This window comes from Panthera onca, chromosome B1, assembly GCF_046562875.1.
Source record: "Panthera onca isolate mPanOnc1 chromosome B1, mPanOnc1 haplotype 2, whole genome shotgun sequence".
Classification (NCBI taxonomy): Eukaryota; Metazoa; Chordata; class Mammalia; order Carnivora; family Felidae; genus Panthera; species Panthera onca.
In genome coordinates, this window is record NC_138342.1 from 183,061,399 (window position 1) to 183,133,487 (window position 72,089).

Genomic DNA, 72,089 nt, shown 5'->3' on the forward strand with positions numbered 1-72,089 from the left:
CAAGCTCCTGAGAGGATTGAATATTTTACTGACAGGGAAAATTACTAACTGGAAATGAGCACACAATAAATGTTAGCTATCATTTGTGTTATTCCCTAGGTTCACTTCCTGATCCTGTCCCTGTAGCTGTTCATATTCTAGTGGTGACATCAGGCATACAAAAATAAGCCAATGAATGTTTGCTCACCACGACTTTTCATTCTCTCACTTCTTCTGTGCCCTATGGTGGCCATGTTTGACTTCTAAAGTTCAAGGAGCCTTGCCCCAAAGGAGAAACATCTCCAGTCCCGTTTTGCTGTATCGGCGGCATCTGAAAGAAACAAGTAATTCAGGAAGAAGGATGATGCAAAAGGGGAGCTATCCCTAAAAAAGATGGGGAACAAACATCAAAAATCCCCCCAGGATAATGGTCTCGATGTGTGTTATGTATTATGACAAATACTTCTTATAGTGGTGCAAGGGAGCAAATCCATCAAGGGCAGGGGTGACATATCCATTTATAATAAAGAGAGAGGTTAAGGCTATATGATCTCCTATAAAAACATAGCACTACAAGCTGGGTTTACATGTGCCACACACAAAATACTTTCTGTATTTTGAAGACAAAAGTACATTCTTAGAATCTACAAGGCAGAATATTGTCCTTCTCCCAGTATCTCCACTAACCCCAAATTATCCCAACTAAGAAAGAGGATTTAGATGTCAGTTAAACAAAGAGTTTATACTGCGTATCCCATTCCCAATCACTGATGTGAATGTGGTCAACAGTCTAGTATCATGGTTTTGTCTCAAATATTTTTTGGTTCCACAATTCTAATTCTGGACATTTCTAACATATTTTGACACAAAGAATTCAGTAACTAAGCCCATAGAAAATAGTCAAATAACTCCAGGAAAAAAAAAAAATGGGTATAGCTAGTGCTCGATACAAACAACAGACAATATGTGAACACAAACAAACCATTAGGGAAAATCTTCTTCATCTTCTGTGATCTTTTCATTTTGATAAAAAAGGCACAGAAAAACCTATGCTGCAATATGCAGAAGGTGACCCATCAAATCAAAGAGCTCTGTATATCACATGATGCCACAAGCCTTTGGAGATGCACGAAACAATAGCACAAGCCCCTGAAAAGTTTAAAAATAGGGGCATTCTGAGTCTCTGCAAATCCTTGGGGAATTAAGAGTATCTATAAAGGCAATATATTGCTTTTTACAGCTTACAACACTAAGGGATTTAGGAAATGTACATTTTATATGCTTCTTCTATAACGTTGGTTAACATAGGAGGTCAGGGTATTTTCTTTACAGCATTTTGTTTTGTGTGGAACTATTGAAATTGCACATAGTTGAATGCCAGAGGGAGAGTAGAAATTTCTGTGTTGCATTTTGGATAACAAGCATTGCAGATAAAAGGTCAGTGATCAATGTTCTGATGAGTACCCTATAAACCCAGGCTTTTAGAAATAATGGCATATGCCTTTCTTCTGCAAAGATAATAATGTGAGAAAGAGAAGGGGGTCCCAGTTGGGAGGCCAAGGCAGACTACACTTAATAGTCTGACCCCGTCACAAAGAATAACTCTTTTCAGAGATCTAGTGGCCTGATATGCATCCTACCAATGACTCCGGACAACCAACCCATTGTCTTAATATACACTATTTGTACATTGGAGTATGTGGGATTGTACTAAGAAACCATGAAATCTCATTCCTCAGAAAGTGTACCACCTAAGGAAATAACAGGAAACAAGCAACTGTTGGGTCCCCACAGCAAAAACAAAGCTCAACAAAGAAAAATAAATTTAATTTTATACCAATATTCTATATCAAAATTTCATGCATTAGAAAAACAGTTATTTGTACACATAGTATAATCTAAATGCACAAGTATTTGGGGGCACCTGGGTGACTCAGTTGGTTGAGCTTCCAACTCTTGATTTCAGCTCAGGTCATGATCCCAAGGTCATGGAATCGAGCCCCATGTCAGACTCTGTGCTGAGCGTGGAGCCTGCTTAAGATTCTCTCCCTCTCCCTCTCCCTCTCCCTCTCCCTCTCCCTCTCCCTCTCCCTCTCCCTCTCCCTCTCCCTCTCCCTCCCTCCCTCTGCTTCTCTCCCCAGCTTGCTCCTGCTCTCTCTCTTTAAAAAAAAAATTAAATTTGGGGTGCCTGGGTGGCTCAGTCGGTTAGGCGTCCGACTTCGGCTCAGGTCATGCTCTCACGGTCTGTGAGTTCGAGCCCTGCATCGGGCTCTGTGCTGACAGCTCAGAGCCCGGAGCCTGCTTCAGATTCTGTGTCTCCCTCTCTCTCTGACCCTCCCCTGTTCATGCTCTGTCTCTCTCTGTCTCAAAAATAAATAAACATTAAAAAAATTAAATTAAAAAAATAAATGTACAAAAAATTTTAAAATCCCGAGGACTTCACCTGATGGCATGATGTAAGTACTAACATGGCAGTTAGAGTGCACCTAGGCTGACTGTGACAGTCCCACCGGGATTGAATTACTGTTACCCTCCGATCCCTGTTGAAGCAATCAAAGAAGAATAAAGTCAAGAGGAAATGGCAGTAACACTAACACAAAGACAAGATGACATTCTCAGGCCACAGTCTTTGAGACAGTGTCACCTGAAGTCCAAAAGATCCAGTACGTTTTCTGAACACCTTGAATTTAAAGTATGAATGCTGGGCACCCGGGATGAATAGAGAACAGAGAGAAAACATTTCACAGGGCTTTCTGACAGCGACCGTACTCAGAGGCACAGAACCCTATGGAATACGAGAGGACCTGACAGGTGGCCCGTAGCACCAGGAAGGAAGCAGACGTTATGCCAGCTCCCAATGCACAAACATCTACGATGAAGTCTGACGAAAGAATGAGACATGGAAAGCCTACCGCTCCCAAAAAAGCATCACCAAATACAGAGGACACACTGCACTGAAATAAAGTCCATTTATTTGGAATGTCCTTATCCCAGCTGCTGGATCCCAGAGCTGATAATGTCACCTTTCATCAATTCTTCTGCAAAAGCCACCAGAATAGAATTCTAATAACGTTCTTGTGGACACTGAGAGGATGCAAATGAACTGCGTCTGACTGTGCTTGTGATAAATATCGGGCTGGATTGATTATGTGTTAACGAAATCCTGGATATATTAACATTGGGCCTGGATATTTATCGTGCAAAGTTAAAGAAGTAAAATATAGGCCGTTAATGATATTTACTGAGAAAACAGAAATAAATGATGGACTGTTATGAAGTTCTCAATATAACTTTATCAAACATAAAGTATTTAAAATAAGAGAAAAAAAACATTAGGTGACAAGTAGGTAAGTAAAATGGACTTGAATAAGGCAAAGAAGTAAAAAATTGGAAATTCCATAGATAAAAGCAGGATTTAAACGTAAAAATAGATCAGATTTAATCCAAGATAAAAAAATTAATTTCCTAGATCTGTTTAATCCAATATATCAAATTAATCAATTTACCAGAACAATCAGAATCCACTGAAATAGGACAAAGAAGAAAACTACCAGAGAAAATACAATATAGAGGACAAAATGGTTATATCACATCACAGGAGAGACTATATAAAATGGAATAGAAGCAATAACCAAATATATTATATATATATATATATATATATATATATATGCATATATATACATACATATCTCTTATTTGAAGGCTACAATCTGCATATCTAAAGGGACTTAAACTTTCCAGAAACAAAATTAATGAATATAGTTAAATACCTAATGTACTCTTGTGAAAAAAATTTGAGCATCAAATCTGAAAAAAGAATCATACAAACATCAAGGTAGAACAAAAGAAAACTATATTCGGCCTAATTATTTGAAAAAAACGTTATGAACTAAGTACATACATTTGTGAGGAGTGAAAATGTTAGAAAGCAGACATTCTTTAACAAAACAAAAGTGAATGTTCCACATAGGAAGGCAACAGAACATTCTCAGATACTCCCTTAAAGTAAGCATATATTTAAAAAAGATCTCCTTACAGACATACTCTGAGTAACCATTAGAAGGACTCAAATGAAGAATGCAGAATAGAGAAACTGAGGCGGAGCAAAGTTGCCTGGTAGTGAAATCACACCATTAACTTGTATACAATTAACAACAACTTATTGTTGTACAAGTCATTACAAAAACAAATAAACAAAGAATGGAAATTTTATAAATAATTATGGAGAAGTAAAATCGTACCGTAAAAATAACATTTAATAAGCTGCAAATATTTGCAGTGTGCAGGATGAAGATACTTTATGGGTAAATTCCTCTAATAAATTGTTAAGTATAAACACCACAGTTAAGGTCCACGGATACATGAAAGATGCTCAACATCACTCATCATCAGGGCAACGCAAATCAAAACCACAATGAGATAGCACCTCAGACCTGGTGAATCGCTCTTACCACAACAAGTGTCAGTGAGGATGTGACGGATAAGGAACGTCGCGTACTCGTGGTGAGAATGTAAATTGGTGCAGCTGCTATAGAAAACAGTGCGGAAGTTCCTCAAACAATTAAAAATAAAACTATCCTTATAATCCAGCAATCCACTTCGGGCTCTGTTATCAAAGGAAACGAAACCACTGTCTCAAAGAGATATATGTATGTGCATATACACACACACGATGGAATATGATTCAGCCATGAATAGGAGATCCTGCCATTTGTGACAACACGGGTGAACTTGGGAGGCATCGTGCTAAGCGAAAGAAGCCAGAGGCTAAAAAAGCCAAACTCACAGAAACAGATTAGAACGGCAGCTGACAGGAGCTTGGAGTTGAGGGTAATGAGGTTTGTCAAAGGGTACAAATTCTGGCAATCTAATTAATGCACAGCAGATCAATGTAATGGTGACTATGGTGACCAACAATACCATATTATATACTTGAAAGTCATTAAAAGAGTAGACCTTAAATATTCTTACCACACATACACACACACACACACACACACACACACACACACACACAAAAACGGTAATTGTGTAAGGTAAGGCAGGTATGAACTAACCCTATGGTAACCATTTCACAATACATCTATGTATCAAAGCATCAAGTTGTGTACCATAAACATACACAATATTATATGTCTATTATATCTCCATAATGAACACTGCAGTTAAAAACGAAAATAAACAGGCAAATCTCCCTAACAAAAAGCCGCATGACCATTTTTTAAGAGATTTTTAAAATTCTAATTTCATCATCTCAGCCTGGAGTATAGGAAAAGGAGAACCAACTATCTATCTGCATGTCAGGAATTTCCAACAGATGACTTATAATTTTTTCTCCTCTTAGAGAAAGAGAGGTAGTCAAAATGGGCACAGTTGGGTTCTGTATTGAATATACTTTATTTTAAAATACATAATGAATTAATTACCATTGTGCACTTATCAGAAAGACTTGGCCAGAGAATATTCACGTAACCACCTGGAAATTCTAGGGAAATGAACCGATGAGGAGTTCCAATGTCAGATGTAACACATACGGTAGAAACAGACCAGTCAAAAAAGAATCAGCCTTTTCTGACAGGGGCTAAGGCAAAGTCAACAACCTAAGGAGGCCGGAGGTAGAGCTGCTTAAGTATAAAGCCTGGGAAACTGTTAGGAAAATCAACCTGATGATTTCCCCATAAATACCTGAGACCTGACCCCAGCTTCACCAGGGCCCAAGAGAGGTCAAAAGGACAATTTCCTCTGCCAGCCACACTCAAGAAGGTCCAGACTGTCAACCGGGGGCTCAGGAGCGGGATGGGGGGCGGAATGGGTTATCAGTGGGATTTGGATTAACTTTTTATTCTTTCTCATTTTCTCCAATGACCTCATGTGACTTTTTCATTCAGGAAGAAGAAAAAGTTTAATTTTTTTAAAATGGTGGGTGTAGGTAATCAATAACATGGGCCATGTTCATGATGTACGTGCTAAAGGAGGTTATAAAACTGAATGCATTCTATTTACAACTCTGAGGAACAAAAGCGTTTGCAGAGGGGGGAAAAAAACCCAAAATGATATGGACAGTAAAATGACAAATGATTGTTTTTCCTAGTGTCTAAACATTCCGTAATATGGTTATATTTTAAATCATTTAAAAATATTTTAAGCATAAGATGTGTCCAATTGTTGTGCAATATAAACTAGTGACATTTGTGATTTACGTGTCATAGCAGTAATACACTTTTGAGTCTTTAAACAGAGTATAGGATGACTTATCCTATTATCCTATATCCTATAATGCATATTATAAGTGTATTTAAAAGTATATTGCATTGAAATAGTAATGAAATAAACTTGGAGACTTTAAATGGAGGTAATTTCTAAACGAACATTTTTTTCTGGACCCATCCTTTTTACAGAGGGTAGTAGTAATCACTGATGGACTATTGGCATCATCAGAATTTTACCTGTAATAAAGATTAATTCAAATGAAGCAAATTTCACAGCTAATCATGGGTGACAGTCGCTTAGAAACCGGTTGTATTGCAACTAAGGCAACCAAGCAAATACAGGTTATTTTGGACCTGGTAAAACTCATAAAGACTTCTATGAAAATTCAGTTCCTTGTGAGGAGGAAATCCACAAGGGCCAGAGCACCTTAACTCCTACAACTAACTACTGTTCTTCAGAGCCTTTCAAGAACCCACTGTCAGAGAAATTGAACTCGATCCTGCCTTTGATTTAGAGTAAGTTCTTATCACAGAACTGTCACTTTCAGGCATTCCAACCTCAGGCACACGATGAGCTGTGGCCTGACAGAAGCTGTAATCCGAGGTAAAGCAACTAGTGATAAAGTATGAGATGCCATGAGTATTTCTATAAATCAACAGAGAAATTCTATCTCTATCCAGTTAAATCATTTATAACTTTATTGTCTTCTAGGAAATACAACCTGTGTCAAAAGAAAAGCAAAGTCAGGATCTGCTGCTGTAATTCCTATAATTTTTCTTTTCCTTTTTTTTTTTTTTTTTAAACAATCCTTCAGCTAAGGCTTTGGTTCCAGATATTTGTAAAGACCATTACTGATTCAAGTACTTCACCTTAATCCTACCCGGCCCGAGGGTAGAATTCCACGGGCTGTTAAAAGCTCACAGCTGCTTTTCCAGAAATTGCTCTCAGCTGGTAGACGCTGTCTTATCCTCCCTACCTCCATCCCAACTACAGCCCCCAGTTAATGACAGAGTCAGTCAGGGGTTCAAAAGGTCAACCACCTTACCTTTTGTGAAGTTAATCCTCCAGAGTTCCCAGTGCCCACGCCCCCACACATATATAGACAGCCTCCATCCATCAGATCAAGGTCAGACTTCATCTAACAGGAGCTGGGCTCCTTCCTCCTTTCTCCTTCTTTCCCTTTCCCTGTGTCCCATTCTTTCTTAAGGATTTTCCCTGAAGAGTATTTATTTCCTCAACAAATCACAGGCACCCAAATTCCTGTTTCAGGCTCCGCTTGCTTTTAAGAGACAGTATCGGGACACCTGGGGGGCCCAGTCGGTTGAACGTCTGAGTCCTGATTTCGGCTCAAGCCACGATCTCATGGTTCTTGGGTTTGAGCCCCACGTCTGGCTCTGCAATGATAGCGCTGACACTGCTTGGGATTTTCTCTCTCCTCCCCCCCCCGCCCCTCCCCCTGCATGCATTTGTTCGCCTTTCCTCCGTCCCTCTCTCTCTCTCTCTCACTCTAAAAAAATAAACTTTAAAGAGACAGTATCAGTTCAATAAATGGATGTTGACTTCTCGGGTCTATGTGGCAATGCTTGTGTATTGAGAAGCATGACCTTAAGATTGGGGATAATGTAACGACAGCAAGATTCAGCTTACATACTTGCACCTCATTTTTGCACCCAACAACTCTGAAATTAGTAGTGGGGGGAAAAAGGAGAGCCTCTCTGCCCTTCACGTAACGCTCTCCTGCACAAAATAAAAATGCAGAATGCCTTTCGATGCCCAAGTGTAAGCTGTGGTACCTTGCCCTTCCTCACCTTTCTGTGACTCCTAAATCATTTAGCATATGTGGGAGAAGTTGTTTTGATTTGCTTTAATTCCTGCTAAAGAGAATTTTATTTTCCATTTCAATCACTGGGAAAAGAAATTTTTAGAGCACCTGCTATGCACCAGGCCCTGAGGATAGAGCAATAAACAGAACACACAAAATCCTTATTTTTATGATCCTTACATTCTAATTCTGGAACACCAAAGATGAGAAACAGAAAATAAATATAAATTATACGTTCTAGTAAAGGAGCAATTTCCAAAAATAACATATTCAACTTTGCCTCTCAACTATAAGATAACATGTTAAACACACTGTTATTCCCTCTCTCCGCCTTAGTTTCTAGGCCAGGGAACTTGGTAGTCATTGAAATATTTTAATAAAATAGAGATCAACCTAAATGTTGTAATTGCTAAGATATAATTCCTCAATAGTGGTAGGTTGAAGGAACTTTTCTTTCTAAGTAGATATTGGGTTTACACAGTAATTGCATTGCACAATTATCTGCAGACTGATAGTGCCTTGTCAACATTGTGGCATGAGCACAGCCTTTTTTCACAATATATGCTAAGACTGTGTCTCCAGTCAGACCATCCAAGGAGTGGACACCCTCACAGGGGGGATGACGGCCAAGTGACAACAAGGAGGCACATGCAGCCTTAGCCCCAGAAGAGATTGTGAACATGACCAGATGGTGAAATGCTTGAGGAAGGCATTCCCAGCATAGAAGATACTACATAGCTGTTTCTGGAATGAAAGAGTAAATAAATATATAGATCCAAATAGTGAAAGGCAGCATTTTATGCTCCTTATTCCTCCCCCCTGGCTCTGAGGAAGTATTTTATGTAATCTTAGACCATAATTTTCCCAATGATAAAGAAAATGACTTTAAACCAGAGGCATTTTAGAAATTATTTTCTGTTTTTACGATGCACATTCATGATTGAGTGATTTTTCCAGATTCATAGGTCATGTTCACTGTAGCTGTACAAATAGCATCTTAATAATAATATTCTGTTCCTCACATCTTCATTACAGACCTAGATAAAAAGCATATTAGTCTATTTTTCTTTTTTTAATGTTTATTTTTATTTTTGAGAGACAGAGAACATGCACAGGGAAGGGACAGAGAGTGGGGGGTGGGGCAGAGAATCCCAAGCAGGCTCCACACTGACAGCAGAGAGCCCAGCCCCATATGCGCTCGAACCCATGAACCGTGAGATCATGACCTGAGCCAAAGTCAGACGTTTAACTGAGTGAACCTCCCAGGTGCCCCTACTTTTAATTGCTGAACCCAAAATTGACTCTCAACAAGTAGTCCTATTGATTCTCTAGCTAGCTTCCTTTCTTGACTAGTTAAGGGTCTCCTACAGTTTGCGTTTGAACACTTTGCAACGTATTGCTCAAATTCTCCTTCAGTCCAACTTGTTTTACTCTGAGCTTTCAACCTTTGGAGATATTTCAATAGTCTTTACATGAGCCAACATTTAAGTTTCAAAAGCGTCTTTTTTCTTGCAGTAGCTGTTTTGACTTTGCCCATTACCCACACTATGAAAATTAAGTGAAATACTTTACAAATACACAGCACACTTAGGCTTAACAATTAGCGTAATTATTTTAGCTGTAATTAAAATGTAAAATTTTTTCTCACCACATCTGCAGATTTCACAGAACTGGGAAGCAGAGTAATATAATAAAACTAAGATCACATATCACTATGGAGGTTGGATCTCAAATTCAAAAGGTAAATTAAAAACTCTGTATTGGGGTGCCTGGGTGGCTCAGTCGGTTAAGCCTCGACTTCGGCTCAGGTCATGGCCTCACGATTCGTGAGTTCCGGCCCCGTGTCGGGCTCTGTGCTGTCAGCTCAGAGCTTGGAGCCTGCTTAGGATTCTGTGTCTCCCTCACTCTCTGCCCTTCCCCAACTCTCTCTCTCTCTTTCTCTCTCTCTCTCTCAAAAATAAATAACACATTTAAAAAAAATCCTCTGTATTTATGTTAAAAAAGTAATTGCACAAGTGCAGAAGGGAAAGATGTGAAACACAGCCAACATTTACTTGAAAAACCTATCTAGGAGACTTAACTCCCAACTCGGATCAATATTGAAATGGGGCGGCGTAAATACTGGATCCTGTCTTTGTGGTGTTGGTAGAAGTCACATCAAACTACGGGTCCAGTGTAATCTGGTGTTTCTCAATGTCCATTCAGGAATATTTCTCATCTAAATACCACTGTTTTTGATCAGCCACAATGTTTTACAGGCTTAATGCTTGATCAGCTTGATTCACTGAACTATTTACTGGGACAACTGGGGCTACTTCGGAGTGAGATGAACTGGAGTGGAGTGAACTTGACTGAAGAGCTCCAGAGAGAGCAAGTAAAAACTGTGGATTCAATGAGGTGGAAAAGAAGACCTTAACAAAAGGTCGTAAAATGCTTTTCCATCAAATACTAATGAAACGTTCTCCGTTATCCAGGGGTACATCCTATGGCAGAACCTGAATAACAATATCTAGTCAATGAACTAATGCACGCATCCCTAATTCACAAATAACTAAATAGGTATTTGCATTTATCTTCTCTCTCACGGCCTGGATGAGACTTATCACTGCAAGTACATTTGACCCATGAACAGTGCAGGGGTTGGGGACCAGCCCCCTGCACAGTCGAAAATCTGGCTATAACTCTTGATTCCCCCACACTCAACTACTATCTCCTACTATCGCCTTCTGATAAGTCAATTAACATGTATTTCATATGTCCTATGATTCATATACTGGATTCTTACAGTAAAATAAGATAGAGGAAATAAATATTAATAAAATCATAGGGAAGAGAAAACAGGGAAGAGAAATATTGCACCGTATTTATCTAAAAGAATCCACTTGTAAACGGATCCTTGCGGTTCAAACCCATGTTGTTCAAGGGCCAACTGTAACGATAAATCATTACTGTTTGCATAACTGCCTCCATTACAGGAAATAACTGATAGCATCCTAGTGGATCCTGATGACATATTTCCACATTATATCATGATTGTTAGCAAAAATGGCATCTAATCCATTATTTCTTTTCAGAAAGTTTGACTTAATTAGGTGTATCAGTAAATGTGCTATTAATGACATTTTTAAAATTCTATATAATACTGTCTCCATTTCAAGAGTCATATGCTATTTCCCTCCCCGCTCCCCCACCCTTTCAGGATTCCTGCTGCCTCTACTCTATATATTCTGCCTCTGCAGAATATATCAGGTATATTCAGTATTTGGTGTGTATTTGAGAGATAAGAGAAAAACACATTATTTGTACATCTTAGCTGTTTGTGTACTGATTTGAAATACTATTATTATTATTAAAATTACCTAACTGTATATTTGCAATAACTATTTCATGACTACACTAAGAACTACACAACTAACAAATGAATCCTGGGTTTCCTGTGATCACCTATTTAGCATTTTATGTTTTCTCTAAATGTAATAAACTACACGACATTGAGGCAATTAAACATAATGCCCTTCCTTATATTCCTGCCACTTCTTCAAGTCATCTCCTCTCAAGCCCCTCTCTAATTAAGAAGACACGAAGAAAATGGGCAATTTGGCAAACTGCTTTCTCACCCTCAGTGACACTGTTTCCCTTTTAAAAGCCAGCTAAAGAAAATTCCTTTCAGGATTCCTGCTGCCTCTACTCTAGTAGCAGGACCAGTTCAGAGATGTGGTACAACATCAAATTCGACTGCATTAATATTAGAGTAAGGCTCACTTTGAAAACACCACTGAACATTAGAATATCATTTAATGGCTGAGTGGCTGGAAGAATTTAATCTCCTTCCTTCAACACGGCACAATAACTGCCGCTACTCTCAGCATAAAGGTCTAGTACCAATGGTGGGAAAATCTAGCTTGAGGAGTATAACAGGTGCCATCAAGTCTGAAAGGGAGCATGTGACTTGAATGTACATGAAATGTACAGGAAGCCACCATTTTCCTTCCCAGAAACGTCTCTTGTCTTAACATTGCCGTCTTTCCTTTCCCCCAAAGGAAAGATAAACAAAAGTCCAAAGAGCTGTCCTTATTAACCATTCACATCATCTCCATTACCATAAACACGCAGCTAGACATATACAATTTTTATACCCACATACAAATTGAATCAAAAGGGAATAGACAAGAGGTATTGAAACTGTAATTTAGACACATAATGCGATGTTTGGCTCAATCCAGACAATAATAAAACTGATTTGGTTCCTCACAGAGTGATTTGAAGAAATTTCTCCGTGATATAATTGATCTCAAAAGAAATGGAATAATGAGAAAGGGGCAGTGAATATAATATGCTGGGTATCATTAGGGTGTTATTGATTGCACCATCCATTAAGACATACAGAACCCTTTAGGAGTACCCATGAGAAAACCTTCTCTACGATTTCAGTACCAGAACTTATTCATTCTTACTTTTATCTTACAGACACAATCATTCTTTCAACCGCTTATGTTTCTCTGTTTATTCTAGCTACGGGAAGGTCCAAGCTAAAGTTTTGACCTTCTCTTACAAAGGAAAGTGACTCCTATTCTTTCGTCCCCTCGTCTTTATTTGGCTTCATGTTATCACCTTCTTCTTCTCTCCTAGCTCAGGTACATTTGGAAGTGAACTGTCGCGACCGGCGCGACAAACACTGAGGTCAGGGTCCTGAGGGTAGGGGAATGCAAGAAAAAAGAGACAGAAGAAAGTTTGGGAACAGGAGGGTCCCCTGGGCTGATGGCCCAAGTGACGGCTTTATTGTTGCTGTACACAATCTTTTATAATATAAGACTCTTATGGATCAGGTCATTCTAAGAATAAACAGGTTTCACATGATCACTGCCAGCCAAAACATTTAGTTCTGTATACCTTGTGAACTTTCTGAACAGGTCACAAGACCTTGTTGATAGATTGCTAGCAAAACACAGTTCCCATGTTCGTATCTATCTGACTCAGGGTAGAAAAAGGGAGGTAGCATTACTGCCAGCACCTGCAGACCACAGGCTTCAGGAATTAACTTTCTCAGCCTTGACAAGGCTTTCGTATGCCCTTGAAAGTGGGGGACTGTGAGGGGGAACCACCGGGTTGGCTTGAGTCAACAGGGAACGTTGCTCGACCGGGTCTCAGCCTGGTGCCGGGGCCCGGCCTCCCACATGAATGGGAGGGGGAACCACCGGGTTGGCTTGAGTCAACGGGGAACATTGCTCGACCCGGTCTCAGCCTGGCACCGGGGCCCGGCCCCCCACAGTGAACTCAAATTTTCACTTTTTAAAAAAATTTATGGAATAAAGTACAATATAAATAAACACACAATTAAAGGGAGTCTTGTCATTTTTAAAAGGGAACCACTGTAATCCTTCAAAAGAGGCAAGTTTTTCCTTGGCCCTACTCTCAGTAGAATGTCTGGTGGTTTTACAAGCAAAGTTCATTAAACAATACAAAGGAAAATATCTACCAAGACAATTTTATAGACGGTGGTGAGCTAGTTCCATGTAACAAGTTCTTGTCTCAATCTTCGATGAACCATTGAATGCATCCTTGCATTTAGGATACCACGCTTGCTTGAATTTCCTTTGGCCATACTAATTATGCATGTCTGGTCCTGTCTTGTTCCTGAGCCCACAATTTTGGAGTGCTCAGCCTTTGATCTCTTTTCTTCTCTATTTATGCTTACTTCCTTAGACTCCCGTCTAGTCTTATGGCTATCACTACCATTGTTATGTTGGCAAGTCCCCAATTTGCCTTTCTGGCCTAGACCACTGTTCCAAATTCAAGACTCACGTATCCAACTGACTGCTCAAAATCTCCACTTGGATATGTGACAGGCATTGCAAATGCAGTATTCCTTGTTTTTTTTTTTATGCTGATTCATTTTTGAGAGACAGAGACAGAGCACAAGGAGGGGAGAGGCAGAGACAGAGGGAGACACAGATTCCAAAGCAGGCTCCAGGCTCTGAGCTGTCAGCATAGAGCCCCATGTGGGGCTCAAACTCAGAAACCACAAAATCATGACCTGAGCCCAAGTCAGATGCTTAACCAGCTGAGCCACCCAGGTGCCCCTTCCATTGGTTTTTAATACCAATTTAATGCTTTAATAAACCTCCACCCCAACAATGTTCAGCTCTCCTAATCTCTGTTGTTTTGCTCTTTTCTTTTTCATAGCACTTATCACATTCTAGCATACTATATTATCCACTCAATTATTTTTTTAATTTTTTAATGTTTATTATTTATTTTTGAGAGAGAGAGGCAGAGTGCGAGAGGGGGAGGGGTGGAGAGAGAGGGAGACAGAGAATCTGAAGCAGGCTCCAGGCATCGGACTGTCAGCACAGAGCCCGATGCGGGGCTGGAACTCACAAACCATGAGATCGTGACCTGAGCTGAAGTTAGACACTTGACCAACTGAGCCGCCCAGATGCCCCTATCCACTCAATTATTATCTCTATTATTTTTCTCTCTCCCCCCTCACTAGAATTGAATATTTAGAAGGACAAAAATCTGTTTGGGGCTCTGACATGTGCCAGGCATCTACCACAGAACTAGGAACATAGTAGGTGCTTGTTAAATATTTCCTGAATGAATGAATGACCTGAATACCAGGGAATAGTGGCAGTAAAATAGAATGGAAGGAATAGATGTGAAAGATACTGAAGAGAAAGTGTTAACACTGATCAGTATGCATCTGAATGCATCTATGTGCGTGTATTAGTGACTGTTTTACATGCTACTGTTCCCCTTGATTAACACAGAAAATTAAAGCCTCTTCATTTGGGTCCACGATTCATATTTCAATCTGAGGATGTCTGACTCTTTTAATTATATTTATTCATGGCTTTAAAACAGGTAGCAACTCAAAAATAAAATTATGGCTTTTATTTCATGCAGAAAGTGAACTACCTGTGAATTCAAGTGATAACAAGACATTTCCCCCTCACTGATTTTAGAGACTGAACATATATTTCAGTGTTTTTTTTCTTTCATTACATATAATCACGCTCTAAGATCAAGAAGCGTATTCAGAAAGTTCCATAAACTGACCTTTATGGCTTTGTTTGTGTCCCTTAGAGGAGTAAATTGAAAAAAGATAAAGTAAAAAATCTTCTTGGGTTTGAATGGCCATGAAGGTCTCCTCAAAGCTGTGGATTCCAGTCTGTCCTAAAGCATCAAATAAAGTGTATTTGGGGTGAGATCCCCTGTCTTTGCTGCCATTCACAGTGAGGTGACATTAATGGCTAAGCTAGTATGCTGTGATGAGTTATAATGCTAAAAACGTGTGTCTTAAAGATACAGTAAGAATCCTTAAGGAAATGCTTTCTCATTTTTATTTCCATCAGAGAGGGAAATAATTACAATAAAAGTCGAAGCAGATAAATCCAGCTTATGAATGATAAGTAAAAATTTTAAACCAGATGTATAGGCCTAAGAAGTGCTCATATAACTCCATAAGGGGACAGTTAGGATGTTCATGGCTTCTTGTTCGGCTACAGACTGTTGGATGTATGCTCAGTGTCCATTACAGGAAGAATGGATAAGAAAATGTGTGCCCAGCTTGGAATATCACACAGCAGTTAGCAAGCAGGTGTGGAGACATGAAATATGCATGAATATTTGAAGATGAAGTGCTAAGTGAGAAAAGAATCTGATGGAAGCATATAACGCAACCCCGTCGATGATAAATGTGTAAACCAACAAACAATATACATTTTTACAAGAGCACAACAAAAAGTTAAAATATTTGAAAATGGTTGCCTGTGGGGATGGGGTAAAAGTAGGAATGGAGAACGAGGAAAGTGTAAATCAAGACATGAGAGCACAGATGACAGTATTTTGTGTGAACTGAAGAGAATGCTTTCCAGAACTCTCTCCCCTCCCCCACTCCTGGCCTCCCTCCTCTCTGCCAACTACACAGAAGTAGACAAAATACACCAAGAAGCAAAGCTTGAGTACACAGAGCGTGCTTATTTTTAAATTTGCGTGGCAACGATTTTGGCCTATTCATAGATGGTTTATATATGCTTATTTCTATGTAAACCTTTGTGTTAATATTTCGTCAGTAACGAAGTTCACCTCTGCCTTCAAATTTAAACCTTTAAAAAATACGACTCTGAAGCATCCATTTCTCTGAAGCAAAGAGTCTTGGGACAAGACACACCTTCTCCGTTTTTGTTTTTTTGGTTTTTTGTTGTTTTGTTTGTTTGGTTGGTTGGGTTTTTTTCCGAGGCTGTTTTCCTGCCTCGAAACCTTGCTCAAGGCTCTCAGCAGAATATTCCCTTGTAACAACACTCTTATCTGGCTGTTCTCCATCTCGTGAAGCACTATAGCTGACTGCAATGTTGGTTTGCTTCAGTGATCCCAATCACTTCAAACTGAAAAAGGCAAAGGATGTTGCCAGACATTAAAGGTTCACGCTCACTTTTTAGAATGAATTATGTTTATTACTAAGTTAACAGGTTTCTTCAAAATTATTTTAGCGTTACACTTCTGATTTCTTTTTGAAAATTTCTAATATCCACTTTAGCATTGCTATCCCGTGTTTTCACCAGCTATGCTCCTAGTTAAAATACATCTTACTGCCCTCATGTAACAAGAAAAAGTCACTTCTGATATTTACTAGCCTCATGTGTAACATTTAGTTGGCATTCACGGAGCAAAAAATGGATTCCTTTTATTAGGCCTTGAATAGAAAATAATCCAGCTTTAAACAATTGAGATAAAAATGATTCTGTTTAAACTGCTTCATGTTCTCTTTTGATTGTCTCGGAATTCAATAATAGATCCAATTTAGGTAAAATCTGGTTCGATATGTACTTCTCCAGAACATTTCTGGCAATAGAAGGTGCTTTGCTTAATTTATGGCTTGTAATTTTCATATCAATTCTTAGCCATCAATAATGTAACTTTGAACATCACAGTTGCTATTTTGTATAGCACACATACCCATATTCACATTTTTAAAATGTTTATATTTCAGAGAGGGCGGGGAGGGGCAGAGGGAAAGGGAGACAGAGAATATGAAGCAGGCTCCAGGCTCTGAACTGTCAGCACAAAGTCTGACTCAGGGCTTGAACCCACGAACCATGAGATCATGACCTGAGCTGAAATGGGACACTTAACTGACTGAGCCACCCAGGTGTCCGTGTAGATACCCACATTCAGATGTAAAGACTCAGAACTAACTTTGAGAGAATATAATATGAGGCAAGACATTTTTAATATTAAACTATAGATTTATGTTGACAAGTAAAGAGAAGAATATTTAGATACAGAATTTATCTGACAGTTTTTGCCAGTTTTAAAAGGTAGTCATCAACAGCAATTAGGTTATTCCGGTCAGAACTGCACTATTAATCACCCTAACAAGGGAGGTATATATCAAAACATTAGAAGATAATAGAATAAGTTGGGAATTATACTTAAATGTCAGGTAGATCATTGAAAAACAGCCAGTGTTTCTATTTTAAATTGTACAGCCTCAGGGATTTAGAAGTAAACTCAGAAAACTTTTGCTTACTGTATTTTCATTAAACAAGTTCTGTAGAACTAAGGTTTCCTATTTTTGTTAGTGATATATAGGTAACAGACGTGATAAACAACAAGAAGCAGAATTTTCTAGTACCACAAGTATGTTTTCTTAAATTCCCACAGGAATATATTCTCTTAATCACAGTAAATAAGTTTACTTATTTATTTTGAGAGAGGGTGTGTGAGCAAGTGAGGAGGGGCAGAGAGAGAGAATCCCAAGCAGGCTCCGCACCGTCAGCACAGAGCCTGAATGGAGGCTCAAATTCATGAACTGTGAGACCACGACCTGAGCTGACATCAAGACTCCAACCTTTAACCGACTGAGCCACCCAGGTGTCCCAAAACACTTCAGTTTTTTTTAAATTTATTTTGAGAGAGACAGAGAGAGAGAGAGAGCATGAACAGGGGAGGAGCATAAAAAGAGAGAGAGAGAGAGAGAGAGAGAGAATCCCAAGCAGACTTCACACTTTTAGTGCAGAGCGTGGCGCAGGGCTCGAAATGGTGAGCCATGAAATTATGAACTGAGTCAAAACCAAGAGTTGGCTGTTTAACCAATTGAGCCACCCAGGTGACCTCAAAACATTTCATTTTAAGTAACATAATTATTCCTCACAACACAGGGTATGTGTGTGTGGGGGGGGGGTGTATAATATGTATGTATATATTATATATTACATGTATATATAACATATATATGTTATATAATATATATAATATATACATATATATAATATATATATATATATGTTATATACTTCATTTGTCTACACATAATGTTGATAAGGGATTCACCAATTTGAAATTCAACATGCACATTATTAGATATCATCCCCTCTCATCAGCATTATAGAGTGGTATATATATATATAATGCATTATCTACCTGGCTGTTAAAAAGTTATTATTGTATGGAACCAGAAAAGACCCCAAATAGCCAAAGCAATCTTAAAAAAGAAAGCCAAAGCAGGAGGCATCGCAATCCCAGACTTCAAGCTATACTACAAAGCTGTAATCATCAAGACAGTATGGTACTGGCACAAGAATAGACACTCAGATCAATGGAAAAGAATATAGAACCCAGAAATGGACCCACAAGTGTTTGGCCAACTCATCTTTCACAAAGCAGGAAAGAATATCCAATGGAATAAAGACAGTCTCTTCAGCAAGTGGTGCTGGGAAAACTGGACAGCGACATGCAGAAGAATGAACCCGGACCACTTTCCTACACCATACACAAAAATAAACTCCAAATGGATGAAAGACCTAAATGTAAGACAGGAAGCCATCAAAATCCTTGAGGAGAAAGCAGGCAAAAACCTCTTTGATCTTGGCCGCAGTGGCTTCTTACTCAACACATCTCGGAGGCAAGAGAAACAAAAGCAAAAATGAACTACTAGGACCTCATCGAAATAAAAAGCTTCTGCACAGCAAAGGAAACAATCAGCAGAACTAAAAGGCAACCCACAGAATGGGAGAAGATATTTGCAAACAATATATCAGATAAAGGGTTAGTATCCAAAATCTATCAAGAACTGATCAAACTCAACACCCAAAAAACAAATAATCCAGTGAAGAAATGGGCAAAAGACATGAATAGACACTTCTCCAAAGAAGACATCTGGATGGCCAACGGACACATAAAAAATGCTCAACATCACTCATCATCAGGGAAATACAAATCAAAACCACACAATAAGACACCACCTCACCCCGTCAGAATGGTTAACGTTAACAACTCAGGCAACAACAGATGTTGGCAAGGATGCGGAAAAACAGGATTTCTTTTGCATTGTTGGTGGAATGCAAGTTGGTGCAGCCACTCTGGAAAACAGTATAGAGCTTCCTCAAAAAATTGAAAATAGAACTACGCTATGACCCAGCAATTGCACGACTAGGTACTTATCCAAGGGATACAGGTGTGCTGTTTTGAAGGGACATGCACCCCAATGTTTATAGCAGCACTATCAACAATAGCCAAAGTATGGAAAAAGCCCAAATGTCCAACAAGGACATTATATATATACATAGGACATATATATATATATACAAGGACATATATATATATATATATATATATATATATATACACACACACATGTATATATATATACACATATACAGAATGGAGTATTACTCTGCAATCAAAAAGAATGAAATCTTACCATTTGCAACTACATGGATGGAACTGGAGGGTATTATGCTAAGCAAAATGAGTCAGATAAAGATAAATATCATATGACTTCACTCATATGAGGACTTTAAGATACAGAACAGATGAACATAAGGGAAGGGAAACAAAAATAATATAAAAACAGGGAGTGGACAAAACATAAGAGACTCTTAAATATGGAGAACAAACAGAAGGCTACTGGAGGAGGTGTGGGAGGGGGGATGGGATAAGTGGGTAAGGGGCATTAAGGAATCTACTCCTGAAATCATTGTTGCACTATATGCTAATTTGGATGTAAATTTAAAAAAATAAAATTAAAAAAAAGTTACTGTTATCTACAATAGGCTTACATGGAGAAAAAATAACATAATACAGAGACTCATTGAAGTCTTATTGAGTAATTGCTTACATAAATGCATGCAGGAGTGAAAAAAAGGCACATGCCACAGGAATGCTATATTTAGAGAATGACATTTTCCTAAAGTCTTTAAATTCTTCTAATGTATTTATTAAAGAAAGCCTACACCTATAATGCAAGGCATGTCTGAAGAATACTAAAATAATAATTTAACCCCCGTAATAACCCTGAGGTAGGTAATGTCCCTATTTCATGCATACAAACGGTGAGGCACAACCTCCTCAAAATCTACTGAGTGAGAATTCACGGCCAAACACTCTGGCTTCCAAGCCTGTGCTCTTGGTGACCATAATGTTGCCATCCTGTATGAGATTTTATTTGGAAAATAAAATATGTCACGTCACCCAACGCTTAATACAGTCTCTCCAAAACCAGTACAAAATGCATGTTTATGACAAGCAACGCAATGGGTTTTTGAAAGTTTTATGACTCAAATAGAAAATGTTACTGGGTTTTCTACAAATGCAAAGTGTTTTGAGGGCAGCATGGCCCCTCTTAAAGAGTTGAAAAATTCTCTTCATTTCCCTCCATGTGAGACAATTAACGCAACAAAGATGAACCGATTTCAGTCTGCATGGTTAAGCAAACGCTGCCCCAAATTCCTGAGCCCTGTTTATATCTGTACCGTACCACTGGTATATATACTGAGCATCTGCAATGCGATTTTACCCAAGACGACAGATTTCCCCCGATGGTACCAAGTACGGATGTCCAAAGAGAACCTTAGGGGAATCAGGGGAAGTGCAACACTTTTTATCACAAATGTAACAGAAAATGATGAGTTAAAGCCACTTCCATCCAACTGACAAACTTGTTTGTTAACCTAACATGTCTTTGGGTTTGAAGAAGATGTGTAAAAGAGTCAGAGGTGGCCACTTATTGTTTTTTTTTTTTTAATTCTTTTAATGTTTGATTTATTTTTGAGAGAGAGATAGAGTGTGAATGGGGGAGGGGCAGAGAGAGGGGGAGACACAGATTCCGAAGCAGGCTCCAGGCTCTGAGCTGTCAGCACAAAGCTTGGGGTGGGGCTCAAACCCACGAACCCACGAGTTCATGACCTGAGCTGAAGTTGGACGCTCAACCGACTGAGCGACCCAGGCGCCCCTACAATTTACTGTTTCTACCCATGCTCTTGAGTGGCTTGTGTAGCAAAAACTATGTGTTGTCCCCAGCAGCCGGGTCCACCCCATCCCGATCTTCCTTGATAAGGGAACTCTAGTTTTGTGGAGATGGCAACACGCTCGGGGAATGGGCACAGCTCCAGGGACCTAGTCGTGATTGGTCCCAGCTTATCACACAGTTTTCCCTGCCCCTCCTGGACCCCCATCAGCGAAGGGCTTGGCTATAGTCACCTTATCCCGGTTTCAGCAGTGAGGTATGAAGGAAAGCCTGCCAGGCCCGTCTGGGACAGAATTTCTTCCCTGGAAAAAAAGGAATATGAAGAGCCCTGATGCTACTGAGCATTAAATCAACCCTGGAACTATCTGTGTCTGAGCTTCTTTTCATGTGAAAATATAAGTCTCTATTACCAAAAACCGCATATAGTATGATATGTTATCATCCACAGCCAAAAGTACCCTAATTTGTATACCCTAGTGGACTTGTCTTCAATTCTCAAGGCCATTGTCATAAGTATGTACATGCACCAGCACAATTTCTCCTGGTAGGTACCAGATTCTTTACTTTCTTTTGTACGTAAATTACATTGACTTAAATGAAAATATAATAATTACAACATAAAATATATGCCAGAAAATTTTTGCTGTCTAAATTGTAATGATAACCACCATCACTAATTAGGATGGATTAAACTGTCCCTGGCAGCAAGAAATCTAGCAAATGTCTTGATTATGCACAAGTAGTCCAAAATAAGGTCATATTTTTTGTCAAGCACTTTCACAAATCCCTGCGAGCACACCGTTCTCCTTCTCTGAATTCTGAAGCATACTTACCACCTGCAGATATTGAGAACACTGACAGATAGCTTCTGGCAAAGAGGCAACTATTCTATAGCATTATGACACTGGGAAACATATACTGTGCCAAATAGCATTTTATATGGAAGAAAATACACTAAATTTTCACATTGCAGGTCAAGTTTATATACTTCATGATATCACATTTTGGGAAAAGCTTTCCTCTTCCTTTTTCTTGTATAATACCCTTGTAGCAACTTCAATCACAAATCCAAGTGGAAACTAAATGATATGCAGTGACAACCTTAAATGAGAAAATTGTTCCCTGGCTAGACCTCTTACTGAGTTTGCTAGGACTGTGGGCTTCAATTTGAAGAGACACCAATGATCTGAGAAGATGTGCACGATGCTATAATTGGTCCATGTTTTAGAAACAAAATACCTGGAAGGAGAAGCAAGGTCATTCAAACATGAAAGAAATATTGTTAGGATGTATATCGGCAACAACAACAACAAAAACCTGCTGTACATTAGAGTAGTAAGATCTAAACATGGTTTAGATCCCAAGCAGATGAAAGTGTTTCCTAAAATCCATACATTTCAAAGAAAGATTGGTTCCTGAAGGAGAAAACCACTTCGGAATGAACAGACTCATTCTACTGGAAGGCAGTGACCAGGCAGGAGTGAGCAGACCACTCACTCACTCTGGTTCTGAGACTCACTCACTCTGATTCTGCAAACCAGAACTTGACTGGAGCAAACATTTTACTGCATTAAATCTACCCTCTATCACTTCAGTATACAACTTCAGAGATTCGAAACACAATTCTCCAACAGAGACTTAATAGAAGCTGAAACACTAAGATTGAGCCCTTAGGCTTACACATTTATGTTACTGTCACCATAAGCCCCTCACATAGATACAATAACATTAAACATTCATTAAAATCTTTCTATCAACTGCCCACTTCTTCAGAGGGGATTTCATTTTTATCTTGAACAGATGGCAAGCCTATCACAGAGTGTTCTTTATGACCAGAGCATAAACACTGATTAAATCATTCTGAAACCAATTAAAAACTCAACATTTACTTCAGGAAGACATATCTACAATAAGAGAATGAACATGAGCAAACATAGTCAATTTACTCACTCTAGCCCCATCCCCTGAGAAAAATCTGACTGAGGACAATGAGTTATAGGAGAAATAATCTACCTCAGGTTAGCTGTCCCATTTGCTACCTGGGTACTCAATTAAAAGGGCAATTGGCCAGAGATGTTAGAATTCCTTCATCAAATATGTTTTGGAGTTCCCCAGTGATGAGGCCATCAAGTACACAGACACACACACCAAAAATTAATTTTAAAATATTGATTCCCATTACAGAAAAAAAATAAATAAATAAACAGAACAGATGTTGCCAGAGCACAAATCCGGGCTCAACTTACCTTGTAGCTACTTCAGCAAAAATCTTCAAACTTCAAAGTATGAGACACTATCCATGACTACCTTACATTATTTCATTTAGTCTTTATAAAAAAGTGTCCAAATGGTATTCATTATTATTATTTTTTTTTTTTACAGAAAACCTTTGGAACTGGGTGGCTCAGTCCGTTAAACATCTGACTCTTGATTTCAGCTCAGGTCATGATCTCACTGCTCATGAGGTTGGGCTTCACATCAGCCTCCGTGCTGACAGTGCAGGGTCTGCTTGGGATTCTCTCTCTGCCTCTCTCTCTGTCCCTTCCCCACTCATGCTCTCTCTCAGTCTCCAAGGAAATAAAATGTTTTAAAAATCTTTTAACTTTTTAAAAATTTAACAGACCTTGCATATTTTCTTGTGATTTTTCGCAACGTAAAAATAAGGCTGTGTTTCTCAAAAAGGCTTTTAAAACTATAGCACGTGCGAATTACAAATGACTAACAAAATCCTGCATTTTGGTACTGCATAGCTGGAAAGCAGGCCGGTGGTCAAGGGGGAGGTGTACCCAAATCGAAGGCAGTTTTAACGTTGAAGGCAGAAATCTTCATAGGAATCTATTTGTAATGTTTTGAAATTGCTGCTGTGAGAGTCTCCAGTCTGCCCTTTCGTGATTGATGGCGGTCGGGATGAGATGCCGGGATGTGCACCCTCCAATTTGGGAACTGGGGTGGCTGCCACTGCTGTGCTTTCAATTGCACCCTCATCGGTTCCTCTGAGGATCCCAAAATAACCATCTTCGCTCCCGCTAGTGCCCCAGCTATTTTTAACAATCTAGCAATCCACCCCAGAGGCTGTTGGTGCCATGGCCCACGGGCAAAACAGCATGATTAGTCGGCTCAAAGGGGTTGAAAGGGTCTGTCAAAAAACAAAACAAAAAAAGGGTCTCTCAGACCAGTGTAGTAGATAGATCCCCCTGTGCCAGTGGAGGAAGAGATCATAGATTTCAAAAGCAACTGCCATGGGGCCACGACAGGCCAGCTCATTGCAGCCCCGGTAGATGCCTGCCACATAGTGGTACTCAGAGGAGTAGTAATGGAAGCAAGTCCTCCTTCGGTTTGCATGGAGAATCAGTGCCTGTGTAAGGGAAGCGTGGCTCTTCTATCAGCCCAAAATCGTGGGCATATTTTCCTGTGATGAGGTACGGCCCACCTTCACAGCCTTGAGCGTGCTGGCTGCAAGAGACAACCTCTGGGGACTCAAGATTGGGGTCTGAGTATTGTTGGTTAGTGTATGGATCCTTGTTTCCAGCATATCCACGGAAGCAAATGAGTAGCAGCTTCCACAAGATGCTTGGCTTCGAACAGGAGGAACAAAATTGGTACCACAAACATTTCTCCAGTCCCAAGACGCTGGCAAATGTAAAACCATTTCGTGTATTTCAACAGTCAGTGGTGGGATTCTCCGGCTGTGGCTACTGCCTCTCCTAATCCTCTCTCCTAGGGTAAGCGTCTCATGTTCCATGTATGTGGTTGCCGTCCAAGACTTCTGGGGGCACCTGGGTGGCTCAGTCGGTTAAGCGCCCAACTTCGACGCAGGTCATGATCTCATGGTTTGTGGGTTCAAGCCCATGAGTCAGCTGTGCTGACAGCTAAGAGCCTGAAGCCCAGATCCTATGTCTGCCTCTCTCTCTGCCCCTCCCCGCTCAGGCTCTGTCTCTCTCTGTCTCAAAAAAATAAATAAACATTAAAAAAAATTTTTTAAGACTTCTGAATGGCATGGATCACTTTCACAAAACCATGGTTATATTTGTAGAGGGTATTAGAATTAGAAGAGTTTCCCTGGAGACTCTCAGGGTGTGCTGTGTTCATGTTCACCTTCTCAGAGGTAGTTCCCACTTTAGTTCCGAGGAAATGAGCCTACTTCCAGCTTGGCACATCATGCACCCATCCAGGCATGGTCTCTGCGGTGGTAACTCATTGTGGAGGATAAGCTAAGGAATTCCCTGAGCTCGCACCCATGGGTTAACAAGGCATATAGGAACAGGAAGCCTCAGGATGAAAGCATCCAAAATTAGGTAGACAAGATTAAGTATTCAGGGCGGAAACGCCCCCCAACTTAGTACGATAGCAGAAAGCTGCTTTCAAAGGAAGAAAGGACCAAAATAGGTAAACAGGTGAACAGGGCTATAGACCACAGCAGGGCCAAGTTGCCCAGAACAGAGCTAATTAGCAAAAGAAAGGTGCCTTGTTGACCCTGAGGTAGCATGCTCTGTCTTTCTTGTCCCCTAGGCAAGATAAGGTAAACAGACCTGGCGCCTCATGCCTGCCTTAAACAACCATCTGCCAGGCACCAGGACTTTGTTTGGTATTGACCTAAACCCCTAACGCTGCATATCTTCAAAACCCCCTTTTCCTCACACCCATCACTCTTGTAAACCTTCTGATCCTAATAAAAATGGAGCAAGGACCCTTACTTGGGGCTCTTGTCTCCTCCCAGACATTACGCTCTCTCACATGTCAATTCTGCATCCACTATCTTGCTGGACAAGAAAGAACTCCAGAGCCAGAGTCTACGACTACTGGTTACCTTGCTGCCCTCTTCTTTGTACTTAAAAAAGGCAAACCACTTGTAGTCATTCAACACAATCTCAAAGCCTTGATTGAAAATCATGGTGAAATGGCAAGGATTGCCCAAATTAGCCCATCCTGTATCTAACTTCTCAAGGTGTGCCACTACTTTCTTTTTTTTCTGGTAGTCCCATAGCCATGTAATTGACATCATGTTGGGAACTAATAGGACCCGCCTAGAAGACCCAGGGACCCAGGAGCCCAGGGCAAGTGCAACGGGGACGTGTGTCACAGTGTGGGGTGCTGACAACACACAGCAGCCACAGGAGGGCTGTGAGCAGTCAGCAGGGCTAGGGACCCAGGGGAGGAGAAGGAAAGGGCAGTGGCCAAAGAACAGTGGCTGGAGAGCCTAAATGGCACTAATTATTAGACCATGTGAAGATAAAGACACTGTCTTCATAAGCTTAAGCAGCTTGCCCAAATCGCATAGTTTAGTATATGGAAGAGTCAGGCTTTTTGCTCCGAGGTTTTGATTTCAGAAGACATGCTTGAAGGTACGACACTCTATTTCCTCTCAGAATAAGTTTTCCTAAGCCCTTTTAGAGAAAGAAAATTAGAACAGGAAGCTCTTTAAATCTAAGTATTGCTAAAACAAATTATTTTCATGCAATGCATACAAACAACTGAAATACTAGTTATAGATCGTTCTCATTTCTTCATTAAAGTATAATGAGAAATTCTAGTTCAAATGACTATATACACTTAAAAGAAATAAAATGAATTTATAAATATTCTATAATTCAAATTAGTTAAAAGGATAGCTTTTAAATATTTATATTTTAGGGTTTTCATACATACTACAAAATATTAACTTGAAATAGTACAAATGTTGTATTAAAATGTAAATGAGAATCTAATATATCTGAAATCCATCACTGGAAGAGTGTGTGTTAGTGATACATGACGTGACCTAACTCTTCATGATTCTAGGTGCCTGACAAAGCATTTATGGGCATGGCCCTTACTGGGAGGCAGGACTTTCAGTGTTAAAACTGGAAAGCCCAGGCAAACTGGGATAAGCTGGTCCCCCTAATTCCGGAATATTATTAGGTAGCAGGGAAAGTCATAATCCAGAAAAGACACACATATCTGGAAAAATATCCTTCTGATGTGACTTAGATTCAGAAAAATGCATGTCAAATTGTGTACATTCTTGTGAAATTAGGCAATTACATTTTTTCTGTTTAATCAAGTCCCAAATTTTTCCCAGAGACGGCGAATAACTAAAAAAAAAAAATCCATCTGGTTCAGAACTTTTTTCTAGGGTAATATCAAAAAAATGTTTGAATAGTCAAATATGACAAAATTTCTCTACTCAGCTTTGCTTGATCTGAGAGATTAAGCATCACCCAGAGTTATCACCTTTATATGTATCTGTAACTGGCACATCTAATATTTACTACTTTAGCACATACTTAATGCATATTCGGATTAGGGGGATGATAACTACAAATTCATGAAATGTATGATATTTTGCTAAAATTATCTCACTATGGTGCATCTGAAGTAATGTCCTACCGTGCATAGCCAAAAAAGCTATGTTTATATTTTATAACTGATATTTACTGGATGATAGCAAAGCCATTTCAATTAAGTTAAGGTTGAACTTAACAGTTTTAACTCTTGTATGGCTATGACAGATGAAACTAAGTGTGGACTCAGCCTTCTCATGAATTTGTCCTAGTGGCAACAAACTAAACTTGGCAAATGAATGAATGAATTAAAATACCACTGGGTCATTATCAAGTTCATCACAACGAAAAGAAAAATAATTAAAAATGCAAAAGGAAATTGCATTTTAATGTATTTCAAGGGTCTTAGTAAAATAATTAAGTGAGAGACATCAGTCCCAAAATAATACATACATAATACCTTTCTAGAAAGTTAAAAACTACTAAAAAACAAACCAGAAAAAAACAGGCTTTTTGAGACATGCACATAAATGCAGGAGAACCATGGAAAAAGGAAATAAGGAAATGGTTGCCACAGAAACCATTTGGGAAGAAGAAGTACCAGGTGGTTGGGGAGAACAGTGTGGTTTGCTGTTCATAGTGCTTATTCCATTGTTTTACATACAAATAAATATATGGCTGAATGAAAGCAAACTATGCCTAGAAAATGAAGAGAGTGTTATATCATAAGGATTACAGTTTTCCCAACTAAATTTTATTTTATTTATTTTAAATTAAATTTCCTCATTTAAATTTTCTTAATATATAATCTTATCACCCTATGTGAACCCTCATTCCTGGAGTCATTGAGACCAGGTAGAAGATCCAGATTCATTTTCCTGTCCCCATTGTTTCCTTCTCCACTTCGACCTACATATCCCTGTTACGTTCTCTCAGTACTTCAAAAGCTGCATATTGTCCAAAGAATAAAGACCAGGTCAAGAACGCCTAGGATGTGGATTGGATCTGCCTTCTGTATGTTCGCATTGCTTCCTTCACTGATCACCATGCCTGTTCATGCTAGTCCTCAGTTCTCTCTGTTTTCTTGTCATTTAGTATCTTCCCTTCTGTACAAGTCCTACCAGTCTTGGAGGGCCCAGCTCAAGGTCACCAAATCCACCTGGTCTGAGATCTATTTCCATTCTGTGATCCAGAGCACAATATACATATCTTATAACTGAATTTATCTATAGTAGGTGATTCCATATTGCTAATTTAGCAAACTCTTATCGACTATTTACTTCTATCAGTGAGGCAATAAACAAATTCAGGAGAAAAACTTTGGCCAAGCCATATGCAATGCCCTCGGAGAGTTTTAGTCTAGAATTATTTACATTCCTAAATCACGTGTTCTACTTGATAATTTAAAAAAAGGCTTTCATTATCAATCGATTTCACCTTTGTATATATCTTAGTACTTCCCACACAGAAGTTAATCAACTAATATTACTTTCACATCTACCTAGGGATTTTTTTTTTTAACTTCAGAGACCACTAATCTAAACATTTGTGAAGAAAAAACACACTAACCAAAAACTAACATCCTACTTGCAAAATCTGGAAATAATTTCTTCTAGTAGTAAGTCTTAAGATGCTGCGACAAGAATCACCATCCAGGGTCATGTCCTTTGCTTTAGAGAAGAAGTGCTAAGATTGCTCGTCTTCATTGGGACTTGTTTTCTCATGTGGCCAGGGACAGTTCCTCATTTGTAGCTCTCTTTAATTTTTTTAATGTTTATTTTTGAGAAAGAGACACAGCACGAGCAGGGTGGGGCAGAGAGAGCGGGAGACACAGAATCTGAAACGGGCTCCAGGCTCCGCGCTGTCAGCACACAGCCCGATGCCGTGCTTGAACCCAAGAACTAAGAGATCATGACCTGACCCGAAGTCGGAGGCTTAACCGACCGAGCCACCCAGGTGCCCCTGTAGCTCTCTTTTAACATGTATTACCAATAATACAAAACAGCAAAGACCTTTTACACCTGTGAATATTGGTTTTTATCCCTGTTTTTTTTAAATGATGGTTTTGGGGTGTCTGGGTGGCCCAGTCAGTTGAGCATCCAACTTTGGCTCAGGTCATGATCTCACAGCTTGTGGGTTGGAGCCCCACGTTGGGGTTTGCTCTGAGAGCATGGAACCCACTAAAGATTTTCTGTTTTCCTTTCTCTCTCAAAAATAAATATACATTAAAAAAATGTTTTTATTTTTAATTTTTTTAATGTTTATTTATTTTTGAGACAGAGAGAGACAGAGCATGAACAGGGGAGAGTCGGAGAGAGAGAGAGGGAGACACAGGATCTGAAGCAGGCTCCAGGCTCTGAGCTGTCAGTACAGAGCCCGACGCGGGGCTCGAACTCACGGACTGCGAGATCATGACCTGAGCCAAAGTCGGACGCTTAACTGACTGAGCCACCCAGGTGCCCCTAAAAAATTTTTTTAAGAATAAAATGCGATGGAAAAAAAAAAAAAAAGAATAAAATGTGATGGTTTGTACCAGCTAAACATACTTCTGTCCTCAAACTCCATTGCAACTACTGGTGACCATGTGACCAGAGACACAGTTCTTAGCAATGAAACAGAAACAGAGGTGTCCTGAGTGGAGCTTTCACAAATATGCTATTTTTCTAACAACAACAATAAAAAAACTGGACACCCACCTTTTTCTCTTTGTCCTTTTCCTCTTCGAGATACCCATTATAAATACATATACATATACATATTGTATGTGTATATGCATATATAAAACCATGAAATATATATTATATACCCATTATGTATTTTAATATATTGGTAATGGGTGTATATGATATATATACATACATACATGCCTAGATTTGGTACAGCCACTTTGCAACCATAAGAATAAATGACATTGTTCAGGAGAGGCCTTGGTTCTCAGACACTTCCTTGACCCACTGGGTTGGCTCTGGACTTCCTAGCTCTAGACTTCTGGTCATGTGACAGTAAAAGATTCCATCTGATTAAGCCACTATGGCTCTTTCTCATACTTCAGACTAAAGCAATTCTAACTGACATAACATCCCTGCTTCCCAGGCACAACTAGGCTGGATTCCTGTTCAGGGAATGAATTTAAAATGCCGAGGAAGGGTGGAGATTAGAACATTTTTCTGTAACATGAAAGAACATGGCTTCATGAATGGATTCTTTTAAAGGACACTACAAGCCATACAATTTTAGAAACAGTGTTGTCTGTTCACAAAGAAATTCAAAGGATAAACCTTTGAGAGGAGAAGACAACATACTGGTGTGAAAGAGAATCTGGCTAGGAGGTAAGTTGAAATGAAAAGGAAATAAATTAAAAGCAAAATGGCAAAATTAATATCTTCATGAGATTAGAATCACTCAATATTATATTCACTAAAGAACAAAGCCAACACCGCTGAAAAGTGAATAGTAATGTGTAGAACAAATTTGAACAGCTGCCTCTAAAATATGAGAAATGAAGGGAGATTAAAATCACGAGAGAAGAAAAAGTGGATGTAGTTGATGGAAAAATGGTGTGCAACATAATTTGTGTCCATGAGAAAGGAACCCTTTTAACTAAAACAATAAATCTGGGTTATAATAGGACTGTGTATTCCCAAATAAAAGAAAGTCTTGAGTCTACAGATGAAAAGTCTCAGTGACTATAGACAACATTAACAAGGATGAAAACTTGAAGTGATTCTGTTGAAATTTATAATTTCAAGGGTGAAGAAAATAACATAAACTTAGTTCTTGACTAGACAGAAAAGTTTGCCTCCAAAAGAAAAAATTCAGACTAACCTCAGACTTCTCCATATCAAATACCAGGAAATAATGGGACAACATCTATAGAGTTTTAGGTGGTAAAAATTATAAACCAATATATAAATACATAAAATATTTCTTCTCTTTGAAGATTAAATAAACACCTTATTATCAGATATGCGACAATTCAAATATATGTCAATTTTACTTTTGAATATGAAAAATTTAAACATCAGATTCTCAAAGTATTCATCAAAAGTTTAAAGGATGACTCAAAAGTTCAGAAATCAATAACAAAGTCACTTTAAAAAATGCCTCCTAAGAAAATAATCAAATATATATACAAAATATCAGTATACACATGTTTATCATGGCACTATTTATAATAGGTAAAAAATGAAAACATCCAAATGACCAGCAATACAAAACTAGTTAAATGGATTATGGTAGCATAAGTGATGGACTAAGATCTAAGGTTTTTAAACCATACATTAAAAAAATAGTGAAAAATTAGGAAATCATTATAATATATTAATATATGAAATAACTACAAAATAGGTGTGCTAAATGATTTTGTTTTAATAAATAATGTGTGCAAATAGAAAAATATTGAAGAAAATACAACAAATGCTTACTCTGGTTTAAGATATGTAAGTTTTTATTTTCCTCAAAATTTTCTGAATTTTCTCTAATAAATGAAAAACAAATTGCGTTTTTAATAACCTCTCACTTTCTTCCTTTTGGGTGAGTTTATTTAGGTTAGCTCTAGTGTCTTCTTTCTGGTTTTGAAGCTTCTTTCTGTATGTTTTGGTAATGTTTGAAATTGTGATAAGAATTATAACATCACATCACTTATTAGGTAAAATGACTATGTTCTGATCTGCTTTATTGCAACTGACAATCTTCATAAATCAAATTTTCCATTTTGTCTATGTCAAGAAAATACCAGGCAATTTATGTTTTAATAACTTTCTTCCAAAACGGTGAAACTCCACAAGCTGAGTTTTCAATAAGCCGACCTACTCAGTAGTGCTTTTTGTTTTCAGTATAAAACCATAAACATGTTGGAACTGTAACTGAGCCTCTAATCTTTCATTTTATATCACTCTGTCTGGCCAGTTTTGTAGAATTTCACTCAGCTGATTAATACCTTTTGTGTACCTAATACAGTTTCGTTTTGCAAGAATATACAGCAGAATCATAGACTTTTTTTTTACTAAGCATTGCACTTTTCTATAGTAAACAGAGTTACAAGTTTAATGGGAAAGAAAACGGTCGTTTTATTTTCTTTATCTATTTTCTGGTATGATGAATATTTTCATGGTAATTCTCAGCACAGTACTGGCCCTCGGCAGTGAACTTGGGAGCTCAGGCTGCCAACTCAAAGTAATATATGAACTTGAAAAACATGGATTGTTGTGTTATTATCTGAAGGTTACTTTATGGGCTCCTGGGTTCTTAACTCCACCCAAACACATGGAAATTCGCAGTGAGAGCCACAAGCAGACCCAGGTAGCACTGATTCTCAGCTACACCTTTGCTTCCTCAGTTGCCCACAGGGTCTGCACTGAACCCAAGATGAAGCATCCAGAGTTTGACAATCTAATTCCCTATCTGCCCCTTGGCTTGCCAACAATCTTTGATAAGGCACTTATCTGGTCTGTGCCTATAGCAACCTACAAAGTGAGAATAATATTTTGATCCCAACTCCAAGATATGGTGATCATTAACTAATAATTTATTTTGAAGCTAAGAGACATAGATATGCCTGGAGTTATCAGTATATTTGAATAAACTCCAAAATCCTAGGTATCTTGACTTTCTCATATCTGATTAACCACTATACAAATGAGGAAATGATTAGAAGAGGAAGAGGGTTTTTCAATAAGCAGAAGCAGGTGTTAATATTCTGGATCAACAGATTTGTACTGGAGCTTAACATAAAATCTCATCCATGAGTAAGCTTTCTTTCATTCTTGGATCGGATGTAATAATTATTTCATTTTCATAAAATTTACCATACTGGCATTTGGATTATTTCGTGATTTTTCTGGGAACTGTGTTTTCGTGCTACTTATCTGAATGCGAATGAGGCCACAATCAATTGCAGGTATCTGTAGAACTTGAGTATCCTTTTATTCCAGACTAGCCACCTATCAGTAGTTAAATGGATACAGCTTTTCAATCAACGGCTGTCCTTACAAAGGTATCATACACTATCGAGAATATATTTTTTCCCACATAGTTTCCTTTCGTTTTTTGTAAAAGTACAGTCTGACATACATTACATTATCAAAACAAAACAGCAAATACTATACATTGGAAAAAAAATAAATGAATTATACAAGCACAAAATCAAAATGTTGTTATTTTTGTTGACAGGCTGCATAGCACTGGAGGGATTCTTCCTCTGTAACTATGGTAATAAGGATACTTATCTTGAAGATTAAAAAAATTATTCCTTTAAAATTATTACAACAGCATCTGGCATATAATAAGTAATCAATAAATCTTATCAATTACTAATATTCTATGACAAGAATACACTTCATCTTAATCATACTAAAGTTCTGTGTATCTAATAAGTAAAATCAAATATTATATGTATCTTCAAACACTTTAGGCAGCTAATCATATAATATTTCTAAAATTCTTGATCTAAGTTAAAGATGGGAAACTTGAAAGTATCTACAAATTCAACCAATAATCTGATCATTTTGTTCTATGTTCTTATTATGCAGACACCATTATATAATGGGGATACAGTGACCTCAAATACATTGTTCTTGTCTACTAGGATTTTAAATGTTTATATATTTATTTTGAGAGAGAGAGAGCGCAAGTTGGGCAGGGGCAGAGAGAGAGGGAGAAAGAATCCCAAGCAGGGTCCATGTTGTCTGTGCAGAGCCCAATGTGGGGCTTGAGCCCATGAACTGAGAGATCATGACCTAAGTCGAAATCGAGAGTTGGACACTCAACCAAATAAATCACCCAGGTACCCCTCTACTGGGATTTTATATCTAGGTTTGCCTGCCACTGTGCCTGGCATATATGAATACTCAATACGTGAGGCCTATTATTATTCATATTACTTTTAGGTGAGACTGAGTGGCTCAGTTGGTTAAGCGTCCAAATTCAGCTCGGGTCATGATCTCACAGTTCTGAGTTTGAGCCCCATGTCAGGCTCTGTGCTGACACCTCGGAGCCTGGAGCCTGCTTCGGATTCTGTGTCTCCCTCTATCTCTGCCCCTCTCCCACTCACACTCTATCTCTATTTCTCTCAAAAAATAAACATTAAAAATTTATATATATGTATATATACATATATATATATATATATATATATATATATATATATATATCACTCCTAATATTTAAACAGATTATATTGTAAACTGCCTTGGATTGCCAGCTAAGTTATAGATAAACGAGACAACTTCTAGATAAAGAAAAATTTGTGGCAGGCTTAAAATTGAGCTCTATCTAAATTAATAGATAGGAAGGATTCTGTTCATTGTTGTGTGCTATACTGTGTTTTACATATATTTTATATGTGTATTTACATATATTTATATGTGTGTGTTTACATATATTATATATATTTATATAGATACATATATATCAGAAATATACACCATAGTGAAATAATCTATATAACTACCCCAAGACCTGTAGCCAACCTTACCACTACCTACTTTTAAAATTAAAAATACATACATGAAAACTTAAGACATGACACACCCAAATTCTCAGCAGGAAGAAAAAGACCAAAAACAATGAGATAACAAATAGATCTTCTATGAATCTCATTGGAGAAGAAAGACAAAAATCTAGCGCACAGCCAAGTGCCAACAAAGAGAAGACGACCTACCTACTTTCTGTCACTCACCCTATGTTTTCTTGTCTCGGTCTTCTGTGCTCAAGGAAATGGAAAGAGCTTCTCAAAAATGCTGAAAGATTACTCCCAAACCCAAACCTTCATTTCTGCCATCTCTGACTACCACTTCCTTAAACCTTGAACTTGTCTTGTTCCACCTCAACACTGTCCAAGTGAACAGTCCTATTCTAGACACTACCGAATACAGCCTGCACCAACCCTACTATGATATTTAATTGGATAATGTTTTTGAACACTATTTTAAAAATGTTGAGGAAGCATATAAATAAAGAGGGCCATAAATGTGATTTTTTAAGTTTATTTATTTATTTTGAGAGAGAGAGAGAGAGAGAGAGAGAATTCCAAGCAGGCTCCATACTGTTAGCACAGGGCCAAACACAGGACTCAATCCCATGAACCACATGAGATCATGACCTGAGCTGAAACCAAGAGTTGGACACTTAACCGACTGAGCCACCCAGGTACCATGCCATAAATGTGGTTTTAAGAAAGAGCCATGGAAAGAACATTCTGTCTCAGGGTAAGCAGATTAAGGTGTCTGATGTCAGCAAAACACAGACCAAGAGGAACCATGGACCTTTAATGAAGTACTCATGTAGTTTTTGCTGTGGGAAGGGAATGAGTTCCAAAGAAATATATAAAATAGCTTTCACCATCAATCATCTACTGGGGAGAAAAAAACATTCACTAAACAAGGTAGCTAAACAAAAGAGATGATGAGTGTTAACATTCATGAATTTCTAGAAGGCATGGCAGCCTTGTTCAGCTCTGGATTCCCAGTGTATAGCAATGCTCAAAGCTTGAAACACAGGGATTTGTCATAAATGTTTGCTGAATGAATGAATAAACAAGTATAGTTAATAGAAGTGAGTAACAGAAATGTCCCCTTTCAGCTTTCGTTTCATCAAGCCTTTCTCGAATTCCTATGCTTCAGTCTTGGAATAGATCCTTTGGGCACGCAAAGATGGATAAAAAAGGAACGCTGCCTTCAGAACTTTATATTTGGTGATCATAGTCTCTAAATGAAGTGAAAATTTGCAGGATCAAAGAATATTTACTTTACACAGAAAGGAGAACAAAAATCAAGTACATCATTCAAGAGAATAAGACTAACATGTCTCAGGTAAGATGGGGAAAGGGTTTGACAGCATTGATAAATATTACATGGAAGGTCTATACTGCCCACAATAAATGCCAATACAATTGAATAAAATAGGATGACAACTAGGGCAACTGGCTGGGTCAGTTGGTTAAGTATGCAACTCCTGATCTCATCTCAGGTCTTGATCTCAGGGTCATGAGTTCAAGCCCCATGTTGGGCGATGGAGCCCAAAATGTGATGACAACTATAAAAAAATACGACAAAAAATAAAGATGAATATAATGTGTTTTAGAAAGAGGAAGAAACAACTTTGTAAAGGAGAAACATTTCTGTCTACATAAAAATTAAAGTTTGGGGCACTTGGGTGGTTCAGTCACTTAAATGTCTGACTCTTGATCTAACAGTTCATGAGTTCAAGCCCTGTGTCAGGCTCCACACTGACAGTATGGAACCTGCTTGGGATTCTCTTTCTCTCTCAATCTCTATTTCTCAAAAATGAATGAATGAATGAATGAATGAATGAATGAATGTTTTAAAATAAGTAAAGTTTCCCATTTCAAGATGGCAGACTACATACCTGTGTTTCTCTCTTCCTTTTGTGATCTTGAAAATAACAACAAGAGTGTGCCTGGGTGGCTCAGTCGGTTAAGCATCTGACTTCAGCTCAGGTCATGATCTCACCACCTGTGAGTTCGAGTCCCACATCGGACTCTGCTCAGCTCAGAGCCTTGACTCTGCTTCAGATTCTATGATCCCCTCTCTCTCTGCCCTTCCCCTGCACATGCTCTGTCTCTGTCAATAAATAAATAAATGTTAAAAAAAATTAAGACAGAAAATTAAAAAAAAATAGAAAATAATAATACGTGGGGTGCCTGGGTGTCTCAGTCAGTTGAGCATCCAGCTCTTAGTTTCAGCTCAGGTCATGATCTCACACTCTGTGTGTTCAGGCCCCACATCAAGCTCTGTGCTGATGGTGCAGAGCCTGCTTAGGATTCTCTGTCTGTCTGTCTCTCCCACTCCCCCAGTCTTTCTTTCTCTCTCAAAGAAATAAGTTTTAAAAAAAAGAAAATAACAATAAGAGCATCACAAAGCTGTAATCCATCAACAATAAAGAGAAAAGGTGGGAGGCAGTCATGAATGGGGTAAGTTGGTCTATGAGAATGAAAGCATACAGTGTGAGAGAGAAGGAAGCAAAGGGTCCTGCAATGGAAAGCATCAGCCTGCTCATCAAGAATCTCAGAACGATCTGGAAATCTGTATGGTCTGAAAGAGCATGGCAGTAAGAAACTGAGCATGAGGAAATGGGTTAAAAGTCCTTATATTGGGTGGGGCACCTGGGTGGCTCAGTTGGTTGGGCTTCCAACTTTGGCTCAGGTCATGATCTCGCAGTTTGTGAGTTCAAACCCTGCATCAGGCTCTGTGCTGACAGCTCAGAGCCTGGAGCCTGCTTCTGTGTCTCCCCCCTCTCTCTACCCCTCCCGTACTCACACTTTGTGGCTCTCTGTCTCTCAATAATAAATGAACATTAAAAAAATTTTTTTTAAAGTCTCTATATTGTAGTTTTAAATTTTTTTTTTTACAGTTTATTTTGAGGAGAGAGAAAGAGAGCAGAGAGGGGAAGAGAAAGAGGGAGAGAGAGAATCCCAAGCAGGCTTCGTGCTGTCAGCACAAAGCCTACCATGGGTCTTGATTTCACAAACTGTGAGATCATGATATGTGCCAATATCAAGAGTCAAAACTTAATTAACTGAGCCACCCAGGTGTCCCTCTATATGGGATTTTTAACCCACTTCGACTTAGATCTGTTGCACATGCAGACTCTAGAGAAAAATAAAAGGTCTTTGGTAGTAACAATACAATACTCGAGTGAATTACCCACAGAGAACTAGGACAGCTAATGTAAGTGCTGATACTCAAGAGTGAGGTCCTCAGCGTATGGGCTTTTGGGCTCCATAATTAAAACCAGCTCCCATTCTACTGTCCTTACAAAAAGCCTTAGATCCGACTAGCCCCATTCACGTACCCAGATCTCACTTGTCAAGTTTTCTATTAAGTTATTCTTTGATATGTATGAAAATTAATTCCATCATTTCAAGTACCTCTGGTATTTGCTGGTACCTCTGAAATCTATACCACAATACCAATTTCTTACTGTTTTTAAATCTCAAAAAGCAAAGAACTCTTAATCTACCATCCCTCAAATCTCTTTTCTGCTCTATTATTTTTTTAAATGACAATTCTTGACAATTTTAAAGTGTATTATTTATTTATTTTTGACAGAGAGAGAGAGAGAGAGAGAGAGAGAGAGAGAGTACACACATGCACATGCATGAGTCGGGGAAGGATGTGGGAGGGAGGGGAGAGAGAGAATCCCAAGCAGGCCCCACACTGTCAGCATAGAGCCCAAGAGTGGGCTCAATCTCACCAACCTTGAGATTGTGACCCGAGCCGAAATCAAGAGTCGGGCGCTTAACCGACCGACCCACCCAGGAGCTTCTTTGCTGCTCTCTCCTTATCTTGGTAGATGGCACACCAGGCCACTGAATTGCTCAGGCCAAAACCTAGGAGTCACGGTTGATGCTTCTTTTCCCCCTCAGTCCATACGCAAGTTCTGTCAATTTCTACTCCTAAACCTACCTCGAACTAGTCCACTTTTCCTTGCTTCACTGACACCGTGAAGTCCTAGCCAATACCATCTTTTAACTGGGAATGTCCACAAAAGCCTTTTAGCTATCCTACCTCCACCCCTGCCCTGGGTTTCCTACAAAGCATTCAGATGTATTGTGATTTCCTACAATGCATTCTCCACTGAGAACCCAGAGTGACCTTTTCAGAACGTAAATCAAAAGTTAGATCTCTCCCAGAATCCACCCAAAGGACTCCTTCGTCACTCACAATGAAATTCAAACCCTTTACCACGGCGAGGAGATCACAGGTGCCATTGCCCTTGCCGGTTTTCCTTACTTCTTCTCATGTATGCCTCCTTTTCTCTCACTCTGCTGTAAACACTCCAGTCTGGGCTCATTAGAGATTACTGAAGACTGCCCCAACCTCAAAACCCTGATAATTGCTCTCCCTCTCCCTGAAATACTCTTCTCCCAGACCTTCGCATGGATAGTTACTGTTTTTTTCTTTAAAGCCCCAGGTTCCTTAGACGGGTTTTCCCTGACCACCTAGTCACTCTCTACCATATGAATATCCCACAGCTGAGTGGTATGTCAACTTATTATATTTATTTTTTGTCTACTCATATATTTTTCACACTCCAGGATGAAAGCTCCGTGGGGCACGGTTGTCAGCTTTGTTTCTGACAGTATCCACAGTGCCTAGAACAGTGCCTGGGGCACAAAAAGTGCTCAAAAGACTTTTTTGAATAATTGCTCAAAAATGTCTGAAAATGAAAGGAAAAAAAAGCCCAATATCAACCAAAATAAAATCAATTCCAGAAAAGAAAAAAAAAAAAAAAGAAAAAAACACAGAACTTATGTAGTAGCAAAATAATAACTAAAGTAATTTAATTATTAACTCAGGGTAATTTGAGAATAAATGTAGCAATTTGAAAATAAGACTTCATACACATGAGAACAATTTTTGTTTTTTTTTTCTTGTTTTTTTTTTTTGATATCTAAAATAACCACTCACATGCAATGCTAAAGCAAGTATGAACTTTAAGGAGCATTCTGGAAAGTAATCCAATAGTGTCTATCAATAACTGAATGCACATACCTTCTGCCCCAGTAATTCCCCTTTTGGAATCAATTCAACAAATATAAAAGCATTAGTATATGCAAATGTAGCACTTTAGTATCTTCTGAAGTATTGTTTACAGTAACAAAAAAGAAAACGCTCCTGATAGTGGTATAATTGAATAAGATTTAGCACATCCATATAACAGACTCTCAGGCAGCTCTGTTTAAAAATGAGTTAGATCAGTGCTTGGGGAAGAGATTTACTGGGGATTATTAAGCTTAAAAAAAGCAAATTTTTGGAGTGACTGGCTGGCTCAGTCGGTGGAGCATGTGACTCTTGATCTCAAGGTTTTGAGTTCAAACCCTACCTTGGGTGTCGAGATTATTAAAAATAAAATCTTTAAAACAAAAGCAAATTTTTAAAAAGCAAATCTCAAAGAGCGTATGGAGTAGGATGCGATTTTTGAAACAAATAAAAAAGCATATTCGTATGTTTATATTAATAGCAGAAAGAAAACTATGGATATATACATATAACTATTAGCACCAGTAACCTCAGGAGATCATGGTGGGGGAGTGCAGAGCAAAGAAAAAATTCTTCTTTATACCTTTCCAGAATGTTTTCTTATAATAAGAAACATGTAATTCTTATTTAAAATTCCAAACAAAATAAGGAGGAAAAGTTCAGTGAAATGAAAGGAGAGAGAGAGAGAGAGAGAGAGAGAGAGAGAGAGAGAGACAGAGGAGGAACAGCAAAAAGAATCAGTTACTGAGTTAAACTCTACCCAAAGAACAAGAGGAAAAAAATCTCCACAATAAGTCATTTGTACTTTAGAAGAACTCACGAACAACATGAAATCAATGAAACAAGACATTCAAGATGAAAGGATAAGACAACAGAATAAAGTGAAAAATGAGATTACAAAGCTAAAAAGATAAACTGGGGATCAAAGCAATACTATTACAGAAATAATAAATAAATTTGAAATCGCACAAAACAGAACACGTGAGGCCAAATACCCAATCAGAGGCCAAAAGAAAACAGAGAATAAACACATAGATGGTGAATCCCTGAGGAGAGAGTTAATAGATACCTCAGACAGATAATGATGATCTAGCAAAAGAAAATCAATTGGTCTTCATTCTGGGGAAACCTTGTATTCTGTCCTATAAATGGAAGAGAGGAAAACAGTACATTTCTATATTAAAGAAATTTTTCATGAGATGTAAGAGGGGGAAAAAAGTGGATCTGCTAATTAAAGGAGACTACCATGTCTAGAAATAAAATAAATAAATAAATAAATATTAAACAGAATCATCAAAACTGAGATATATACTGGAGATTTTTCTGAAATTTATAAATGAAAAAACAGATCAACAGGAAAAGAGCCAGGAAAAGCAAAAGTGAAAAGGGAGGAAGAAGAGAGGGAAGGCAGGAGGAAACAAGGAAGGAAGGAGAAACCAGGCTTGAATATGACCAGTAAGTTGAGGAGGAAGTTTGCTAAGAAGAACACGAGGGGTGCCTGGGGGGCTTGATCAGTTAAGCATCTGACTCTTGATTTTGGCTCGGGTCGTGGTCTCACGGTTGTGAGATCGAGCACCGCCTAGGGCTCAGCGCTGACAGTGTAGAACCTGCTGGGATTCTCTCTCTCCCTCTCTTTCTCTGCCCCTCCCCCACTCATATTCTCTCAGTCTCTCTCAAAATAAATTTTGTTAGCTTTTCTGTTAGCTCTCCTTCAAAACCCATGCGGAGGGCAGTGACCCGCAGAGCTTGTCACACTTGCTTGAGATGATTACCTACATGAAATACAGACATTTGTATTTTTAACCGTGAATAAAGCTTTAAATCAATGAAGAAGAAAGTTAATGGAAACGTATCAGACAACAAGGAGTTAGTGCAGAAAGTATTTCAGAGATCTGAGAATTCTGAAATCACACCAAGTAGATAGCAAACACTAATCCTTCTCAAAAGAAAAAATACTAAATTAAAAATATATATATATATATTATTTCATATACATATTCTATATATATGTATATAATACATATGTATATAATACGTATTATATGTATATCATATACATATGTTATATATAATATATATATTATAAATATATAATATATAATATATATAAATAATTATATGTATATTATATATATATATATAATGTTATATATAATATTCTGCCCTGTCATTTCCATCTACTTTTCGAGACCAGAACCAGAAATTTGGTCAAAAGTGGCAAAGGCATTACAACCATGATCAAGGAGAAGCATTCAAAGTTTCCAAGTATAATGAAAGACTTTCTATCCTCTGGTCTTTAGGATTGGAGAAGACCCTGAAAATTAAATACCTGCTCAAAATAAGTAAAAGCAAAGAAACATCCCAGCCAGATCTTAATTTTATACTAAATTCCTGCATCACTTTGACCTGGATTTCACACTCCAGTACATAATTATATTCAGTCTCGCAGATCATCTGAAGGCGTAAATGAATATAAATGCTATGTCACCTTTACCTGAGGAGCATTGTTGCCAAGCTTAACCTGGCTGGTACTGAATCTGGACCAGAAAGAGAGTTGAAGCCATGGACCCAGAACCTCCCGTGAAAGCCTCAGGAAGCAAGGTATTATATCTAGAAGTACAGTTATGTCGCAGAGAAGGCTGTCGGAACCTAAGTGGAAAAGAACCACTGTTAGTGGATTTTGCGTCCAAAAAAGGGCAAATAAGTTTGTATAACAAGTACAGACTGCCATAGGCTGCCTTAATTCTTTTCTGTAGTGTGGTTAGTTGAGATAAGACAGTTTTCAAAGTTCTGCATTATTATAGATTCAGAGGAATATAAATAAATAAGTAGATAGGTGGGTAAGTAAGTAGGTAGATAATGTTCTTAAAAAATGAAATGCCATGAACACGAGATAGGAAGTAATTCAATCAAATTTTATCTTAGGCTTCGTTCTCTGGTCTGAATATGATCACTATAAACATATTTCAGGGGCACCAAAAAATTATTAAAATGTACATTAAAAATCCACATCTTTCTAACGAATGAGTTGTAGTTAAATGTGAACTTCAGCCAGTTAAACCAAGCAAGAAATAATGGAAACCCATTGATCTGAACAAACAATGATTTTCTAGATCAGAGTGCAGCTACTTAAGTGCAATGCAAATAATTCCAGGTCATGTCTTGATCCTATAAAAATCTGTGGTCTGTGATATTGGATTTTGCATTTGACTCGCAAAGGGCAGAAGAATAGCAGGAAAGCCACGGTTCCAGTTTATTCATAAACATTTCGTATTCATGGAGGTACTGCTTCATTTCTAGGAGAACTGCCTAGAAACCAGATTGAAAATGTCTATGAATTGAGTAGGTCCCAGATGGTCAGTGATCTGCACAGTGACCACACATTTCAGAACTTAGAAAAAAAAATTGTGTGTGTGTGTGTGTGTCAAAGTTTGTTGAAATTAAGACAATTTTCAAAACTCTACCTTTTTATAGATTTAGAACTGCTTTCATCAGCCACGGATCTCTTTACGACATTAAACTCTTACAAATCATCACTAGTCATCAAAACCGGGCTTTAATAGAGATGAGATAAAATCATGTACTATTTTTTTTTCTTTTTCTACTTACCTTCTGAAAATTCTAGGAGTTCTACATAGTTCAAATATTCCCTAACATGGTAATACAGAACTATCCTTTCTTTCCACAGAGTATATTAAAACACACATATGGACACAAAACTTATGAATTTGCAATCACTGCTTATGGTCATCACTAGACTTTGTCACTAGTAATAACAACATTTTCTTCATAGTCTCCATTTCAAGATTCCCATTCTTTGACCACCACCTTTGATCTTGTTTGCTCACTTCCTGTAGCACCCATTTCAAACAATCTTTTGTCCTCACAGAAATGACAATCCATTATCACCTCCAACTTTTACTTTCAAACACCCCCTGCATCCTACTTCTTTCTTTACCCCATTGAGATTCCATGATCAATGATTATAATCACATCTCTGCATATGACTTCAATGATCTCTTTCTTCTTGTTTTCTTATGACAAAACCACATACAGGGTAAATCCAACTCTCTCCCTACTCTCCCCCCTGAACTTAGGTGAGTAAATTTAGATGAAGAAAAACCCACAATCAGATTGATGCGTCTTCCTTGTTTTATATTCATGAGCATGAAACAATCAATCTCATAATGCTTTCTGAGAATCATGTTATACTTTATTCAGTCCATTTATACTCCACTTACTTAGATGACTATCTCCCATCTTCTCTGCTCCACCTCAAACCTCCAGCCCTTGCTCCCTTTCTTCATTCTCAGCAGATGATCTTGTTTCCTACACTATTCAAATAATCTGGAAAAAAAACCCTCTCAGACTCTCACAATCATATCGACCCTCCAACCAGCATTTTCGTTCACTCTTTCATCCCAACTTTTCCCTTAGATAAATGATTCTTTCTCTTTTCTAACAGTACTTATTTGACCTGTAGACTACAACCCGTTCCCTTTAACCTATCCAAGAGTATCTGTCCAGTGATTCCTTCCTCCCTTTGCTATATTATCAATTTCCTCTTGCTACTGGATTATTTCTATCAGCTTATATTCTACTGATGCTCCATTTTTAAAGTAAAAAAATTGATGCCATTCTTTCTTCTGGATAGTGCCACATATCTTTGTTTTCTTCCACACCGAAGTTCTTCAAAAGATCTGCCTTTTTACTTGATCTCAGATTTCTCTCTCAATTTCATTCTAAAAACTCAAGACTCAGTCTTTGGTCTCCCATCTTCTCTATCTGCATTCCCTGCTTTGATGGTCTCATCAGTCTGATAGTCAAAACTCTCATCTACATGCAGATACCTCCCAAAAGTATCATTTAGATCTTCAGTTCAAGCATCTCTTCCAAATCCAAAACTTATTTTTCCACTGCCTACTCAAAATTCCTGTAATGGACTGAATGTCTGTGTCCACCCCAGAGCTGATGCATTGAAGCCCTAACCCTCAGCTTGACTGTAGTTGGAGATGAGGCCACTAAAGAAGTAATTAAGGTTAAATGAAGTCACAAGGGTGGGGCCTTGATCCAACAGGATTACTGTCCTTATAAGAAGAGACACCAGAGAGATTGCTCTCTCTTCATCAAAATCACAGAAGGAAAGGCCAGTTGGATACAGCTCAAGACAACCATCTGCAGGCCATTTTCCTCAGCAGAAATCATAATTGCCAACATCTCGATCATGGCTGTTAAGCCTCTAGAACTATGAGAAATACATTTCTATCGCTTAAGTCAGCTAGTCTGTGGCACTTTGTTCCAGCAACCTGAACAGACCAATACAATCCCCATCTGGATGTTTTCAGTACATCTCAAACACAGCATACTCAAACCTAAACTCCTAACACTTTCCCCAAAACCTGCTCTACCGCCTTCCTGTGTCATTGCCAAATTGTAACCATCTCCGATCCCTCTCTTTTGATCATACCCCATCTCCTTTCCAGCAGTAAATCTTTTGGTTACATCATCCAAAAATATATAGAATCCAACCCCTTGTCTTTACTTTTTTTGTTACTTCCATGGACCAAGCCACCTCATCTCACTTAAGTTACTGAAATATCTTCATACCCGATATCCCTATATCCTTATATTCTATCTTACAGTGCCAGTACATTAAGAAAATGGTTGAAAAATAATGGGGCATGTCAAAGGACACCAAAACTAACTTGTAGCTGGGACAAATCTGGGACAAATGAGAAATACTGGTGCAGCCACTCTGGCAAACAGTGTGGAGGTTCCTCAAAAAATTAAAAATAGAGCTACCCTATGACCCACTACTAGGTCATAGTAGTGGGTCTAAATTCCTAGTGACTACTAGGAATTTATCCAAAGGATACAGGAGTGCTGATTCATAGGGGCACATGTACCCCAATGTTTTATAGCAGTGCTTTCAACAGTAGCCAAATCATAGAAAGAGTCCAAATGTCCAACAACTGATGAATGGATAAAGAAGTGGTTTATACATACAATGGAATACTACTTGGCAATGAGAAGGAATGAAATCCTACCATTTGCAACAACATAGATGGAACTGGAGGGTATCATGCTGAGTGAAATAAGTCAGTCAGAGAAAGATAATCATGTTTTCACTCATATGAGGAACTTGAGAAACTTAACAGAAGACCATGGGGGAAGGGAAAGGTAAAAAATAGTTTCAAACAGAGAGGGAGGCAAACCCATAAGAGACTCTTAAATACAGAGAACAAACTGAAGGTTAATGGAGGTGGGGGGCAGGGGAGAGGGGAAAATCAGCAATGGGCATTGAGGAGGGCACTTGTTGGGATGAGCACTGGGTGATATATATATATATATATATATATATAGTATATATATATATATATATATATATATATATATATAGTAACTAGATATATATATAAATCTAGTTGGTGAAAATAATACAAGAAACATATTCTCAAAGGATCTCCCCACGATATACTGGCAGTTTAAAAACTGACAATTGTAACTTCATATCACAGAAATCTGGCAGGTACCACCTTAATCAAGTGATCATCACTGTAATGAAGCCTATCAACATCATGTACACCCTGGCATGATCCACCCAGAAGGGTACATCACTTCTGCATTAGTCTTGCAAAAATTACACGTCAATTTGATCATGGCAAAACATCAGACGAAATTTGAGACCCATCCTATAAAATAAATAGCTAGTAGTCTTCAAAACTGGTAACAAATAAATGCAGTAGTATGAGAGTGTAGAAAAGGATCTAGAAAGGGGGCATTAGTTCTAATATTGGGAAAATTTAAATAATGTCTGTAGAGTAAGTATTGCATCAATATCAATTTCCTTGTTTCAATAATTACACTGTGGCTACATAATGTATTAACATTGAAGGAAGTTGGGTAAAGGGTATACAGGGACTCTCTGTACTACTTTTTGTAACTTTTGTAAGAGTGAAGTTCATTCAGAATAAAACGTTAGACAAAAATGTAAATTACATCATGCTGCTTCTCTGCCCAAAACCCTGTAATGGCTTCCAGTTTTCCTCGGACATAATAACTAGCTGAGCTCATCACTCATTATCCTGTCTGCTCCACACTGTTCTCTCCTGCTGTCCCTTAAACAAGCCAGGCAAGTTTCCACCTTAGAGGCTTTCACCTCTGCCCGGAATGTGTTTCCCCAAGACACCCACATGGCTAATTCCTTCACCTCTTCCAAGTCTTGTTTCTTTTTTGTTGTTGTTGTTTATTTGCCTTAAGGTTTTATTTTTAAGTAATCTCTACACCCAATATGGGGCTTGAACTCACAACCCAAAGATCAAGAGGCTTGCTCTACCAACTGAGCAAGCCAGGCAGCCCTCAAATCTTGTGTCTGATCTTACCTTCACAGTGATACCTGACGACGCTATTTGGTATTATAAACTGAAACTCCCCATTCTGCCCTCAGAATTTCTGATTGCCTACCTTGCTCTATTCTGTCTTATTTTTCCATAGTACTTTTCATCTTCCTCCATGCCGTTTAATTTAGTCAGTATTTTTACTTTTATCTGTCCCCACCCACTAGTAATAAACTCCAAAAAGGCAGAAAGCATTCTCTACCATGTTCCAAATATCCAAAGTGTATCCAAAGTGCCTAAAACAGTGCCTGGGACAGAAAAGGCACTCTGTAATTAGTAACTGCCAAATGAATGAATTCTCAATACTTTAATGGGATTTTAGAATTGTTTCCTTTTATCTTATATTGTTCCTTACATTCTTTTATTTTGGTATCTTCTTTCAGAATATCTTTATAGATTGGATCTTCATTTTCTGTTCTGATATCTTGGACATCATAATACATTATAATGCCTAAAACTGGAAAAAAAATCATTCACAGTATATATTGCAGAGTAAGTTAATATATTAAATACAGCAAGAACTATTGAATTAATAAGCAAAAAATAATCATTGGAATAGAAAAATGTGTAAAAGATATCAATAGGTAATACATTGAAAGAATTATGGTTGCCTTGCAAAAATACTAATTAAGTTACTAACAAGGAAATTCAAAAAAAGAAATAATGCATAGGGGTTAACTATCAAATTAGGAAGGAAGAAGTTAATGGCTTCATAGAAAGTAACTACACGGAGCTCCTGGGTGGATCAGTTGGTTAAGCATCCAACTCTTAGTCCCCTCTCAGGTCTTGATCTCAGGGTTGTGAATTCAAGCCCTACATTGGGCTCCACACTCTGGACATGAAGCCTACTTAAAAAGAAAGAAAGAGAAAGAAAGTAACTTGCTCCTCCTGGAGGAGGGGCGTCGCACAAGAGGAAAAGTTGATTTTGATCAGATCTTGTTGTAAATGTGCCAGTGGAATTTTACAGACATGAAGAGAAGTGGGGAGCCCTTATTAAAACAAAAAACAAAAGCAGTTTTTTAGTCAAATATACCTGGTCAGTCTAGATGAGTAGTTCCCAAGGAGGAGTGATACTGTCCCCCCAAAAGGACGTTTAGCAGTGTGTGGAGCTGGGTTTTCCTGGTTGTCACACTGGAAGAGGAACTACTGACATCTAGTGGTAAAATCCAGGAATGCTGTTCAACATCCTCCCATGCACAGGTCAGATCTACACAACAAAGACTATCCAGTCCAAAATGTCAATAATGCGGAAGTTAAGAAACCCTGGTCTAGATAGATGACTGTAAATAAAGATGGAATGTAAGAATTTGTCCATTGCAGTTGAGTATAGAATGGAAGTGAGCCCTGTAATCTCTTATTCCCAAATGACTAACCAAGTGTGAAAATAAAGAAGCTCTGTGGGCAGAAGAATGATTTCCCCAAACCACCATGAGTAGTGATTATATCCTAATCATCAGAACATGCATATGACATTACAGGCCAAAAAGGACTTGACAGGTGTGATTAAAGTGAAATAGGGAGATTATCCTAGATTATGCTGGTGAACTCAAGCTAATCACATAGTCTTAAAAGATGAGGACCTTATCTGTCTGCAGAGAAAGAGAGAGAGAGAGAATACAAAAGGGAAGGCAGAGTAATGAGGCATGAAAAGAACCCAAGCCATAGTTGCTGGCTTTGAAGACACAGGGACCCATTAGCCAAGGAAAGTAGGTGACCTTTAAGAGCTGAGAACGATGCCTGGAACCAAATTACAAGTCTACAATACATTATTATTAACTATACTCAGCATGTTGTACATTAGGTCTTCAGAATTTACTTACCCTTGCTTTTGATGTTCCCCGCAGATGGACCCAAGTCTAAACTCCTTAATAAATTCAGCCTTCAGAAACCAATTCCAGAAAGACTATTTACCTGGTTTCCCTCCCTACTGCATCTCTACCGTGAGTCAATGAATAACAAGTAGACTACTTCAACGGGGGTGGAAAGATACTGAAGGAAAAGAAATTTTTTAAATATTTCCCCCAGAAACTTCTCTCTATTTATTGCTAGTGCCAATACTGCATCTAATATTCTTAAGAAGGAAGTGTCAGAGCACTGAGAAGAGCAGGGTAAAAACTCCAAGAAGAGAGATAAAAGCTTTGTCTCAAGAAAAGACCCGCTTCCATCTTGCAATGTCCATAAAATGAAAAACAAAACGGGGCGCCTGGGTGGCGCAGTCGGTTAAGCGTCCGACTTCAGCCAGGTCACGATCTCACGGTCCGTGAGTTCGAGCCCCACGTCAGGCTCTGGGCTGATGGCTCGGAGCCTGGAGCCTGCTTCCGATTCTGTGTCTCCCTCTCTCTCTGACCCTTCCCCGTTCATGCTCTGTCTCTCTCTGTCCCAAAAATAAATAAAAAAAAATTGTTTAAAAAAAAAAAAATGAAAAACAAAACAAATGAGCACATTTGCAGGAATCAAGTTAGCCAGATATCACTGACAGGTTAAAAACTAAGAATTAGAACAAGTGTCTTCAATAATAAAGGACCTAATGTAATAAGCAGTTCTTTGGTCAAGGCCAGACTACATGGTAACAAAAGACAGTCCAAACCACTCTGTTTTGTTTTTCTTAGGCTCTTACCTTAGCCAGAGAGGTTAATGGACGTTCCCAGTTCCTCAGAGATTTTTAACAAGAAAATAATGCCTTCCCTTTCCCCCTAACTTCATATAGTGCTATAAACACATACAAATTTAGTAATTTAGGCAGTATTTTCATTTTTAAAAGGGGGTTCATTCAGTCATCCTCAACACATCCCTTTAGGTATCTAGAAGTCTCCAATAAGAAAAAAAAGCCCTCGAGGTATTTTTATATTAATAATTGGGGTAGGAAAAATAATACAATCTACTATGTGTTCAGCACTGCACAAGTGTTTTACGTGTATAATTATTTTCAAATCTGCCTAACCTGTGAGATAAGATCATGAGAACCCCCTATCTAACCATTAGAGTTAACGTGGGGAACCCACTCCTCTGTGAACAGAATTCTGTCCAACATGCTCTATATATCCTGGCATATTACCTAATCTTTTTGGACATGCTGTTACTCTAAATCAGTACAACCATTTTAAATTTAAATGAGTATTCCCCTTTTATTACCATAAATCTTTTATTAAAGGTCAAATTTGATGGAAATGAGGAAAGACCAACAGAAAATGGTGGTAAGGATTAGGTGAAGATTCAGCCCTGACGTTTCTCCTCTGTTGCTCAGCCACTGCATTTATTCTGCTTCCAATTTAAAAGTAGTAAATCTCTAGATAATCTTTTGAATGGCTTCCAGTCACTGAAATATATTTTATAGCTTCCATGGAAGTGTAACATTGATTGTAAGTAAGATTTGTGAAACATCCAGCAGCATTAGATCCTCAAATTTAAAATGAGGATTCGTATTCTACAAGGCTGTTTGAGATAGCCTTTAGGCCAAATCAGCTGATTTGACTCAAGGCATATCTGCCCCAGAATTATTGTAGACAGACTTTTTCAGAGAAGTTTCACAGACTTGTCCATTCAACTTTCTAACAGCTTTCCCTCAGACCCTGGCCACTATACTCCAAGGAAGCAAGCCAATTGGAGAATAAAACTGTTTCATTTTGAATAATAACAATATTAATAACAGCTTTTATTTTTAACACTTATTAGACGCTAGGTATTTACTATGCACTAAACGTTCAACAAATATTAATCAGGAAATTGAAAAATGATTATAGAGTTAGAGTCTTCAACTAATCTCCCTCGCTATGGTCTCAGGTCTACCACTTTTAACTAAATAATCTTGGCCACAACATTTAAATTCTCATGTGTAAAACAGGCTAAAAAAGATAGTGTCTACGTCACAGATTGTGAGAAATACAAGAGTGTGTGCAAGAGGGAGGCCCCAGACGGCAATGTAGAAAGACAATGAACTTACCTCCTCCCACTGACACACTGAATCTATACCTATGTAGACCAAGTTGTTCTGAAGAAGAACTGAGGGCTGAATGAGCAGCATTTGCAGAACAAATGGTAGAGGGACCACATAGACAGGGTAGAAGAGTTGGGGACAAGTAATGATGGGAACCCTACCCCCACGGTGGGGAATGCAGTAGAGAGGAATATCACTGAGCAGTGATATCAATGGGCCGACTCACCCACACTGGGGCACAGTGGGAAAAAAAAGACACCTGTTTAAAGGGAAACTAGACTTCTAAGTAAGGAAAACCATTTCCTAACCCTAGGGCATCTACCAAACTGGGAGGAAACTGTTGGAATTCTTTCTAGAGTCCAAGACACTGGTGAGTGCCATTTTTTTACATTCCCCTCTATCTTGGGTGCAAGTGGGAGCAGGGCCCAAACGCCTTTTCCAGCCCGCTAGGGCTGCCTCAGTGCACGCCAGGCCTAGCCTACACCAGCTCCAGCCATCTCCACAGGGTGGCTCCAGCTCCATGAGCCCCAGGCCTCCCCACCTGTGCCCACCCCAGCTCCAGCCATCCTGCCAAGGTAGCCCCAGCATGGCACACTCTGAGACCAACTTGCCTGTACCCGATGCAGCTGTACCCCCAAGGCAGCCTTGGTGCAGCACATCCTGGGACAGACCCGCCACCCATGCCCACTCCATCTCTAGCTGTCCCACCAGGGAAGCCCTGGTACAGCACACCCCAGGACAGTCCCAGACCACTTTTGCTCCAGTCTTAGCTATCCCACCAAGGTAGACCATGATCCCACACGAACATGCCCCCCACACACACTTGCTCCAGCACTAGCCATCCAACCAAAGTGCCCTGACTGGGCACACCCTGGAACCCCTGCCTCAACCCCCCAAACTGCCAGGTACATGCAGTCTACACAGGGGATGCTCCTACACAAGGCCAGTCTTTCCAGAACAGAAGTAGTTTTTCCACCTAATTCATAGGAACAAACACAGAATGTCAAACCAGTTCTAAGAGGGAAGCTCATAGCCATACAGGCCTACCTCAAGAAACAAGAAAAATCACAAATAAACAATCTGAATTTACACCTAAAGGAACTAGAAAAAGCAGATCAAACAAAACCCGAAGTTAGCAGAAGGAAGGAAATAATAAATATCAGTGTGGAAATAAATGAAACAGAGACTTAACAACAGAAAAGATCAATGAAACTAAAAATTGGTTCTCTGAATAGCTAAAGAAAATGGCTAAACCTCTAGCCTGACTTAACAGGAAAAAGTGAGAGAGGACTCAAATAAGTAAAATCAGAAATGAAAGAGTAGAAGTTACAACTGACACCACAGAAATACAAAGGATCATAACGAATAAATCCCTGGAAAGACACAACCTTCCAAAAGTGAAGCATAACCTCCCAGGGCTGAATCATAAAGAAATAGAAAATCTGAATAAGCTGATTACAAGTGATGAAATTGAATTAGTAATTTTAAAACTTTCAAAAACCAGAGTCTAGGACCAGATGGCTTCACAGGTGAATTCTACCGAACTTAAAGAAGATAGTAATTATCTTTCACAAATTATTTCAAGAAATTAAAGAGGAAGAAATGCTCCCAAGTTCATTTTACAAAGCCAGCATTACCCTGATATCAAAACCACAAAGATACCAGAGAAAAACAAAATTACAGGCCAGTATCCCTAAACATAACATAAATGTAAAACCCTCAACAAAACATTACCAAACCAAATCCAGTAATGTGATGGAAGGATATACACCAATGATCAAGTGGGATTTATTCCAGGGATGCAAGGCTGGTTCAATATTCATAAATCAATCAATATGATACATTACATTAACAAAATGAAGAATAAAAATCATATTTCAATAGATGCAGAAAAAGCATTGACAAAATTTAACAACCGTTTGTGATAAAAAGTCAACACAATGGGTTTAGAGGGAATATACTGCAAAATAATAAAGGCCATATAGGACAGGCCCACAGCTAACATCAAACTCAATAGTGAAAACCTTTTGAGAAAGCTTTTCCTCTGAGATCAGGAACAAGACAAGGAAGCCCACTCTCATCACTTCTTTCAAAATGGTATTTGGGGGGCACCTGGGTGGCTCAGTCGGTTAAGCGTCCGACTTCAGCTCAGGTCACGATCTCGCGGTCCGTGAGTTCGAGCCCCGCGTCAGGCTCTGGGCTGATGGCTCAGAGCCTGGAGCCTGCTTCTCATTCTGTGTCTCCCTCTCTCTCTGCCCCTTCCCCGTTCATGCTCTGTCTCTCTCTGTCTCAAAAATAAATTTAAAAAAAAAAAAAAAAGTTAAAAAAAAAAAAATGGTATTTGGTATTTGGGCAAGAAAAAGAAATGAAAGCATCCAGATTGGAAAGAAACAAGTAAAACTATTGCCATTTGCTGACAACATGATGCTACATATAGAAAACCCTAAAAACGCCACCAAAAACTATTAGAACTAATAGGTGAATTTAGTAAAGTTGCAGGATACAGAATTAACATCTGTGACATTTCCATATACTAATAAAGAACTATCAGAAATAGAAATTTAAAAAATAATCCTACTTATAATTGCATCAAAAAAAATGGAGTATCTAGGAATAAATTTTACTAAGGAAAGGAGATATCAGTACTCTGAAAATTATAATATATTATGAAAGAAATTAAAGACGACACAAATAAATGAACAAACATAGTATGTTCATAGATTGGAAGAGTTAATATTGGGTTTTTTTTATGTTTATTTATTTTTGAGAGAGAGAGCAAGTGTGAGCACAAGCAGGGGAGGGATGAAGAGGGAAGGGGACAGAAGATCCAAAGCAGGCTCTCTGCGAGGACAGCTTTGGCACTGACAACAGCAAGCAAGATGCGGGGCCCAAACTCATGAACTGTAAGATCATGACCTGAGCCAAAGGTGGACGCTGAACTGACTGAGCCACCCAGGTACCCTATTAAGACTTAATATTGTTAAAATGTTCATACTCCCCAAAACAATCTATGGATTCAATTCAATACCCATCAAAATATCCATGGCATTTTTCACAAAACTAGAGTAAATATTTCTAAAATTCGTACAGACCACAAAAGACCCCAAACAGCCAAAGAAATCTTGAGAAAGAACAAAGCTAGAAGTATCACACTCCATGATATAAAACCATATTACAAAGCTATAGTAATCAAAACTATAGTACTGGCATAAAAACAAACATATTGATCAATGGAACACAAGAGAGAGCTCAGAAATTAACCAACACATGCATGGTCAACTAGTCTATGACAAACAAGGCAAGAATATAAAATGGGGAAAAACAGCCTCTTCAATGAATGATGTTGAGGAAACTGGACAGCTACATGCAAAACATCAAACTGGGCCATTTACTTACACCACATACAAAAAGCAAATTCAAAATGTATTAAAGACTTGACTTTACGTAAGACCTAAAACCATAAAAATCATGGAAGAAAATATAAGCAGTAATCTTTTTGACATCGATCTGTTAGTAAAATAGTTTTTGGACCAACTATTTTCAGGCAAGGACACCAAAAAATTAAAATAAACAAATGAGATTACATGAAACTAAAAAGCTTTTGTAAAGTGAAGTAAGCCATAACCAAAATGAAAATGCAACCCACTGAATGGGAAAAGTTCACTGCAAATCAAACATTCAATTTTGGTTAACACCCAAAATATATAAAGAACTTACATAATTTAATTTCAAAAAACCGACCTGATTTTAAAAATGGGCTGAAAACTTACAAACGTTTTTCCAAAGAAGACATACAGATGGCCAAAAGGTACATGAAAGTGTGTTAAACATCACTAATCAGGGAAATGATTATCAAAACTGCAATGGAGTATCACCTCATACCACCACAGTGTATATATGGCTATTACCAAAAAGACAAAAATAACATCCTGGCAAGGATTGGAGAAAAGAAAACCTTCATACACTGTTGATGGGAATGCAAATTGGTGCAGCCACTATGGAAAACTATATAGAGGTTCCTCAAAAAAATTAAAAATAGAACTACCATATGATTCAGCAAGTTTACTAGTGAATATTTATCTGAAGAAAATGGAAACACCAATTCGAAGAAATATATGCACCCTCTATTCATTGCAGCATTATTTATATTAGCTAAGGTATGGAAGCAGCCTCCATATCAAGTGATAGATGAATGATACACATAAAAATGTGTATATGCACACATAGGTATATATCCCACATCTTCTTTATGTATAATAGATACATAGATATATATATAGTATACATACTATATATATATAGTATAATAGAATATCATAGGATATAATATATATTATATAGAATTATATGTAATGTATAATAGAATGTATATAACATATAATAGAATATTATCAGCAATAATAATAGAATATTATCCAGTCATTAAAAAATGAAATCTTGCCAATTGTGACGACATGGATAGAGGGTATTGCACTAAGTGAAATAAGTCAGACAAAGAAAGACAAATACTGTGTGGTTTCACTTATATGTGGAATCTGAAAAATAAAACAAATGAACCAACAAAACAAAAAAGAAACCTACTCCTAGATACAAAAACACTGTAGGCTACCAGAGGGGGACAAGATGAGGAGAAAGGGCAAAATAGATGAAGTGGGATTAAGAGGTACAAACTTGCAGTTATAAAATAAATACGTCATGGGGATATAAGGCACAGCATAGGAAAAACAGTCAATAATATTGTAACTGTATGTTGACAGATGGTAACTTAGAGTTACTGTGGAGATCATTTCATAATGTATAGAAATATCAAGTCACTATTACGTACACCTGAAATAAGATATCGGACATCAATTATATTTCAGTTTTAAAAAATGAGGGTGCCCGGGTGGCTCAGTCGGTTGAGGGTCGGACTTCAGCTTGGGTCATGATCTCACGGTTCGTGAGTTCCAGCCCCACATCAAGCTCTCCGCTGTCAGCTCAGAGCCCACTTCAGATCCTCTGTGCCTCTCTCTCTCTCTGCTTTTCACCCGCTCAGGCTCTCTCTCAAAAAATAAATAAACATCGCTTTAGAATGCATACACACACAAAGAACATGTGCACGTAAAGGACTTGAAGGGGGCCTGCCTACCCCAGCTCGCAATAAATGTAGCTGTTACTGTGCATGACAACTCTACTCCACATGATTACTGGCCCTGGAGATAGTGTGATGAACAAGATACCCAAGGTTTTTTACCTCAAGAAACTTACATTCCAATGGGGGAGAAAACACACAAACTAGAAAAGAGTAATTTTGCAAAAGATAACTTTGTATCGTGATAAAGAAAGTGAACATGGTGATTGAATTGGCAAGAGCTAGGGGAGATCAACTGAGATAAAGGAGTACGGGAGGGCTGTAGGTAGAGGGATCATTTAAGGTGGACCTAGGAAATGACAGTGAGCCTCCTGTACCCGGAACCGGTGGGGGGCGGGGGGGGGGGGTGGGTGAAAAAAACCTTCCAGGCAGAAGAGGCAATGAGTGCAACAGCCCAAAGCAGATGAAGTAGACGAGGAAACAAATCTCTGAAGTCCCTGCTGGTCATGGAAAGGCGTTTAGGTTTTATTCTACGAGCACAAGGAAAACGTAGAATGATTTTTAGGTGAGAGGGTAACACAATCTGATCCGGTTGTTTTAGTTTTCTCAATCACTTTGGCTGCTGAGTGACAGGATGGGAAACAGAGAAAATCAAGACAGGAATAAGAAGCACCAAGAGGGACTCAAAGCAGTGTCCAAGAGAGAGATGCCAGGCAATTAGGTCAGGACAGTGACGACAGATGTGCAGACGTGTCCAATCACAAGCTGACTGGGGGTAAAAAGAAAAATAAATAGCAATAATAAACCTGTGGAATGGGTCTGACAGTTATCCTAATTTGGTAGATAAAGAAACTAAGGCGTGTAGAATTTAAAACACAGCCAAAGAGAAGCTGGGGTTCAAGCACAGGAATTTCTGACTCTGCCAGTTTAGATGTTAGATGAAGATGTGTCATTTGCGGGGGAAAAAAAAAAATAGCATTCACTTTAACACTTCCTAAGCCAGCCTGTTCAGAATCCAACTGAACACTTGACAATATTTGGTAAGGATGCATCTGCTGTGTGTTTGCTAGATGGAGAACTCCAGTTTTGTTTTAAGTTCTGTAAGTTGTCAGAGTTGGAGGGAGGTTGTGTGTTCTTCTCTTTCCTTCTGCCTTCCCTTTAGTCTCTTAAGATGTGCTCTGAAACAAAGCACTGAAGGATAACTCATTACCATTTGGATTCGACTTGAAGTGAGACTGTTTTCATTGCCAGGCTCTCCAGAAAGTAGATTGCTTTCTGAAACGTGTGAACGTCTGCGTGAGAAGGGGAACTTGGAATCGTATTTATCTCTAACCCTGCTTACCCACATGGGAGAACCAGCATTACAGGATTATCATTTTGCCGTATGCTGATGTTCACCTGTAGCAGAATTCTTGTTGCAGAGAAAAAAAATCTTCCGAAGAGAATTTCTTTCAGGGCTGCCTGCATTCCTAATCTATCCACCCAGACAGCTTTCACAATTTGGCACTGCATCTTCCTGAACACACTCTCATCCCAAAAATCTTTTGACCAATATGATTGTCCTCTGTTGTAGAAGTTCATACTGGGAAGTAATGAGGAACATTAGAAAGATTCTCTGCGGTCAGTAGAGGGAGAAAGGTGTTTTTCTGAAATATATTTAGGAAAGGTAGGTAACTTGGCCTGATGCTTTCTCTCTAAATTTTCTGGAAAACATGAGTTTTAGGATCTGGTTAATTGGAAGGAGAACTAGGGTACACAAGATGGGAGCGTGTGCTGAATTACGTAAAGCTCAAAATGAAGGCAGGAGAGGGGGAAATGATCAAGTCCTCCTTAGTAAGAAGTGTGGCAATAACTCACTCAGACATCTTGAGTGTAATTTCACCTCCTTCTTGTAAAAAAACATCTCCAGAGTAATGCTGTTGTTTTTCTCAAAGTATAGTCGACACCCAAGGTTACATTAGTTTCCGGTGTACGACAGAGTAATTCAACAGCTCTATGCACTATACTCCATGTGGGAGCTCACAGGTAGCTATCATCTGTCTAAAAAGGAAGGGTATCAGACGGCAATTTTTTAGGCTGACAATATTTTACATATGTTGTATATCTAAACTGACCGGCCTTTCTACTTAGGAAAACATTTGTAGAAGGAAGGCAACAAGAAGGACACGGAACAGAAGGGGTGAACATTTCACAGGTCTGTGATTCTATTAATTTTGCTAAAGTCTCTTATTTTCCCACTTTCCTCTTCACTTTATTTCCTGAGTCCAGAGGAGATCGTAGTTTGTGTCAACACAGAAAAATCCAACGGCAGAAAAAAATTCAACTAGAATTGAGACAAAAATCATAGGCAGTAGTGAGCCGTACGTAACAGTCAGGAAGGAACGCTTAGCCTTGCGTACAATACAATGACCTTCACCCTGACTTCATTACTGGGAAGGGGGTATATTTGCTTCTCGGTGTTGTTGAACTCCGCCATAAAGTCCCGCAGGGTTTAATTTGTATGGCTCTGGTACAAAGCCATTTGTGTTAGTCATCTCAATGTTCTTCAGGAATGTGGTAGGATTTGCCACTTCAGTAATGATTAGAGGATCCTAAATGAGATGGGTCAGGGACGAGGCTTATCTGCAGCTTTGTGATGCTTTCATTTCAGCTATGAATTTCTTTCAACACCTCACACTGGGGGGGGGGGGGGGGGCTCTACTTACGTAAGAGCCTCTGAAATAATTATCCAACGCTTACCATAAAGGCTGTACAGAATGTGGCACATTTTGACCGGCACATTATTTCCCCCTCATTGCCATATAGAATATTGTCAGTGGAAATGAGGAGACAGGATTGGAAAGGGGACACAGTTCTGTTATCTCTTCTTCCCATGACTTCTCTTTCCCCCATTATAATTAATGGTGGAAAAATCAAGCCGGTCACCTCCATGTCTAGGGGTATGCTCGTCAGTGTCTAACAATCCGCTCTCTCAAAATAAAACAACCTTGATTTGTAGAGCTTTACAATTGTTTGGTACAAATACCTGCCATGTGGCCAATTTCAAGCTCCCAACGTGATGACATTGAACACGGAGTCGGGAAATGATGCACAGTCTGCCCTGGGGAACTACCGCGAGCGCTTCGTTACAACGTAACAGGATTGTCTCTGCATGGCAACAGGGACAATGAGGATGGCAGCAAGGACAAGGGTGAAAGAGCCAAATTGTCAGCTACCCTGGTGCTTGCCATTCTAAATCGCCATAATTCTTCTGTAAAAGCCACCTTTATCTCTTATGGAACGCATGCCTCAATCACTGGATAATGCCAGAATGCTGTGAATAGCTATGAAAGCACATAACTAAAAATGTTCATAGAAATAGAAACTCATTTCAATAGCTCCTATTTATATTTGCACGTTTTTGCACTTTTTTCTTGCCGTGGTATAAATGATGTGCTATGAAAAAGTGTTGGTATCTTCATGAGAGTAAGAGAGGCTGTGTTCTCCCTTTCATCCTGAAAGAGTGACATTGTCGGCTCTTGATCTGAAGTGACACTTTGGTTTGCCATAATATAGTTAAAACATGAACACAAAAAGTCATGTAACAGAACCCACTGGAATAATAAAATGATTGGGGGGAAAAGACATGAAAAGATCTGCTATTTGGCATTCAATTACAAATACAACTGCAACGCAAGGAACCCAGCACACCTGAAGCCTTCCCTGAATTCTTCTCATCTAACACCTAGACAGTCCTCCTGGCCTGTTGGAGAAAGCAACTTGAATCCAGAACAAGGCTGAGACATTGCAATTTTCTGACAATTTGCGTTCAATCACTACTGAGTGTCACGATATGCCTTCTGCAGGGCAAGGGCTTCCCTTCACACGATTCAGAGATCCATTGCCTACAGAGAATAGGAGAAGGAAAATCATCCGTGAAAGCATAGTCCCTAAATTGCCTACCCTATCTGAAAATGTACACTCCTCCCTTGGTTTAAAGGTAAAAGGCAAAGTAGAGTCATTTTTGGGCAGTGGCAACACTATGTGACATTTTAATTCTAATTCTGGCATCTAAGAATTCTAGTCAATGAAGATAAACGCGGCACCCGTGGCTTTGTTCCGTCTCTCAGATCTCCCTGTCAAGGGGGTAGCCACTAGCAACATGTAGCTATTTAAATTTAAATTAGCTAAAATTAAAAAATATATATAAAATTGATTTCCCAATCACATTATCCACCTTGAAGGGCTTAATAGACGCATATGGTTACTGGCTACCATATCGTACGGTGCAGATATAGAACACTGCCATTACCACAGAAAGTTCCATTTAATGGCATTGACGTGACGAAGATATTCTGGCCTCATTACACCAGCACACCAGAAAATGAAGCAAAGAGAAAAAATTGGAAATCGCCCTTTGCTTTAACCTCTTACTACATTCTCACAGAAATCATTTTGGCCCAGAAGCATCTTTTGAATAGTCAGATGTCATAAGCATCTTAATCTGGAACCCAATATCCTTAAGCAGGTATTACAACTCCTTCTTTCATATTTAATTATAATGGGAGGAAATGGAGAAAACATTGATTGAGCCATGCTTAACAGTAATTCCCAAGCCTGGCATTTGTCAGCAGGAGAAAGAAGTTTCTGGCTGCAGAGAATTGATTCCTTACTCTCAGTTTGCTTTCCCCCTGACCCTGCTATCATAGAACTCTTTGAGCAAGCAGTATTTTAGTCCTTAGGAGGAACCGCCCCAAAATGCTCCCCAACCCCCTTAGTAGCCCAGATGCTGCTCTACTGAATCCTGACTCTCTCCAGCTGGATGCTAAAGCAAGTTCAGAGAGCCTCCTCTCTTGAGCCTACTGAATGAAGCAGAATTTTCTGTCTTTGACAGGCAAGGTCTAATTATTGTACTTGAGTATGAAAAATTTGCTCAAAGCCCTCTGAAAGAGAAAAAATATTCTAACTTAAAGCCAGAAGTTTCTGAACTGAATTTTACAGAGCCTCAGATGGATTAATCTCTAACTCATTCAGCAACAACTCTGTCCTTGGGCATAATCTGTAGCCTTTCAATACAGTGGTTATCACAGAAGTAAAAATAACAGCAAAACCAGCCCTATGATAGCTAAAAGGTAATGTTTTGTAATCGTGTATCTGCCGTTCATGGGTTCATTGTCTAGTCAAACAATCTTTGGATAGAAAATAGATGAGATGGCTAAATAAATAAATAAATAAAGGGAAAACCTTGTGTGCACCTAGATAAGCTCTAGATAAGCTCAGAGCAGCCTAGCTTGACACATAAAATTAGAAAGTGACATTTCAAAAAAAAATACACTACATAAACGTACCGTTGTCTGAAATAAAAGATCCTTGTCTGAATTATTTTTGTCACTTCACCCTTTTCCTATGTGCCTACCACCCCAGTCCTTATCCACTGTTTCTTCTTGTCAGGCACCTGTTTGGCCTTTCCTAGAGGCTATACAACCTCCCAGCCAGAATCTGAAAGTGACTGATCACACTGTAATCTCCAAAAGGGATCGCTTACCAGTAACAAATTACTATGAATGTATCACCCATTAAAAATATATAAATTAGGGAGAATTTCACCATTTTTCATAGCTTCCTTCATTACAATTGGAGAAAAAAATATAGGGGATTTGAATCAATGGAAGATAAACTAATTGTCTTCTCATTTAAAAAAAATTTTTTTAACTATTGCATCTGATATTTTTTTTAGCTCTTATCTGTTTCCCTTTTCTAATTTGAAACTATGTGTTCTCTTATGATTAAGTGAGCAAAAACACTTTTCAAGGGAATCCTACAATATAGTGTTAATTTTATTTCCCTTAAGTCATTTCCACTGCAGAAAATCATGAGCACAGATCGCGGAGTAAGTGTTTAAAAACTGGATTCCATTTCCTCCCTGAATATCATGTACCTAGGAAAACGTGAGTGTTGTTCATTTACGTACGGGAAGTTTCCATGTCAGTAGTGGCATGAAGTTCTTTCACCTACTAGAAAGAGGAAATTCTACGTCCCATTGGTTTCTGGTTTTTCTAACCTCTACTGAGTCATGAAAAATCCATGAACAACTTTTATTTCTTCTCTTCTATTTGCTCTGTCATCTGTGGGATTTAGCTGAGGTAAAGAGGCACTTTTTTCTCATTAATCATTGTAAGCTAAGGAATAATTTTATTGCTGTGAATGTTTTGGGCAGAATGCCCATCTCAAAGTGGAAGATGTTAAGCCGACCCATTTTCTCATAAGATGTATGTTTCTACATCTTCAACCAATATGCCTTAGTCTGCTGAAATGCATTAAAGATAGGAAAGATAAATAGACCCACCTAGCTGTTTGAGGTAGTGGATTGAACTATAAGGCATGTGGAAGAGATAGCTTCATGCCCGCTTATAGTCTAATAAATAACTTCAGAAATAGACAGATTCTGGGTAAATAAAATCCTGAAATAAGCCAGAAAGCAAGGAATATGAAAAGCTAACTGATCAAGTTGAAATAGAGATACCTCGCTTCCCTTGGTGACCGAACCTGATTAAGAATAAAGCAAACATGAAAGGTGCCAGAATGTTGAGTAGAAATACCTCTGAATAAATACAATGAGCATTTTCTTTGGAAATTTTTGAAATCTCAAATTAATAGAGCCCCCAAAAAAGGTTTCATTATAGAAAATCTGGCGTTAAATTTGCCTCTTGTTAAAAAAAGAAACTGAAGAATCGTAATATATCTTTGAACAGAATGTAAACCCTATAAGGGCTGTGTGTGTGTGTGTGTGTGTGTGCATGTGTGTGTGTGTTCGTGTGTGTGTGTGTGTGATTCACTGATGCATGGCTGACATATAGAAGGTGTATAATAAATATTTGCCCAATACAGTTTATAAAACAATTTCCTGTATATGATCTCATGTGATCTCACCTGACCCAGCAGTCTTGAGGAGTAGATACCAGTCACATGCCTTAGCCTGTAGATGGAGACTAATGAAGGACAGCACCTCAGGTGTTATCATAGAAATGGAACTCCGCCGGGAAACCAGGGGAAAAACTTTTGGTAAAAGACACAGTCATCAATGGGTGTCAATACCAGTGCCTCACAGATACCAAATCAATGTTGACTGAATGGTGAAGCTCTCCGTAAAGACACAGGCTGACTTAACTTAGCCCCCTTCCATTTACTATCAGAGTGTCCGATTTTGCTTTCTTCATACTTCTTTGTATAATAATTAAATCACTCAGCTATGCATTTACTTGTTTATTGTTTCTCTCATCCCTCTAAAATGTAAATTCCATGAACGAAGGCTGCTTGTCTGCCTTAGTCCCTCAAGAAGTGTCTAGCCCATAGTAGGTACTCTATAAGAGTTGGATGAACAAATGAATCAACCAGTCAATCATCTACCTGAAATGACTGACTAGATTACTCTTTTTTCAATTGCTCTCTCTCTCTCTGCATTACTTGGGTAGAGCAACTGTTTTGTCTGTTTTAGTTTGTATGTGTTCTATGTGTGCTGCTTTGCTTTCCTTCTCTTTCTTCCACTGTAATTTGAACTACGTCCTTCATGAGGAGGTGAGAAGCCCTCAGAAAACCTAGCAAGATTATGGTAGAATCCAAGAAAAAGAACCATGATTTGGATGGCTCAAGCTAGCTCTTCTCTAATAGCTTGAAATGCTATAGATGAGATCCTGAGGCTCAGAGTGGTAATGAGACCGAACGTCGAACACGTCTCCCAACTAGAAGGCATTGTCTTCCCTCCTATGCCATGCTTTAATCACTTGTCTCATCGAGAATATAAAAAAGAAAAGTTTTAAAGAAGCTTACTATGAAAATATACACTTTTTTATTTTTTTTTTTATTTTTAGTTTATTTATTTTGAGAGAGAGAGAGAGCAAGCAGGCGAGGGGCAGAGAGAGAGAGAGAGAGGAAGAGAGAGAATCCAAGTAAGTTCTGCACTTCCAGCACAGAGCCCAACGTGAGGCTCAAACCCCCAAATTGTGATATCATGACCTGAGCCGAAACCAAGAGTCAGATGTTTAACTGACTAAGCCACCAAGGTGCCTTGAAAATATACATTTCTTACGATCATTTCTTCTTTAGTCGAGAAGTAAATTACATGATTTGTTCTTAAGACAACCAGGCAATACAAAAGATGTAAAGCTTTAAAATAACGGGAAAATCCTATCATCACCTTGACTCTTTTGTCATCTTCATTTATTGCTTCCTTTTCTCCTTCCAGGCGATTTTCTGGAAATACTGAAAAGTTTTGTTCTCATTTTTTTTTCAATATGGCAGTAGTCTTAAATCTCGAAGCAATAAAAATAGTCATTATAAATTTAAGTAAAGACTTGGAATATTTTTTATAAAAATCTGGCTATGTCTTCTCATTCATGTCACTTAAAGAGTTATTTGTGAATAACTCCTGCTGCTTTTTGAAATGGCTGGATCTCTAGTAGAGGTAATATCTTTCCTTCTTCAATTCTACACATTTTTTCCCCATCCCAGTCAGCACTGTGGTCAATACTCATGATGGGATTTACTGGTCTCACCCCCAATAATTATGACTTTTCTTCCATCTGTGTGTTTCTTCTCTTCTCATATTGTGAAAAACATGTTTTGTACTTACCTCTTGTCCCCTTTAGAGCCTTAGTTCTTTAAAAGCAAGAACACTCTATTACATAGCTTTTGATCTCCAACAGGGCACGGACTATATAAATGAAAGCAAGGGTTAATATACTTCAATTATGTCTTCCTGTTTGTTCTAGTCATCCCCAATAGTTTAATATGCTTGTGATAATGTGATAATTAGATTTGCATTGAAAATGGAAATTGAGAAAAAGCCTTAGACTAATAGTGGACATTGTCCCATTATTGGACATTAGTTGTAACAAGTCTAGGCTCGATCTTAAGGAAATAACCAAACACCCTGAGCACTTTCATCGTCAATCCCATTACATTTAAATGGCTATCTGGGTTCTTTGAAATTTTAATCACCTACAAAGCTGCTGCTAGTATCCTAGAGCCTGCTGGGTGAAAATATTATCCCACAGTTTTTATTCTGCAAGTACTCAATGCTCTTGGAGCAGTAGATCCACATAACTTTCTCTTCCCCTTACAGTCAAAAGTGGTAAAATCTCCAAACAGAAGACTCAAAGATCGGTCGTGGAATTATGCAGTAAATACAGTAAACTCATGAGTTGGTCAAGGGAAAGATTGGCTCCTGACACAAACCCAAACAGCTTTTTCTTCAATCCCAGCATTCTGGGAGAAAAGGAGAATGATAGCTTTGTACAAAGTGGGTAGACAGTGCCTAGTTCTGGGTGCTGATATACAGACTTAAAAGTGAAAGGGAGGAATTTAGTTTGGGTGTGAAAAAGTTCTCAACTGTAGACATCACTTGACTGGATTATAAGCTAAAGGAAAAGGGCAATGTTGAATCCATAGGATTTTAGGTTTTTAAATGTTGAAGTGGGCTCTCTAGGGGCTACCCAGACACAAAGAACCTCCTAAAGAGGAGTTCTGGAATTCTCTAATCATACTTAAATATACTAGTTTCCTAACACGAGATTTTTAGGCGGTGGCACCAGTCATGGGACAAATGAAGAATATCCTCCTGGTGGTTTAAACACAAAAATAGATGTATGCTTCAATCCAAAATGGTTTTAAAACACACTCAGTTTTCCAAAATACAACCCGGCCCGAGTCCCTCTGGAGTCAACAATCAACACTCTGTACTCACAAAATACCTGACACTAAGCAAACGTTGCCAAAATGAAGCGCTTGCCCTTTCTGGGTCCACATTCTGTACAGAACGGCACAATCCAAATATTTCACAAGGTCGATCTATATTCGTTTTAAAGTTTGAGTTATAAATCACTTTTATTTTTTAAAGTTTACCTATTTATTTTGAGAGAAAGAGAGAGAGAGTGAGAGAGCAGAGGAGGACCAGAGAGAGAGGGAGAGAGAGAGAATCCCAAGCAGGCTCCACACTGTCATCCCAGAGCCCAACACTGGACTCACACTCATGAACCGTGAGATCATGACCTTAGCCAAAACCAAGAGTCAGATGCTCAACTGACTGAGCCATCCCAGTGCCCCTATAAATCACTTTTAAAATTAGAATTATAAAACTTTTGAAAGGAACACTGATCACAGCTTTATAAGACTAAAAGCATTTTTCTGTTTGGTCTTTTTTTTTTTTTTTAATTGCTTTTCTCTTTTGTAAGTACAATGCATATATTAACCTTCTGAAGGACTGTCATGGTCACATTTTAAGTGAAGGAGTAAAACAATCCACATCATTTGGTGGACCACAAGTGAATTAATCCAGTTTTCCCAGAGACAGTCAGGATATTCTCATCCCACTGTTACCAATCAATAACAGAGACCCAAGGGACTCTCATTTAAATGCAAACAGCATGTGAAGCTCTTTTTCTTTTCTTTTTTTTTTTTTTATCATTTCAAGTAAATTGTTCCATTAGGAACCTCATGAAGGAGGCGGCTTCCTGTGTTTGTACAGAAAAAAGTGCCAGGAACAGATAGATTAGTCAGTGGAGCCCCAATTAACTTACTTCATTATCTCATCCACTCACCTACACAGAAGCATCTACCTTTTCTCTCGTCTCTTCTGTCCTGCCCTCTCCTTCCTGCCGCCATTGCCTCCCATCAGGGAGAAAAAGACCAGTGAACAAGTCTCAGTTCATGCTCTCCGAACAGCCCCTCTTCCCCCCAAGACTGTGTTCACTACACGATGTGCTCACATGCTATTCAGCAACAGCTGCTGGGCATCCTGTTGGGGCGATATTTAAATATTATGCCTACAGCTGTGGGGTTTGTTGTTGTTGTTTTTTTTTAACCGTATCTTTACAAATCAGTGGCTCTGTTTGGGGCAGACTCTCCAAGGCATGGACTATGCACTGAAAAATCATTTTCTCCTCTAGAGGTTTAATAGTTCCAAAAATGGCTTTACAGCAGTAAGAAAAGTTTGCCTTTCTTCACCGCTTCCCTCACAGATAACTGAGTTAATGAGTGTTCTTTGCTTGCAGCTATCTTTCCAAAGGCAGGTACCAAATAGGGAAAAACATTCATCAGTGAAACTTTAAGTAAGAGACTAAGCCCATCCGTTGAAAGCTCGGTGATGGGTTCAGGATGACTGAAGTTGAACAAGAGGAACCACTGGGGCTGGGGGCCATTATGATCACTATTAATATAGGTGACGTTAGCTCTAATAGTTCTTTGATCATTTTTTGGGCTGTAGCTCACAAGCTCCTGTCATGAAAAATTCTAAGAATTACTATGCAGCTGACTGTGCAATGAACTTTTTTAATACATGGTTTTTTAGAGCATGGTCCTGAGCCACTCTTCTTAAGGTAATTCTGGAAACCACACTTAAAAAAGGTAAAAAAAAATCTAAATTAGGAAATGTGATCACAAAATACTGACTCACGTACAGTATTCTCTGAATTCAAATGATCCCACAGCACATCATAAAACAGTTAAATGAGTGTGGAAATTTATGTAGGAAGACAGATTGGTATCTCCTCACTATAAAAGGGAAAGTGACTCATTTCCCCCCAGGGTAAGCTAGCATCCTGCTACATTTTTCAAATGCTATAAAGTTAACTTACTTCCAGTCCCCAGTGTCTCCAAAAGCTGCAGTCATGGTAGCTGCTGCGGATGAGCAGAACGGAACAGTTGGACAAGACCAGGGGCTGGTAACTTGTCAGGTGATATCTAGAACTGGTCTGACTTAGATGCATTGAATTCCCACCCACCGCATCTTCTACTTCCGAGATCCAGTGCCCCTTCCCCTTTCTTGGAATCTTTTCAAACCTACCCTGTCTTCACCTTCTATACTAATTGTATATATCCTGCCATCTGTCACATTTTTCGCACGTTGTCAAAAGTCCCAAATCCCTTGTGTCATTGTTCTTCCTTACCCAAGTTGTAGTCATTATAAATTAATGAGAGACGCTCAAATCAGGCTAGTAGCTGCTTAACACATGAAAGTTCCATTTGTATCAAATCCTTCCATAGTCCCTGTGTAGAGTACATTTTAGCCAATCCCAGAATTTGCAATTTTTCTGCACAGTGAGGCTATACTACATGCATTTTTACCTTTTATCACTGTTATCTCTGGTTGGCTGCTGAGAAAAGGATATTTTCTTCACTTCCTGAGCCCCGATGACCTTGTTCATTTGATATTGGTGGCTAATGAATTCATAATGCTAATAATCTTAAAACAAATACATCTAAGAATCCTTAAGACGCCATGAGCTGACCTTCCAACATGGTTCAATATAGGGGATATATGCCCAGCCTCCGACAGCTCTGGCTGAAGATGCTGCAAACATCATCACACAATTAAGAAATCCTGTGCCCTTGGGGCGCCTGGGTGGCTCCATTAGTTAAGCATCTGACTCTTGATTTCAGCTCAGGTCATGACCTCATGGTTTGTGGGTTTGAGCCCCACGTCGGGCTCAATGCGGGCAGTGCAGAGCCTGCTTGGGATTCTCTCTCCCTCTCTCTCTGCCCCACCCATGCTCCCTCCCTCTCTCTCTCAAAATAAATAAAATAAACTTAAAAGAAAGAAATCCTGTGCCCAGTGACTTGGGATTTTTTTTTTTTGGCAGATTCAGGTAAACTTTATAGCATTTCAATGATACCCCAAAAAGCCAAAATTCCTCTACAGGAAATGGGGATGCCAACAATCATCAATTAGCAACATATGGCAGGAAAGGACAGTCGAGTTTTTGCTCATGCACGGTAGAAGCAGAAGAGGGTTGACTGACACTAAGAAGATTATCCCTGAGTTTCAATACAGCAGGCAAATGAATATTGCTGATAAATGCACTATCAACCTTCTTCTTACAGCTCTGATAGTGACTTTAATCCTGACCTTGAAATGGCTTCTCCTATGCACACAAAGCCTTTTTGAAATGGCATTTTACGGAAAAAGAAAAAAGAGAAAAAGAAACAATAATTGATCTAGTGATGAACTTTTATTCGGGTGGCCACTGTGGACCAGGCAAATAAGTGCTTAATCCTTAGAACACTATGATGAGAACAACTATTAACTTCCACATACAGATGGGGAAACTGAGGTTTGGTGCAGAATCAGGTCTATCTGCTACCGGGGCCTGAACTCCCATGCCTGAGTTTGCACCCCCATAGTATGCGTTTCTTCCGTCAGCATTTAACTGTCCAGGCATTTGACAATTACTGATAATTCTAAAAAGCAGTTCTAAAAATAGTGCAGGGCAAATGCCAGCAGGTAATTGATTGCATTTAGGCTCTAAGAAAAAGGAAAATTACAGCAAGTTCCAGCCTTGTCTATAGGAAAAGCAGGCCTTGTAAAAGACTATGTAATGACATTTACAGAGACCTTAAAACTTCTTTCACACAGATAGTAAAGATCTTTCTTGCTAGTTTTCTTTAGAGCCAAACATTCTAAACATCCTTGTGGGCTTTTTTATAAGGACACACTTATCTTAACTGGGTCGATTGTTCTGTTTTGTAGGAAATGGAACGCGTTAGCTAATAAAATGAAGGAATTAATTCATCCACTACTCTCTCTTTTTGATTAACAGAGATACTTACAATTTAATCTTAAGTATTAAGATTTCTAGAAAGAGGTGAAAAAAAGTCGAGTTTTTCTTCACTTCCTGAGCCCCGATGACCTTGTTCATTTGATATTGGTGGCTAATGAATTCATAATGCTAATAATCTTAAAACAAATACATCTAAGAATCCTTAAGACGCCATGAGCTGACCTTCCAACATGGTTCAATATAGGGGATATATGCCCAGCCTCCGACAGCTCTGGCTGAAGATGTACGAAACGACAACGAAACAACGAAAACGACAACGTACGAAAAATGAAAAACTCGACTTTTTCAAGTCCTATATGTGTCCCATATTTTTACTGAGACTCTCTTGCAAGGTCACCCTATTGTCAGATGCACTGGGTATTTTCAGTCCTCACTCTCTACAGCCTTCAACACTGTCGACATCTTCCTCCATTTGGAATAGCCCCTTTCTTTGGTACCAGGACATCACAGCTCCTTTTTTCCTATTTCTCTGCCTCGTTCACACCATTTCTCCCGGGGGCTACTGCTCTTTGGCTCATCCACCAAATGTTGGATTTCCTCAGGCCTCTTGTCTTCTCTGTGGACCCAGTCTGGGCCATCTCATCCATTCCTGTTGTTTTGGCTTCCATATTTATGCAGACAACCCTGAAATCTCTATCTTAAGCTCAGAATTCTATTCAGAAGTTCAGATCCATACAGCAAAATGTCTACCAGATCTCTTAGATATTCATGGGACATTTTATTCCACAGTTCCCAAAATTCAGTTATTAATTGTATGGGAATTAAATTATTAAATGTATGGGAAAACCATACATCATCAAAACAAAATTTTGTGCTTGAAAACAGGCACTAAGGATATTTACAGAACAATAAACAGAAATTAGATCCATCCTGGAAAGCTAGCACATGTGGTCATACTATCAGACTGCAGTTAGAGAGATGTCTTTGTAAAACACATCCTTCACCGTGTCATGTCTCTGCCTACAAGGTGTCATTGGCTCCCCAGGGCCGTCAGGAAGGAAGCCAAACTTCTTAACAAGGCTCTTCATGGTCTAGTCCTTCTTGGCTCTCATGCTTTGTATCTCACCCTTATTACCTGTATGCACCACACTTCTACCACAGGTTTAATTCCCCCCAATTCACCTACTCTCTCTTGGTCCTGGGATGCTTGGGTGCTCATGAGTCTTCCCAGAAGCTTTGCCTACTCTCTGCTACCATGTTTCTATGTACATGTCTCCTAACCCTGAGAACTGGCTCACATGCCCCCAGGGGGCTGCCAACACACCTAATTCTTATCCCTACCCATGTGGTGCTGTAATTGCTTAGTTTCTTGTTTTATTGACCACGAGACCATGTTAGTGCCATAAGTTTCCTATCTATAAGGCACTTAAGAGCAAAAAAAAGTAATTGAGGGGGTAGAGGGAGGGCGACTTCTCTTGAATCTGAATTTAAATAGTAAGCGTACCATTTTCACTTATATTTACCATTTACTGTTTACTGCATGTGGGGGGATTAATAAATACTACAAGGAGACAGAGGGTCTAAGATTTCTCATAAGCCAGAGGTTAGTACCACTAATGTGCTAAACCAGAGGTCTCAAAATATTTTTGATTGAAACCTCATGCACTTTTCATATTGGTGGATTTTATGATTTATAAACTATACATATGTTCTATTGTGCTAATGTATGATGTATGTTCTAAGAAACAGAAATAAAGAATTTTTTTCTGAAAAGGTAAATAGAGGTTCTAAGTTTTTCTGTACCTCAGTTGATCATTATCTGTTTATTCTGTTTTGAAGAATATTTTCTTTTTTGTTTTATTTTTTTAATGTTTATTTCTGAGACAGAGAGAGACAGAGCATGAGTGGGGGAGGGGCAGAGAGAGAGGGAGACACAGATTCTGAATCAGGTCCAGGCTCCGAGCTATCAGCACAGAGCCCCATGCGGGGCTCGAACTCACAGACCATGAGATCATGACCTGAGCCGAAGTCAGACGCTCAACTGACTGAGCCACCCAGGTGCCCCGAAGATCATTTTCAAGGATGGCTTTTGAAGACAAACTGTAATGAGTTAGTTGCTGTAACACCAG

The 72,089-nt window shown here is 38.7% G+C and overlaps 1 pseudogene; it reads right to left on the minus strand.

Annotated features, from left to right (window-relative positions):
- Positions 1-24,066: 24,066 nt before the first annotated feature.
- Positions 24,067-59,359, minus strand: LOC132692909 (dipeptidyl peptidase 1-like; annotated as a pseudogene).
- Positions 59,360-72,089: the final 12,730 nt, after the last annotated feature.